General features: G+C 51.6%; 1 protein-coding gene across 8 annotated transcripts; it reads left to right on the top strand.

Annotated features, from left to right (window-relative positions):
• Positions 1–6,426: 6,426 nt before the first annotated feature.
• On the top strand, positions 6,427–34,346 carry SLX4 (SLX4 structure-specific endonuclease subunit). 8 transcript variants are annotated; one of them, XM_085075040.1, is made up of 16 exons: positions 6,427–6,571; positions 11,699–11,801; positions 13,605–14,221; positions 15,082–15,321; positions 16,089–16,263; positions 17,282–17,497; positions 18,452–18,666; positions 20,146–20,459; positions 21,944–22,226; positions 23,525–23,613; positions 26,081–26,227; positions 27,084–27,253; positions 28,062–30,526; positions 31,442–31,544; positions 31,757–32,209; positions 32,814–34,346. In XM_085075040.1, exons 3-16 carry the CDS (start codon positions 13,855–13,857, stop codon positions 33,172–33,174), a joined length of 5,598 nt encoding a protein of 1,865 aa, XP_084931166.1. In that variant the 5' UTR covers positions 6,427–6,571; positions 11,699–11,801; positions 13,605–13,854; the 3' UTR covers positions 33,175–34,346. The 8 variants fall into 8 exon arrangements, with proteins under 8 accessions (XP_084931166.1, XP_084931165.1, XP_084931164.1 ...); XM_085075039.1 differs by having other exon boundaries at positions 13,510–14,221; XM_085075038.1 differs by having other exon boundaries at positions 13,456–14,221.
• Positions 34,347–53,444: the final 19,098 nt, after the last annotated feature.

The following is a 53,444-nucleotide window of genomic DNA, read 5'->3' as shown; positions in this document are numbered from 1 at the left end:
GAACTATGTGACATATCTTTAACCTCCCCATCCTGGGAATCCTCCAGGAATCCCAGCAGCCCTTCAGGTGCTCAGTTCTTGCCATGAGGAATTTGTGACTAAAAGGTCAAATAAGAGTGCACACCTACCCTGTGTCCCTGTGTCCCTGTGCCCATCAAAATGGTGAGAGGTGTTGGTCGTCCTGGGATGCAGGAAGGAGCAGTAGGATCAGGAGGGTGCTTTGACCCAAATCTCACACTGTTTTGTCTAAGCCTCTGGATCCTCACCTCTGGGACTCAGTGTCAGAGACTGAAAATAGTTCATGCCTCAAACATTGATATAAAGTTTTGATCAAAGAAGCCTCCCTGAGGATACCTGGTTGGGACTTTGGACTGAGAGCCAAACTGCTGAGATTAGATAAAGGGAAAAGCCTATTGTTCAATCATCTCAGGCTGAGGGAAAGGAATGCATCCACAGAGGCTGAAGCCACCAGCTGCACTGAGAATCATTCCTGGCTGAGTTTGGGGTGGGGGCAGATCACAGCTCACAGAGGCCAGGTTTGCACAGTCTTACCCCCCAGCTGAAGGGGGGAGGAGGATGGCATAACCTCTGGTCAGAGGCAATAAACACTCATCCTTCGTTACACAAACTGGCCACACTGTGGAACCCCCAACCCCACAAGCCACATCCACGAGACTTTCACGTGAGAGGCAGCTGAGGGGAAGTCACAATCCATCAAAGACCCCCCCCCCAAAGTGCTAGGCCTTGCACCACAGGAGTGCACGTGATGCAAGCAGAGTCTGCTGCTAGAGACTGCCCCCTCCCCCAGGGGAACATGCCTGGACATTTCCACCTGGCCTGAGTGTATATTAACCCACGGCATTCTGTGCTTTTGGGGGACCTCCACCACCGAGACCAGCTGAAGAGGACATCAGGACGCCAGTGGGACCCACCGAGTGGTGATACTTCTTTGTCCCTGTCCCTCTCTGTCCCTCCCACCTTTCTCCCTACTCCCCCTTTTCTCTCTTTTCTTCTCTCTCTCTCTCTCCCTTATTTACTATTAAATAAAACCCATACTATTGACTGGCATATGGTCTCGTTTGCACCTTAATTTGGGCAGAGGTATTTCCAAAGAACCTTAATAATTAGATCATAACACTCAGCTTTCCCCTTTATTTGGCTAACACCTGCAGGGAATGCTGGTGTGTGAGGACGATATGCCTGGCTAACAGAGCAGTTCCCCTGGAAAAAGTGGGTGAATGGCATTGTGATGATGAACACAAACTGAAGTGCTGGTAGGAACACAGGCAAGTTGCTCTAAAGCTGGTCTCTGGATAATGATTCTGTGTCTGAAAGGGCAACAGAGGCTCTTTGGTAAATAGTTTCCTGGCTGTAAGCAATGCTGTTTTGTGCAGAAAATTGATCTATTTGGTTTGATTTTTTTCCTGGGACCTTATTAACTGTTGCCTGGCTTTTTCTTGTGTTAGGTTTCTGGAGTTTTGTGGGGGGTTTGGTTTAGTTAAACTTCGTGTGCTGAAGAACCACTGGTGATAAACAGTGTGGCTTCCTCTGCTGCCCTGCCCAGGCTCATCAGCTGTGAAGTCAAACCTATATCCTCCAGGGCAGAAGATGGAAAATATTTATGGGGAGTGAAATCCAGTTTGAAAGGACATTCCGGAGACCTCATGCTTTTAAACTTGGACAGAATCCCTCTCACGTCTGGCATGGGACATTGAAACTGGACTGGCCATGAAGTGGTTGACAGGGCCAGATTGAGAACAGTTTTCTCTTGTCCAGACTTCCTGCTGAGACCATCGAGAGTGTCTTGGGTACGCTCCAGGTCTGTGATTTATGGACAAACCACAAGCCAGGAATCTGCAATGTAAGCTCCTTGAGCAGCAACTGTTTAAAACATTGTGGGAAGAAATGGCCACTGTTTCCAAGAGAAGAAAACTTGGGAGCCATTAATAATGTTTAGCACTTCTGTAGTTATTAATTAATCCTCCTGCTCTCGTTGTGAAGTGAGTCAGAATTATTCTTACTGTACAAATAAGGTCTGCATGGAGCTTAAAGAGATTTCCTTAAGAGACACAGTGAGTCTGCATTAGGGACACAGCACAGGACTCCACAATCCCAGCACAAAGTGAAACAGACCCCTCCAAGAGGAAGGGGCATGAAGACAAATACTGGATTTGGATGAGGCAGTAAACACAAACTTACAGCACCTTCGAGATGCTCTGCCCAACACCCTATTCAGTTGAAAGACCTTCCCAGGGCAGTTCTGGGTCTGCCCATTTCTTATCCATTGAGATCATGTGGTTTCCCAGTAACTCCTGGGTTCAAAAATTCCTGGGATTTCAGAGAATCCCTGGAAGCGTGGCTGCATATTGGAATTACCCTGTCCTTTATATCTGGCTATTGGAATTATCTTGTCCTTTATATCTGGCTGTTGCCCCTATTGCTTGGGAAGGAAAGGATGCTAAAATCCGTCTTGCTATCTTACCCAGAAGTGGTCACTTCCTGATGCTTCCCGAGTTAAACATGGGTTTTCTTCTTCTTTCATCAGCAGGAAGGTTTTCTTCCAGAAAAAAAAAAAAGTCATATGTTCTTCCTCTGCTCTCAGAATCATCTTTTGTTTCTCCTTTACCTCCTTTTTTACACTTCACCTGCATCTTCCCTGGGGCACTTTGTCCCAGTCCACGGTAGGAGAGGATTTTCTCTGCCTGGACATTCATTTCCCCATTCTCCCAGGACAGAATGGTGTTCCTTGGTGATGGAGCTCCTTCTAGCAAGAATTTAATCTAAGATCACAAGATCCTTCCCATCACATCCCTTCTGGAATCAGTTTAATATGCAAACGGGGGAATGGGTAAAGTCTGCTTCAAGTCCTGGCTGAAACAGAAGAACTGACAGGAGCACAGGGACCAAAGGCCCCTGTAAGTACTTAAATTTGTAAGGACTCCTTATGGTCTCATTGCCATATCTATTTACATCAGCAGGAAGGACGAAAAATTGGGGAAAGAAGCTGAGTTTCCTCCTCTTTTTAAATCCACATGGCAAAAGGTATTGTAATGAATTGTCCATTAAACATCCATCCAACGTTATTCCAAAAGTCATTATATGACTTGCAGGGAATTTGGGGTCAGTTGACCAAGAAGCAGTCTGAGGAGCCAAGCAGCCCTTGTTCTCCTTTTGCAGCCCAAGTAAACAAGGGGTAAAGGGTTAAAACCCAATCCAGAACTAAATCAATAAACCAGTCCTTCATGGAACTGTCCCACATTAAATCCTTAGAAACCCAGGAAGTCAGAGCTGTGACCAGAGGCAAATGGAGACTCATCTGCAGTTTTGTTTCACTGATGCATCTTGATTCCTGGGCTTGTTCCATCTTAAGTAGTCTAGCAGGTAGTTTAAAAATCAAATGTTCAAAGTTATCTTGTGACATGCTTCAGGAAATCAAAGGATAGGGATTAGGGGTTTTAGTTGGGAACTCTATTTTTAATGTGTTTAGAGATCCTTTAATGCCCAGTGCCCTTACTAAATGATGGTGATTCTTCTTAGAAATGATAATTCATTTCATTTCCCAGGAGAACCAGATGAGTTTTGGTTCATACCACTCAAACTCGTGCCATGTGAGTTACAGAATGGAAACATGCTTGTTTTTCTGGCAGGCAAGAGGAGTTGGATATAGAGGCCTGTGCCATCCCAAAATTCACGCTTTAGAGGAAAAGAAACCACACTGTTCTTGAGGAAAATGCTGTATTTTTCTTTCTGGCCCTTGCAAGACTCTGCTGAGTTTGCACTGAGCTCTGTCATCCAGTATGGCCACAGTCCATGAGAAGGGAGATTAACACAACAAATTAATGCAAACCCAAACCTTCCTCGTTGGAATTGGCCTCAGTGGGTGCTTCTCTGATCTCTCCTGAACTAAATTGAATCAATTTGTATGGAAAGCTTAAAAAAGTTCATGTGAAGCCACCAGTGTTACAAGGCTTAACAGACAGCAGGGGATCTGCCCTTAAACTGTGCAGAGAGAAAGTGAAACAAATTTTGAAAAATGTTGACTGCAGCACACTGCAGATAAATATGTACATTCTATATAATATGTAATTTATGTATTCATAGATATGTAGATAATAATATTTACTATAAATCCCATTGCATGGTGAATTCCAGAAGTTATTTTAAAAACCTTTTCATGTCGGCAATAATGTTCACAAGTCCCATAATTGTTGTTTTCTGCAGAGACAACCCAAAGCCACAGTGTGACAGTAAATATCCTGCCTCTCACAGCATGTATCCAAATTGTTGCTACCAGGGACTTGCTTGCATCTATACAGTTATAATTCAAGGCTGAGTACATGTTAAATTAAGCCAAAATTTTCATACTGGGGCCCTGAGCCATATCTGATAAAGAGCAGCTCCCTGAAGAGGAAGAAAAGTGAATTATTAAAAAATTGGGAGTGGAAGTCCAGTCTGCCTCAGATCAGCTCCCTGATTTTGGGAGAGTTGCTTCTCCTCTCTGTACCTGTCACTGTCACTGCATCCTCCAGCTGATGTGGGGTACAAACAGTGGCTGGAGAACCATGTTCTTCTTGCCTTTAGGAATGGCCTTGAAATGGCTTGTGAAATAGATGCCCATTTGGTAGCAAGGATGGACCATTAAGTGCCAGTGTTTTTGGATCTATCTTCACTAGGAATACTACAATTTTATGGCTTTTGAGTGCTTTTGAGTTCAGTTTAGGGCACTGTGAAACACGATGTTCCCATGCCTTGGTGTAGTTTCTGTGTCTTGGTACAGAACTGGAGTATTTTCAGTCTGTTTGTGCAATTGGTACTTGTAAGTTCTTGCAGGATTTTCTTCAGAGGGCTCCTAATTCCCATCAGTGCAGCAACTTGAGCAAGAACTTGAATAAACCAGCAGAAGTGTTGAAAGACACAAACCAAAGAATTTCTTCACATCAGTTTTGCACTGACAGGGGCACATTGCATCTCCCAGGGAGATTCACTACAGAAAATACACCCCTCAGCCCTGCCAAAATAACCATTCTTTGCTTAAAATTCAAGCACTTTCAGCTAAAATTGTTTGAATGGGTTAAAAATTAAATTACTTTGCTGGAAGTGAAAAGTCACAGTGCCTCATGAGCTCATTTCATTTTAAAAGTTGTCGTTGAATTTTTCTTCAGGTTGCCAAACAGGCAACGTCAGTTTCTTTTGGTGATGTCAAATTATGGATTGAGGTATAATTATGGGGAAATGTTATGTGTAAAGGGGACATCATACTGTTCACCATTAAAACTGATTTGTAGTTACTAGTGAAGTGCCTGTCTTGATGTTTTTGAAGCTCCAGTATGTTCTTTGTACCACTAAACCTCTCTCCTCTGCCTCTTGGCCTGCTAAAAAGTGTTGCCCAGGAGTGATTTTGGTTCTTGCCACAGCCAGACCAAGCATTGAGAAAGAAATTCTGATTTCAATCATGCATTCAAAATGCAGATCCAGTGCATGAACCTTCCCACCCCATCTTAGGTGATTTTACACCTGCAAACCTTTGGCCACAATTAGCTAATGACCTGGAGGAAATGACTGTTGATCATGACTCCACGGTAATACTCATTATGAGGACTCTGAGCTGGAGCTAAATGTAGTGTGAAAAGGGCACTTGTTTTCCTGCTCAACCCCAGGCACAAAATTAAAAAAGGCAATGCTCTTTTGACAGAAAAGCTTGAGCTATGCCGCTGCTCACAGTGAAATTTCAGTGTTTCCATCAATTTCCGTCTGAGCAGCACAGCATTGATTATAACCTCAAAACATTGTAATTTTAACGGGCTTCAGCTGCAGCTGCACACCAGCACAGGTGTGCCTGAGGTTTTAATGCAAAGAACAGTAATTTTAAATGGCAGTTCCGTGCTCACGAGCAGGTGGTGTGTATTTGTCTCCCTATTTACAATTTATATATATATTTATTTCTACATACTCGAACTCCTTAAAAATACAAACGAGCCGTGCTGTGCCATATGCTCTCCTCTTTCTGCGGTGCTCTTCCCAGACTGGCTATTCACCTCAGCGACAGGCGGGGCCGAGGCCTTGATCAAAAGCCCTCCCGCTTTTATTTTACGTCTCCCAGGCTCGGGGCCGTGAGGCGGGAGGTGCTGGCCGCGCCGCCGCTCCGCTTCCCCCGGCGCTCGGCCGCCCCTGCTGGCCGCAGCCCAACCGCTCCGTGCCAGCTTCGCCTCAGGAGACGCCGCCGCCCGCTCGGGGAGAGGCTCGGGCCGTTCTCCCGGGGCGAGCAAAGGAAGCGCCCAGGACCCCTCGGTGCGGCCGAGACGGGAACAGTCCCTCTGCCCCGTGAGGGGACCGGGTAGGGCTGGGGGGGAAGTCTCCATGACAACCAGTGGCGGGAAGCCCCTGCGCACGCGCGGGAAGCGTGAGGAGTCCGGCAGCGTCCCGCCGGCCGGCCCTGCGCATGCGCACCGATCCAGCGGCGAGGTGAGGGACACGGCTGGCACCCCGCGCATGCGCTCCGGCCGCGCACCGGGGCTCCCCGCCGTGGCGGTGGGGCGCGGGCACGGCTGCCAGCCCGGGCCGCGGCGGACAGGTCGGTGGGCGGCAGGGCGGGGGCGCCAGGCCCGGCCAGGGCAGGGACGGGCGGCCGGGCGGGAGAGGAACGCTGACAGCGGCGGCTGGCGGGCGGGTGGCAGTGACGTCATTACGTCCGCGCCTTGAGCGCGACGCGGCGCCACCTGGTGGCGGGAGGCGGTGGCGTTGGACCCCGGGGTTGGCATCACGCCAGACATGACATCACTAGTATGACGTCATCCACATGACGTCATCAGCTCCATCGCCCGTCCCGAGCAGCGCAGGGCGGTCCCTGTGGGGCTGAGGGGAGCGCAGGCCGCGGGAGTGCAGCCCAGGGCAGCGCCTGGGGCAGACAGTGCTGAAGGGTGAACCTCCATCCTCGGTGTTAGCGTGGCGTCACCGAGGCAAAAGTTCAGGGATAAAGCAGAGGCAGAGCAGTTCAGGGTGAGCAGAGGATGTCAGGGTTCCAGCAGGCGCTGACAGCCGGTAGGATTCGTTGGAAACATTTAACGTGCAGAGCGTCAAAGCAGTGCTACTGATGTGTCTGTTGCTGCTTCGTTAGCAACGTGGAATTTTGTCTGTTGTTTCCAGGCTGAGGGGCACGAGGAGCAGCAAATCCAGAAGGGTGAAGAGGGACTTTGGATAAGAGCCTTGACTCACAGCACAAGGGGGGATGGCTCCACACTGCCCGAGGGCAGGGACAGATGGGATATTGGGATGGAATTGTTCCCTGTGAGGGTGGGGAGGCCCTGGCACAGGGTGCCCAGAGAAGCTGTGGCTGCCCCTGGATCCCTGCAAGTGTCCAAGGCCAGGTTGGATGGGGCTTGGAGCAACCTGGAATAGTGGAAGATGTCCCTGCCCATGAAAGGTGTCTCTGCCCATGGCAGGGGGTTGGAATGAGATGAGCCTTTTGGTGTCTTCCATCCCAATCCATTCCATAATTCTGTGATGTGGACCTGCCTCGAAGGGAGGCTGTCCACTGCCTTACTGACAGCACTTGGTCCCTGATCCTGCAGAAACAGAGGTGTTTATTTTAATCATACAGGTTTTAGATAAAGCTAAAACTACAGCTAGGCAAAACCAGTTTGACTCCAGTAAAGCCCAAAGACAGTGACATTGTCTGTGGCTCAGTCTTTTGGCTCTGTATGAACTCTCAAAAAACACAGGCTGGGTACAGCCCCTGTTTTGACTACAGAAAAGGTCCTTATGTGCTTGGTTTTCCTGCCTGCTCAAAATCCTGTTCTTCATCTCTCTCCTGGTCCCTTCTTTCCCCTTCGATTTTGGTGTTTGGATTAGAACAGTTTTCTGGATACCAGTATGAGTGTGATAGAGGCAGACTGGAAACAGAAAGCAGAAGAATTGTTACCGCAAGTTTTATGTTTGGAAGAAAATGGACCTCAAGTTCTTTTGAGCCTTTGCTTTTCCCACTGGGTCAATTTTCATTACATGCAGAGTGTTGTGGGGTTCACTGTAGTTCTCGTGTGTGATTTTAGTTGAGAAGACAGCAAGTTACTAATTTTTACAGATTAATGAAGTGTTAGTGTAAAAGATGCACCATCAGACCACCTGAAGACACCTTTTCAAAATGTGCATCTTCTTATTTCGGAGAACTCAAGATACTTAGTTTAATTTCACTTTGTATTTGGATTCAACATAATCACAAATCAGAAGACACGATTTTGGGGAAAAAATCACTAGAACTGATCTTAAGTGAATGTGCCCTTCAGAATAACACTGTCTTCTTGGAAAGAAATGGCTTGAATGTTTAACATGGGAGTGTTCTTACCTGTCTTTATTTTCACTTTTCCATGAATTATTCAGTTTGTTTTCTTGCCACAAATACCACTGACTGCTCCATTCTTGATCTACAGAATGACAGAGTTGGTTGGCATGGTCACATTTATCACTGTTGAGGCTGTCAGACACCTGGGACAAGGCCACGTTGTGGTTTGGAAGAATGGTGGGCTGTGCAATGGTTCCCTTTTTTGACAGCTTGATCCTGGTGGTTGGTGTCTCTCCCAGCTCATTTCCTAAGCTAAAGAACAGAAAAACAGGACAGGCAGAGAGTTAATCTCTGTGGGGTGGTACTAGAAATGTAAGTGCTCAATGACAGCTGTTCACAGCTGCATTTTGTGACTTACCTAGCTACGTTTTAATAACTTTAAATGCCTTGTATTGATTTTGTAGGATTTTAATTAATCATTTTGTCCCTTGATACTCCTTTAATGGTTTATAGAAGAATTACCCCTCTGATAACACAGAGAGCTCTCATTAAGTAGGTATTAGCTGAATGTAGGTCTGGGTTTTTATAAACTCTGTTGATTTGGCTTAATTTTATTATCCTTCTTTATTCATCAATTCCCATGTAAGCCATTTCTTTATCAGCCTGATGTTGAGCTCAGTCTGCAAGATGGGTGTTTACTTCCCCAATTGTCCTTTTTGAAAAATCACAGTGACTTCTGCTTGCAAGTGATCTCATTCTGTTGACAGAAACACCTTCAGCAGCTGCTTTTCGGTGTGCTTTGGATTGCGCCTAAAATAGGCTGCTTTCAGCACCATCAGGAGATGGATATTATAGGAATATTTCGTATTTTCAGGATTAACAGTTCCACAGTTTAATTTAGTGGCCTTGGTAGGTTTTTCTTCGTGGTTTCCATGTACACCAAGAAAGATCTTTTTTGAAAGTCCTTAACTTTTTCTGACAAGGTAAATTTTACCTCCTCGATTTAATACATTTAATTGTTTATATTCATTGTTTATATTCGTTGTTTATATTCAGTGCAATCCAATTCAATCACCATGATATTATTTTACATCTTTGTGTTTATCATCACTCTGATTACTTTCCTCTCTCTGAAAACCAAGTGAGTTCTTAGCAAGTATTTTTCTCTTTATTGATTTTTGGGGCCTCTACTGAAATATTTTTATTCAGTCCTTAATATCAATTGTATTTCTCTCTTAATAAATTGTTGTTGTTTTCAGTCAAATCAGTTTGAATTTTGCATCACCAGCTGCCTCTCTGTGATTTGTGTGCTGCTGTGTTTGCATACAACCAGGAGCATTTGCACCTGAGCGACCGTTAGTTTTTATTTTTCTCTTGACTTCCCCTTTATCCTTCCAGAGGAGGTGTAGAGTGAATTTTCTGTTCTGGAGACGTGTTGGTAGAAGGACATTTTGTTGTGTAAGTAATGATTTAAAATTCCTTTCTGAAATGTGGTAGATTTTTTAGTGACTCTGAAATGCTTTGCCATATGAACAAGGTGCTGGCAGGAGGAGGTGTAGGCTTGAGCAGAAATGTGAGGACTGAAGAGATATCAGGTATGGAAGTGGGTGGTGCCAGGTGGACACTGCTGCTGATCCCTGCTAAGATTGCTCCTTGGAATCTCGGTATGATTTTGCTACCTATCATTTCCTTGCTTATAGAGATTTGAGTTAATTTCTCATTTCCTGTTTTCCACATCTAGTTTTGTTGTCCTTTTCTGGCACAGGGAAGCTGGCAGAGATCAGGACGAGAGAGTTGTACCTGCTTTGGATTCTTGTTTTGCACTTATATTCTCTCCTCACAGAACAAGCCCTGCAGTCCTCAGTGTTCAATTTTTTGCACTTCTGCAACCACAGAGACTCTGCACTGTACAGATGCAATGTCATGTCTTTATAAAGTATTGATAAAGGTGTTGGCTAATGCAGGAACCTGCAGAGAACAGGCTCTAGTGCAGAATCCCTAAAAGCATGGAGGATAATGTGCTTTTTCAGAAGTCATGCTATTGACATGTAAATTCTTCTCCATCAGGTACCTTTTGTTACAGGATTTGGTCTGGAAGAATCCCTAGGGACCTCTTCCTGGTGTGTTTGCCACAACAAACACTGCAGAAATTCTTTTCCTTTGCAGTATTTGGTCTGGCTTGACTGGAAGTTTTGTCACCAACCTTCAGGTCTTTGGGCCGCAGCTTCCACCAAAGGAGAAGAAGGTGATGAAACTTCCAGTGCTGTCCCAGCATGGTACATCCCATCATCCTGCTGCTGCCAGCACCCTGTAATTAGCAGCCTGGGGTCATACAGGCCCTGGCAATTAGCTAATTTCTGAAGACTGAGGTGAAGATGGAGGAGGGGGTGGGGAAGAAATGTGGCCTCCTTTGGACTTACTGCAAGTCCATGTCCTTCTTGTGCTGGGAACCCCAGACAATAACACAGGTTTTGGTTTTGCCTCACTTTCTAGTGTTAAATAATCCCATTTCCCTTAGCATTTCTTGTGAAAAACAAGAAGTTGCTTCCAAGGCACTTTCCTGGTTTTGGAAGTAGAAAGTGAATTTTTCTTTAAAGATGAGGAATTGAGGAGGAGATGTGCTGAGGCACCACTGTGGGGCTCAGGAGGGGAGAAAGTATCTGCTGGGTACAAGTTGTTGAGGCCTGCCTAGCACTGATGGACTGTTGTAGCCACGGTGATGACATATTCTTGGAGGCTGAAATGGCAGGAAAATTGTTCCTGGAACAGACAGTTTAAAGCAGCAAGTGAGCAGGCCCAAATGTTGTACTTGAGAGCTCAGAAGACAGAATGTCAAGTGGTTGGACTGCTAGTGAAAATACACTCTCAGGGGTTAAAAGAAAGGCTGCTCCAAAATGTGGGAGGATAACAGATCTTTTACCTGTTTGGGGATTTTAAGGGTTTTATGATTTTAGCTAAGTAATTACAAGGCAGCAAATACAAGGCATACAATAGGTGCATACTTTTAAATCATAGAATCACAGAATAATTTGAGTTGGAAGGGAATTTAAAGATCATCTCATTCCACCTCCTATGGTGGGCAGAGACACCTTCCACTAGACCAGGGTGCTCCAAGCCCCAGTACCCAACCTGGCCTTGAACACTTCCAGGGGTCCAGGGACAGCCACAGCTTCTCTGGACAGCCTGTGCCAGCATCTCAATACCCTCACAGCCAAGAATGTCTTCCCAATATCCCACCTAACCCTGTCCTCTGTCAGGGTGAAGCCATTTCCCCTTGTGCTGTGATTCCAGGCCCTTGTCCAAAGTCCCTCTCCAGCTATTTCATAGCTTCCCTTTCAGGTACCTATTGAACTGGTGGAAATGATCATCAAGAGAAGTCAGTACAAAATACACTAAATACATTCTTTTCCCTCCATTTTCCAGGTTCCATCTTGGATTCTTACTGGTCCTGTTTTGCACCATTTTGCTGATCCATGTTTAGTTGAAGGGCACAGCTGAGTTATAGATTTGGCATCTCAGCAAATAGGTAAGTGATGCTGATTATTTTATTTGTGATTTGTTGAGTCCTAAGTCTTCCAAAATAAATTGAATGTTATACTGAAAGAAATTATTTTCAAAGCCATTACTTTTTGAGCTCAATAAACTGGTACCAAAGCTGGCTGTTAGAGGCAGCAATAGCAGCAATTTCAGAAATACTGGGATGTTGAATGGAACAGGAACCTGTGCAGGTCTGGAAGGGGAGGAGTAACACAGATAAATTCTTAGTTTTGCATCACATGTGTTCTAATCTGATCTGCCTGGGGCTCTGAACATTGATAGCAAATGCAAAATTGCTGATCTGTTTCAAAGTTTAATATGAGGAACTCACCATAAATAATCGAGCAGTACAGATGTGTCTGTGAGAGGTATTTAAAGCCATATAGGATGTGAGATTTGGGATTTCTCCACGTGCTGTCTCCTCCTTAGAAGAAAATGGTCCATTTACAGTGATAACTACACCAGTGTTCTGTCCAGGAAAAGTACATTTGGGAGCTGGCTACATAAAACTTCAGTTTCTCTCTAACAGAAAATTACTCCAAGATTCACAGCAAAATCATCTGCTGGTCTGGAAGCCTGAGTTTAAAATAAATAAATCCATTGACATCTGTAATTGCTTATAGGAAAGGCTGACCCATGGAAGTGTGTAACCAGCATTCCTCAGCCTCTCATGTCTGCAGCCAAGCCATTTGAGAAAACAATCTTCCATGTGTTTTTCCTGCCTTTTGAGTCTTTCTGTGCCCAAAGCTATACTGGAGTAACTGGACCACAGCAGCTGCCATTCCAAGTGAAACACTCTGGTTTAGGTTTGGAAGAAATAGATTTTGGGAGCAATATAAACCCCCTGGTAAAATAGCTAGAGCCATCATGAACTCAGGACTAGGAAGAAGAGGACAATGAAAATATGTAAGGATAGAGCTCTAGTTTTAATGTTGCCTGGGAGCTGATGTCATTTCCATCTGGACATTGTACCCAGTGGTGTTCCAGGTAACCCCTGCCTAGTACTGCTGTTCTTGCTGTAGCTGAAAAGATTAGGTAACTCATTTAAAAATACCATTTATTTAGTCTGTTTACCTTGTGTATGTGACAGCAGTTTGTGAAACATGGTCACTGCCATAGTTTATTGAGTACTCGGGGGAAGAATTCAGCATGAGGAGGAGAGCTAATCCTAAGTGAGCAACTGTGGAAGTAAGAGGAGAGAAAAGGTGAACAAGTTTAATGGAATTGTTCTCTGACTTGTCCCAAAACCCCTTCTGAAATGCCGGAAACTCCATTTATTTACTTCTCAAAATGAGTCTGGGCTCTCCTCTCTGGAACTGCACTGTCTCAAAGCAAAATTTAACACTCCAGAATCACTGCTTGAGCTGAAGGATGTTTTTTTTCCTACTATATTCACCTGTCTTGTGCTATATAAGTTGGAATGTGTATAACAAAAGGACAGTCCAAATCCAGAGCTCTAAGACAAAAGCCTACCCCATATCAGATACCTGTTTTAAAATTTTTCCTCTCCTTTACTAATGTGGCTTGGGCATGTTTGTAGTACAATTACAGGGACAGTGTTTGGGGTCAATATGTGCTGTTTCTAATCTTAGTATTTCATGCAAATTCTCTTCTCTTTCAGCAATTTACACTTTGTCCCACAGTGCATCTGCCTGTACCATCCTGCATGACCACCTGCTTTTCTTTCTTTGTTTAAGGGCTTTCATAAATGTCTCTCTGAAGCTCTGTAGCTTATCATGATGATCCTACACATGCTCTGCACAAACTGAGGGGCTTAATCTATGGTCCACAGTCTTCTGAAGAATCAGCTTGTGAAAGCAGGTGGGGTACTTGGAGAGAAAGCATGCTCTGCTGAATATGAATTTAGTGTGGAAGAATGAACTGTTGGAAGTGCCCACTCTTTCTGGGGACCTTGTTGGAGTCTGGAGAATGGACATCTCTGAGGTGCTGGAAGGGCTGATGCAAATCTGAACTGATTCTGGTGTCTCCCCCACACTCCAGTCCTCCCAGTGTTCGTAGGCCACAGCATTACTGGAAAGCCAATGGATGAACAGGACAATGATTTTAAAGAGTTGTGGGCAAATATTTTGAGTAAGGCAAAGAAAAAGGCTGGGGATGCTGAGGCATCAAAGAAGGTTCAGAACAGGTCAAAGAGCACCACAACACGAAGCAAATTAAGAAGAGGCAAAGCTGCTGCTAAGAGCCAAACCCATCATCCCTTACCAGCAGTGAAGGAGACAAACTTGCCTCAAGATTTGGGTCCAAAGGAGCAAACACTGGTGCATGAAGAAGATAGTGATGCTACAGCCTGTAGTGGTGAGACTGCACAAGGGGATGGAGCAAGAAGCCCTCTTCCTACCAGCCAGCTGAGCACGGGGACCACTGAGTGTAGCCAGAGGCCTCTGACAGGTGAGTGAACTAAAATCGTTCAAACAGAAGCTAGGCCAAGACTGAAAAGACTCTGTAGCTCAGTGAAGGTCTTGAGAAATCCATCGGGACGGGACACCCAACAGCACTGATGGAAGCAGGCTTGCACTCTGTGTTTCCACCTACACTTATAGGGGTTTAATCTAGGAGTGTGTTGTGTGCTGCAGGCAGGCAGATGTCCCTCAGTAAGGTGAAGCCTTGGTACAAAGTGATGTGTTGGCCAGTCATTACCCACTGTTTTTTGCAGCATCAGAACTGTGAAAAACACTCTTAGATTATCAGGAAGCAAGCTCAGACTACACTGAGGTGCTTTTTCATTCAGGGCTTCATTGTATAGTGACATATAGTGTCACTGGATGTTGTCCAGGGCAAAAATATGAATGAGTCAAGAAAGGTGTTGGATTAATTCATAAAGGATTAGTCCTTCAGTAGCTGTTAAACAAGATGGCCAGAATGCAGTCACCAGTGATGGAAGTCCTTAAACTGATAAATTAGATCAGTCAGGCATGGGACATTGTGTGGTGGGAGTGCTGTGAGAGCAGGGCTCTGGGACTGCCTACCTAGTCCTCGCTGGTGATTTTCAGGCAAGGCCTCCCTTAATGTTCCTTTGTCTAAAGGGAATACAAAGGTGTCTAAACTCCCCTGTAGCACAGAAGCCTGATGCTGTTACTGTGGTTATTGGGTATAAAGTTATGTAATATTTTAACAAATTCACTTCTCTAAGAATGGCTGTTGCAGAGCTGGGCATGGCCCAGGCTGCTGTCAGGGAAGGGCCTCCAAATACTCTCAGTGTGTGTTTAAAACTGTCTGGTAAAACTGTCTGGTGTTTTCTCCCCCTCTAGTTAATCCTCCAAGTGGCTGTTCCCAGACTACTTTACCCTTCCTTCCTGCCACACCTCCAGGAACCTGCTCCTCACCCACCCCAAAGGTGCGTGTGGCAGAGCTGGTGGTGGAGAGAATGCAGCAGTTCAAGAGGGTGGCACCTGAGCAGCTGAAACACAGCTCGGATGGGAGTGTGCCAAAGGCTGCAGCCAGTGGAGATTTCCCTGCTGGAAGCCAGCAGCAGGACCCTCCTGAGGATGGTACGTTTCTCCTCTTGGCTCTGGTACATGCGGAATGAGTGGCTGGTGAGAATGGTTGCCTGAGGAGCAGTCCTAGATCCCAGGGCTTTGTTCCCAGCTGGCCTAGTAGCTTGGTGTGCAAATCACTCCAGATCTCTGAGAAAACTTTGTTAAAGGATTATCCGTACTTCTTTCCTAGCTCTTCTCTGCAGCTGAATTAACCTCATGTAAATTCTAGAGGAATAATTTTTATTTTGGAAACAAGTTGAAATTCCAACAGGATCAGTGAACTTGATCATACTTCTCTTGGGACAGTGTTAGGCAGCTCTTAGGTAGCCCCATCTTTCATAGATCTCTAGGCACTCTCTGAGGTGATATGTTCTATGCAGATAAATTGAATTCATAGTCATTTTACTTTTGTTGATTCCTTATAAATCAAGTCCCTTTTGGTTCTGTATGGACATGAAGATGTGCTGTGTATTTGATGTATAAAATTCCATATTCTTGCTTGAAACTTCAGCCAGACAGACCCTTTATTGTCTCTGACATGTGATACACTGTGAGGAAATAGCCACCTCCTGCTCCTGGGCTGGTGCAGTCTTGGAGTGTTTGAAGGGAGCAGGTTGTACCTTTCCTCGTGAGAGATCAGATGTGAAGATGCAAGAGAAAAAGATTGCAACTTGTGTGTGTCTTAGTTTAATAAGCCAGTAATGACAAGTCCAACAGCTTCTCACCTTCCATACACTATTTAGTTTTCCATCTTAGATCATCTCTGCCTTCTTTGCCAGATACCTACCATCTCCCATCCATGGAACACGACGGTGCTCTGGCTTTGGCTCTCCAGCAGGAATCCAAGGAGGAAGCCCTGGCAAGTCTGGAGGATGCAGGGTTGTTTTTCTGTCAGATCTGCCAGAAGGATCTCACAGCCATGAACACACTGCGGCGAGAGCAGCACGTCAACAGGTGAAACACCAGCAGTATCTGTCCTTTCCATCCAGTCCCCCACAGGCTCCTCACTCAGCCCAAGCCATGGAAAAATGCAGGAGCAGGAGCAGGGATTCTGTATAATGGCCTTGACCTTTATGGCTTAAATTAACAAGTCATTTTGAAGTGAAAGTAGAGGCTGATTGTCTTGCCCTGCAGGACTTCTGCATGTGTGTGGCCCGGCTGATGCTTCTTTCATCAGCAGTGTGGCAGAGGAGCTGCCATTGTAAAGGAACTTGTGATCCTATTAATGATGTCTCCCTAATGCAAATGTTGAGATCTGATTTCAGCCAACAAAGTCATATTTGCTGTTTTGCTAAAATTCATCTAAGGTCATCTGGTGTGCCACTGTATCTGAGCTGTTTGCTGATGGAAAGGCCATATGATTCAGAAAGATGACTCAATTGAAATTATTGCCCTTAATTCAACAGTTTCCTTAGTGGTAAATATCAAACACTATATCTTATGTACAGACAGCGCTTTGGAAATTAAAACTCTGTGCTTCTCTGTTGAGAAAGTATCAGAAACAGCACATTTGAATGATCACAAATTCTTAATTCAAGCTCTTTCAGAAAGCAGGAGTGATGTAAATTGTCCAGTCCTATATCGTGTTGCTGAGTGGCACTCACTGGTCAGGCTTGTCTGCACCTGCAGCTTTCAAGGTGTTACTGTTGTTTCTGTTTTCACACATCTAGTGCTGCTTGAGAGGACTGAGGCTGGACCTCAGTGACAGTATGCCAGAAATGCTTTTTGGAGTCAGGCTTTCTGAACTGTTAATATGTAATCATGCTTTTAATATGCCTCTGAGACCATAATCTCCATGTAACTGTTCCATGCCACATTTATCACAGTGGTGTGCGCATAGTTCTTGTTTCTTTAGGGGATGTTCCTGGTTGTTACAGATATTAGAAGTGATTGTGCTTTCTGTTATTATTCTTAAATCTTAGTGTGGACACTTTCAAAGTCTCCATAGGTAAGCTTTGCCTTTTTCTCCCAGGTGTCTGGATGAGATGGAAAAAACACAGCTGTCATCCTCCAGCAAACCAGTAGTCCCTGAATGTCCCATCTGTGGGAAGCAGTTCCAAACGCCACAGAGCCGAGTCAATCACCTGAAACGCTGTGCTGTGGAGATGGATGTGCCTCCTAATCTGCTTCTTCAGGCAGTGCAGTTGCAGGTGGCCACGCTTGGTGATACAGCTCTTCAGTGTCCCAGGTAAGCTGGTAGGAAAAAAACAAGATGTTGATTGCTTCCTTTGGCTGAGAGGTGTTAGAGCTGGTGATGGACAGTAAATGCAAGGCTGACTCACACACTGAGGGGGCTTAAGCCCAGAGCAGGTCAAGTAGACCTGGTACCAGGTGAGGAGGATGTGGCAGTCAGAGAAATCATCTTAATTTCCGTCAGAAGAGGTCAGGTGGTGGATGACTTTAAAAGCCAGCAGGCAGGAGCAAAGTGGGGAGTAAATAACCTTCCAGTGGTTTGTCAGAATGATTTGTGCTCGGTGAGGCAATTGGTCAGTAAAGTTGAATGATGTTTTTGAGGTTATTGAGCAAGCCACAGAGTACAAGTGTGAAGCCTTTCCTGAGATCTGTGGTGCCAGATCCTCAGCTCATGGCTGTCCTGGAAATGTGCTTTCACCCCGAGCCAAAGAGGAAGCAGATGTGATGTGTTGGAATGTGCTTGGTGCAGAACTGCATCTGATCACTTGGATTTGAGCAGACTCTTCAGAGTGCAGCAAGTGGTGCCTGAGTGAATTTGTAGAGGGACACATAAGTCCTGTTGTGCCAAAGAAGGACCATTGCCTGTTCCCTGTGGAAGCAAAGGAGTGGGAAAGCATTTCCTGGTGATCTGGTTTTCTCCCTGCTTTAACTTGTTTGTTCCCCTTTGGTAGAAAAAATCATTCAAGGTAGAGATAGCAGATGCTTACATCTGTGCTGTGGTCTTGTTCTTACCATCCCAAAATAAGACCTCTTTAAATTGCTGTTGGTTCCATGAATGATAAGAAATCCTTTGCTCTCTACTAGGAAAGAAAGTACTGAGTGGTTTTGGTTATGCTTGATATGGGAATCTCTCTGAGTAAATGGAGCAGCTGCTCTGGAGTGCTCAGTGTTTGTTGTCTCTGATCCAGTCACATTAACTGGAGCCTCCTGCTGCATTCTTGGATTTCAGCAATCAGCCCAGCAGGGCAAAGCGGAAAGGCCTCTCCAACGAGGACTCGAAGAAAACACAGAAGAGGGCCAAAATGGAGCCTAAGGATGAAGATTTGCAGGTTGCCATGGCAATGTCACGCTCTCTGTTGGAGCAAGAAAAGCAGGAACAAGCAAAATCAGTTACAAATGTGAAACCAGTGGCTGCTTTCCCAATCAAATGGAAGCCAGGATCAGGTATGTGTTACAGCGAGTTAGTGTCTGAGGCTGTGTTATTGCAGGAGTAATGTGGCTGCTCTCCACCAAAGCTTGGATACAGAAAGGATGACAGCCCTGTTTCTGGTTTATTTAAGCTGTCAGAGCTTCAGCAATGTGCAGTATCCACACACAGTCAAGAGTGGCTGCAGGATGTCCATGGGTTTCAGTAAAATCCCTTAGTAATCTTGTGCTTTTTTTCACTGATTCGTTGTTTTGAATCTGTAAAATATTCTTAAGCTGTGGTTTCTTGTAAATTGTGGAAGCAAGAGGAAACAACATGAAAAGATGACTGATTGTTATTTCTCCTGTAGCAGATTTTTTTCCTATTCCTCCTAGATTAATGCAACTTTTTCATCATTAACTCATATAATTTTGTCCTTTCTGCAGTGGACATGTGTGTCCAATACATGCTGCTGAGCAGGTTCCTCGCTATGCCAGTGTCCAGAAGGGTTTAGAAAGGCAGACAACTGCTGGGGTGAGAGCTGTACAGAGGGGATACTTCACTCTTCACAAACCTGCTCAGGTCTGCTCCACCCCATAAGTATTCCCAGTTGCATTTGGGGTTGGGCATTAGTAAGGCAAAGGTAGAAAGACACAGGATTTCCAAATGAAAGCTGCCCAGCATTTGTGTGACCTGTGGTTTGCTATCAGCCATGACTGGAACACAAGAAAAGGAGTCCTTCGTGGATTTGTTGGTGGTTTTCCCTGCCTTTGTTGTGCAGCACTGCCATGCTGGCACCATTCCATGGGGCTGGGAGGCTGCATGGCTACCAGTGACTTCCATAATGATGAGATTTGGTAGAGATGTGAAGGCCCCCAAAATGCAGCAGAGCAGTGTGAGGAGGAGTCAGTCTTCTCCAGAGTGTATTTCTCCTACAAGGGCAATGTCAGGTTTTGGACTACCTGCACAGTCTTAAGTGTTCTCATGACTCTTGGTCATCACTGACTGCGATGAGGGGAAGCGAGACCACCGACTCAATATGAGCGATAAGCAAGCTTCAGTTTATTTTTCAGCGAGCGTGGTTTATATATTGTTACAATTGCTTAGGCACTATTTCATTGGCTAAATACAAAAGATACAATTCAAATTCCACTGTTGCTATTTCTGGATACTTCGAATTCCTTTCAACTACAAGTTCCCAATGGTACTTTCTGTGGTACTTTCCCCAAAAGCCCCAAGGTCTGTCCTTGGGCTCCTGTCCTGTCAGCATAAGTTGCTCTTATCCTGTCTGCACGACTTACATTTGTCTCGCTACTGTGGCCTAGATGGCCTAAAAGGCCTACTTAGGCTGCTCCTGGTTCTGCTCACACAACATTTAAGACCTCCAGAGAGTCATGGCCGAAATTCTGTAACCATTGTGTGACAACTGACTACAGCACTGAAGAATCTGCTGTGTTGATCTCCCCTGCCCTGTGTGTTCAGCTGTTTATTTATCTGGGTTCCTTTTCTTTTTAAAGAGAAAAAAAGGCGTAGAAAAGGCCCCACTGCCCCTCCACCACTGCTGCTCCAGGACCCGGAGAAGGTCCGCAAGAGGATCCAGGAGCGAGTGGCTATGCTGCTGACAGAAGAGGTGGAATTCCCTCCCACCCCTCAGCTGCCCATCAGTAGGATTTTGGAGGATGAATCTGGAAAAGCAAGCTGGCTCATGCCATTGTCCAAAGCCAAGGAGTGCTTTTTGTGGAAGATCAGTGCTCTGACAGGACCCTGTGACCCTGAATTATTCTACACTGCAGCCTTAACCCCTCCAATTGTTCCCTGGAAGCCTGTGCAGGTGGGTGCTCTATTGTCCTTGCTCTGATTTATGTGTGCCCTAGTTCTTTATACTTTTCCTGTATCCCTTTTGTTTCTTCATTTCGAATGTAAATAAGTGATCCCTTCTCTCTGCACCCTTGCTGTCAGTGACCTGTTCTGTCCTGGTCTTGCACAGTCAGATTTGAGGACCTTGAAATTTCATTTCTGCCTTTTGGAGATGAGAACAAGGCTCATGTTACCATGATTTTTTAGCTTTCAGAAAATAAAAGGGATGGGAACAGAGAGTACTGAGTGAAGGGATTTGATCCTGCCTATTGTGGCATTAGTTCGTACATGTTTACAGCAGCTTTACTCTTGTTTTTTTACTTGGCACTTCTCTCTGGTCATTTCTAGTGTGAGCTTTGCCCATGTTGCACTCAGCAAGGACTGGGGGGAAAAGTTTAAACTGAAACCTGGTATTTGCTAGCACAGAGGAGGTGGGAGTGCCTGGAGTTGCACAGCAAGCCATTTACATTCAGGCTTTCCTTGTGCATCCCACTGCCTCCTGGTGCCTGTGAGCTTTGATCCAGGTCTCAGTTCCACTCTTTCATTTTGTTTCCACCTGAATCTGCCTCTTCCAATACTCTGTATTTTTATAAAAAGTGCCCACATAAACAGACAAAACTCTTTTAGTCTCTTTTCTCCAAGAAGGATATCACTTCCTTCCCTCTTTCTTCCCTTGAAGAAGTATTTGGTGCTTCTGTTCAGAAACTACTGTGCAAATATAGGAGCTTTATTTAATACTTCTTCCCTAGTCAAAGCCCAATGTTTCTCTGGCTTGTTGCAGGTTGAGGCTGGAGAGGAGGAACTCCATTCTAGGAAGTTTTGACCTTTGATTCAAGCCAAAAACTGCCAGAGAAGTTTAAAAATTAAAAGCAGGAAGGTCTTTAAAATCGTGGCAAGAGTGTGTTTTTCCTTTGATTATTTCCATTCACAGAAATAGCTGAACCATTTTTACTTAGAAACAAAAAAGCAAAATTCTTTTTTTGGGAAACAGAGACCAAACCTGGAAAATATCCACTCCAAGGTGAAAGTTTGATGTAGTTACGCGTAACTGCAAAAGCATTTCAGAACTCAGAACAGAAGCACCTGGAGAGCTTCAGCTGTGGCTTTTGCCAGGAACTCCAGTTATAATGTAATATTTAGATGTTGGATTGGGAGCATTATCCTCATCCTTTCTCCCTGCTTGGCAGTTGCTTGCACAGGCATGCTCCTGAAGAAACCAAATTTTCTGAATTTGTCATCCTAGTTTTCTTTCTTCTGTTCAGAGCTGTTTTATTTCTGGAGAGTCCTTCATAAAGCTGCAGAGAGCTGTTCCTCAGAATCCCCTGTACCTGGGAAATGCTCTGTGATCCTTCACAGATGTTTCAGGAGTATGAAGTAGAGACTGTACTCAGAGCTCTGCAAATACATAAAACAAGACCTCATTTACTGGTATCTTTTTTTGCCTCCTCATTTGATCAGAATAAGCCAGAGAAGAACCTTCGGCCATCAGTAGGATCTCATCAGCCACAAGTATCCCAGCAAACTCAGCCTGACCTCAGTTCTCAGGAACCCACTTGCACAAAGATTGGAGGCCAAACTTCTGATGAATCCAAGCCAGGCCCCGAAGGAGATGGGCAGTTTTTATCCCCAAGCCAGAAGGATGTTCAGACCCTGCAGGCCCTGGTGGAGTTGGCTGGGGAAGGACTCACCCTTACTCAGTGGAACCTTGATACTGGCCATGTTCAAGCAGCAGAGCAGCCAGGTGAGTTCTGGAAGCTTTGTGAGCCCTGCCTCTGGTTCCTTCAGCTGCACAGAGCCAGACTTGGGCTGGGCTGAGTCAGAGAGCCATGGCAGCACCCATAGGTTGTTGGTGTTAATCCAAGAGGTGATATTGTAGGGGCACATTTTCCTGCAATAAGATGCATGTACAATCACCTTGATAGTTCTGCAATGATTCAAAATCCCAGCTTTTAAGAGAACTCCTGGACGGCAGATACTATATTTGATTTTAAAATTAAAGATATCAAAGCATTTTCTGCCAGAAGGGAGCCTGGATGTGTTCAGCAGTTGGAGCAAAATCTTCATTCCTGCTTATCTTGGACATAGAAGAGAGCTGGAGAGGGACTTTTCACAAGGACATATAGGACAAGGGAGATTGGCTTAAAACTGAAGGAGGGTATATTTAGATTAGATACTGGGAAGAAATTCTTCCCTATGAGGGTAGTGAGGCCCTGCCACAGGTTGCCCAGGGAAGCTGTGGCTGCCCCTGAGTCCCTGGAAGTGTTCAAAGCCAGGTTGGACATTGGGGCATGGAGCAACTTGGAATAGTGGAAGGTGACCCTGCCCATGGCAAGGGGTGGAACTGGATGGGCTTTAAAGTCTCTTCCAACCCCAAGCAGTCTGTGATTCCATTATTTACATTATTGTAAATGTGAAGCAGTCTGTGATTCCATTATTCACAGAGTGATTCACTGGACAGCTGTCTGTTATGTACACTGTCTTTTCAGGTCTTGAGACAGTCTGATGAGAGAGGTGCACAAGAGAGATGATTATGTGTTGGACATCGATTACACAAACCTGGAGTTTAACTGTGCCTAACAACACCTGGAATTCCTCTGTGGGCAACTCTCTAATGTCCTCAGTCAGAGTTGCATGTGGTGCACAACTGCACATTTCATGGGCAATGATATCTCTAAAGTGGCTCCTCAGCAGAATCTATTGTGTCTCCTGTTCATCTGTGAAAGGGAACATGGTTCCTAAGCTCACCTGTCTGCATTTACACTTGGATATAATATTCCTCACTTTCCCTGCTGAACTGCAGCAAATGATCCCTGGGCCTTTCATGTATGTAAATAATAGTGGAATGGCGCTTGGGTACCCACAGCCTGTCACAGCCCAGAGCCAAACCCTGCAAAAAGGCATGAGGGAGAGGTTGAGCCTTCAGCCCAGCCAGCCTGGTCTTCGCAGCTTTCCCAGCAAGGATCCTGTTAGGAGTTTGTAGATCATTCTGTCTCACAAGGAAGTTGTATGTGATTTGTGATGTGCATTTTCTTCCCTGAGGAGAAGAGCTGACTCCCAGTGATCCTCCACATAGTGGCTTTGTGCCCCCATCCAAGGAGAAGAGCCTCCTCAGGAGCAGCAGTAAAAGAGTAAGGATAACCATTTTTTTCCTCTCTTTATATATTCATCTATAACAATAAAAAAGCTGTTGCATTTGTGCAATTCAAAGAAGTGTGCAATGTTTCCCATTCCTTTCTGTGTAAACAGAGTTGCTTAAGATTCACCATGAAGATTCATTATGGACACAGGTGAGATCAGCACACCTAGGGTGTTCCATCAATGCCCACAAGAGCACAGATGATTTTTTTATCAAACCTGTGGTGCTCTGTAGATGCCATCTTACCCCATGTGCACCAGAGGGTGTAATTCTCCATGAATGGATGGAGTTTTGTTCAATTGAAGTTCATACAAAATAAAACTAACTCATCTTCTCACCAAGTTCGTCCACTTTGTCTGATGAAACTGACTATCTTTTGTTTGATGTTAAATAATTGTGCCGTGAAAGGAAGTATATTTTGGTGCTAGATAAATTTTAATGCCCTGACAAGATACTTTCATATTGTGCTTAAAGGATTAAGATAATTCTAAAAGGAAACCATTCCTTGAGGTGGGAATCAGTATTAAACTTGAGCATCCCAGCTACTTATTATAGAAGCTCTAGATATTCTTTGGGGATATTAAAAAAATTATCCTTAGCAGGAAAAAAGTCTTGTTTGTTTTGTTTTTCTATTAAACTAGAGGTCTCGAGCAGTACACAAACTGTTCTCACACTTGTTAAAACTCAGTTGCTCCCAGCAAAACCAGTATGGTCATTTATTCAGATTCAGTTTGATTTCATGATAGTTTTCCTGAGCAAATGAAGTGTTGCTGAAGAGCTGGATTGCCAGTGAGAGAGACTTGTGCTTTATAGGAGCACAAACAGTGTAAGCACATAGAGCAAATGCACCCATTGCACTGGTAACACATGCCCCATGCTGAAGGCCCTTGGTCGCATCAGTGGGGTCCAATCTCAGTGGTCTCCTCAGCAGGAAAGACTATTCTGGTATGCTCTCCAAACACAGCCCAGCTGTCTTCTGGCCAGTTTCTTTGCCTTGCACAGAGGATGGAGCAGACAGGTTTCTGGCCTTGTTTAATTTCCCCATTCTTGATTGATAATTTTAGCATCAGCAGGAAAGCTGTTCTGGGCTCGCTGCCTGGAACATCGCATCAGGAGCCTGTGTTTGCTGGCATCCCCAGAGCTGCCTCACAGGTATCCCACCTGCCAAGAATAAGAAAGCAAGAAGAATCAGTTTAGTTTCCAGACTGAGTTTCCTGTCTTCCCTTTGGAGATCAGTCCACAGTATTGCCACAACATGCAGAATGTTCCCTAGCCCACCTATGAAGGCTGGGAGAAGCGTTCCGGTGTGTGCTGGTAATTCCTGCTGGCTGGAGTGAGTTGAAAGGTTGGCTCTCCACAGCCCACTGCTAATGTAGAAACCTGCTAAGAAAATAAAGATCTGTGTTGTTCCAGGTGGAACTGCATCTCCTGCAGATGTTCACTGGAATAAAATTTGCAGTTCCTCAGCTCTGCAGTAGGTTTGAAAAGTACAAGGTCAGTGATTAGGGTGTTAACCATAAACTGGTTTCTGCATACAATCAAGCAGTCTCTCAACCCAGCCATGAGCTGAGGGTGTTTAACACTTCCCTGAAGCACTCCAGAGTCACCTCCAGGGCTGCAGCACTAGGAGAGATCTGAGTCTTCAGGAGATTGCTTGGGAGCAGCTCCAGAGGATCTGTCTTGCTATCCTTGCTGTCTTCAGCAGCATACCCCAAGCCTGACCTTGCCATCACCATAACCAGCCACAGGTAACCCAGCCCTACCCAAAATTCTAGCAAGGGTTCTGGAATTATAATAAAAGTTGTGTTTCTTTTTTAAAATGGAGTGGAACTTTCAAAAGAGGTTTCAGTGGCATGCTCATAAATTCCTTTGAACTGGATGACTACATTTGTTTTATTTTATGGGAGCCCCTTGTTGCAGGGCTGCTCTTCTCAGCTGTCATTGCTAGACAGTGGAAAGAGAAGAAGGGCTCATTACCCCCTCTTGAGTCATCCTCTTTCTTCTCACCCTAATTATAGTGAATTGAGTTCAAGTCTGTTGAAGTGGAAGTTACAGTTTCCTAAAAACGCGGTGGGAGGCAGTAGATCAAGAGGCCAGCTATAGGCTGTGGCTAGACCACAGCCGGAAACGTGTGGTACAGATCTGAGGGTGATAATGTGCTGTGATACGAGTACAGCAGAATACAGCATTACTGCCCTTTCTCCACAATGGCCAGGCTGTGAAAACGTAGAGGAAAACAAAGCAGGAATGTCTGTTAAACTTGTCTGCTTGTTCTGTGGGAGACCTGAAGTTCATAAAGGTGATGGTTATCTGTTTTCAGGAGGCAGAGGTGATGTGTCCAGGCTGGGGCCCACAGCTCAGCAGTGCTAATAAACTGGGTTACTCCCTTCGTATTTTTCAGGGAAAGTGTCTGACAACTGTAACCTAACACCTGTCTTTATGTTCCTTTGGTGTCCTAGTCCTCTCTCAGAGTGCTGGCTCAAGATTTTGGTGCCATGGTCAACAACCCCCACCTGAGTGATGTCCAGTTCCAGGTGGACAGTGGGGATGTCCTCTACGCCCACCTGTTCGTGTTGTACTCACGGTGTCCAGCGGCGGCTCAGGCTGTAAGTGCTGGTGGCATTCCTGAGAGCCCAGGCTGCCCCTCCCACAGCCAGCCAGTGCCCCAAGCCAGCACAGAGCACTGCTGGGTTTAATGGCAACTGCCTCTGCACCTGCAGTGGTTTTTCAGCTTAGGAAACCATAACAGATTCTGACAAAGTGGTGAAAGATGTGGTACTTTATTGAGGTACTTAATGGGGAGTCAAGGATCCTTGCATTCCACCCATGAGCAATGAAGGAAGCTTCCCAAGTACTTCTTGCACTTGAATTTTTGTTCCTGTTCAAGCACAGCCTGTTTTGTCCATCTTGGTGTGTCCTGTCTGTCACCCAGGCTGGGAAGTGTGAGCAAAGAGTAGTAAGATTCTGGGAAGTACTTTAAAATAATCTACACAGAGGTTTTGTCACTCTTGCTTTGGAGGTATCTGCACTGACTTCTTTTTGCAAGGCTGGTGAAGGAGTTCTTTTGTTCCCAGAGCATTTTAGGTTGAATAGCTTCCAGCCTGCTCTTGTGCAGCTTCCAGGTAAATTCAAAACAGACCAGATGAAACTCCCTTATAAGAGGTGTAGATAACTCTGGAAATTGTGCTCTGGGAAGTCATTTGATTCCAAAACTAAGTGGATAACTCTAAGACCACCTTTTACATGTGTGACTAAGATAAGTAGTTGAAGTCCATCACAGTTTACAGCTGTAGGGTCAGGAAGGACATGGCCTGTCCATACAGAGCTCTGCGTAACTCCCCCACCGCGGCATCCTGGTCCTGCAGTAGGGCATGGGCAAATGGAAGTAGCTAGTGGGAACAAGGATCAGTGTAGGTGTTGTGTTGCTTTATTAGCAAACAGACTTTGCTTTCTCTGCCCTAGGTGCACAGCGAGGGGTTGGTGGTGGAGGAGGATGGGGCTGCGCCGACACGCCGGGTGCTGCTGAGCGATGTGTCAGCCGAGGCTGTGGGAGCTTTCCTGCGGTACCTCTATGCTGCTGACACCAACATCCCTGCTGGGCTGTGGCCCCAGCTGCAGGCTCTGGCTGCCAGGTATGTATCCTGAGCATGTGTTGGATCCCCTCAGGCTTTCAGCCACACAGATGCCAGTTTGAGATCTTCTGTTGGAGTTTTAGCAGCTTACAAATTCCGTGGTCCTCTGCTACATCTTAAATGAAACTCGCATGTAAGGACATCCTGCCCTCAGCTTTTCCACCCATGTGAGAGTTTCTACGTTCAGTATGTGCTCAACAGCCTTTGGCTGAACATTTTGTCTTAGGATGTCTGTTGGCAGCTGATGTTGAAGATGATGAGCACAACTTCTGTATGTGATTCTCACTTCATCTGATCAACACTAGCACAATGTATTGGATTCTCAGACTTTAAAGTCTGTCAGCCATGTCAGCCATGCTCTCACTCATGGTCCTAGGCATGCACTAAGAGCTTGAAACAGGAGCAGTTGCTGAGATGGGGGAGGGGACATGGGGTGTGCCACATGTATGTAGAAAGTTGCTCTGTGACTCCAAAAAGCCAGAAATCTTGCACATGGCAGATATTATCCAGCCCCAACCATTCCATGGGGCTTTCCCATTGCCCATGGGTGAGGGCATTTAGTGTAATCATGTAGCTGTTAAGTCTCAAACACGGAAAAGGAAGAATGTGCCTGATACTTTCATGTGAGTGGCACCTGGAAAAGGGTATTTGAAATTTTAGGAGAGTACTGGATCTTGCACATCTTAGGAAACTCAACTCAGCATCCTCATGTAAATTCCTTACAAAGCTCACAAAAGTGATCTGACAGCCAAATTACGAATAAAATACTGGAGGGGGAAATACTAATGTTACTACTGTATCCTTGCAGGTTTGGTGTGAGGGAACTGATGGCAGAATGTGAAAACAATGCTAGAGAGAGCCAGGTGTCTTCTGGAGTGGATTCAGAAGATGATCTTATCTCTGTGAGGGATGATGAAGATTTTGAGGACAGAGCTGAGACCTTCCATGACCTCTTGAAGTCAGTGTGGGTGGGTGAAGATGAGGAAGAAGTAGATGTGGTGAACCTTGAGTGCCAGAAGGAAGATGACAATGAGGTGGGTGAACAGGAGCTGGAAGAAATCTACGAGTTTGCTGCAACTCAGAGAAAGATGGCTCAGGGGGAAAGAGAGGTGAGTGAAGGAGCACACTACAGCATCTACAGTGACACTGAGGCAGCCCAAGGTACAAACCAGCAACCTGAGGAGGAAGAGGTAAAGAGACTTGAACCTGCTTCAGTAAGCAACAGCCTCAAAGATCTGAGGGATGGCAACGGCATGGAAAGATCTGAATGTGACTTGTCTGCTCAAGAAGAGAAGATGCGGAATATAAATAGGTGCAAGAGCATGAATGATCCACAGACCACTATTGTGCCTCACCACAGTGAACCTCAGAAATGGGATGGAGCATCTCATGGTGCTAATGAAGGAGGGGCTGTTGGGGAATGTGAGTGTGTGAAGGATTCCAAATTGCCTCAGGTCTCACGTGACAAGGCAGATCACTGTGAAGAGCACTTTCCTGGTTTCCAAGGTGATACTAATTTAAATGACAGCTATGAACGTTTGTTTTCTGCCTCTCAGGGGGATCACTATGAGCCTTCCCCAGTGAAAGAAGTTACCAGAGAATCAGGAAAGTCCCCTAGTGAAAAACATGTTGATCTTAATGATTCACTTCTGTTCAGGAAGTCACAGAAAGACTGCTGTCCATGTAAGAATGGTTTTTGTGGGAGTCCAAGTCACCAGTCTTATGTGTCCCTTTTTCCTGCTCTTGGCTTTTCACCTGCATCTCCAAAATCAGAGGGAAAGTTCACCAGGGAACATGTTTCAACACCAAAGCAAAACAAAAAGGAGAAATCATTCCCATCTGATGAAATACACTCCCAGAAAGCCAAGGAGATGGGTGCTGCATCAAGAAACAAGATCACAGTTTCTCCAGCAGAGCTTCCTCACAGTGAATCAAACAAGCACACACTTGTCCCAGTGTTGTCATCACCAGGCAGGACTCAGGATGCTGCAGCTCAGGGGATCCATGAGGGTGACGCTATTGTTTTGTCTTCTGATGATGATGAAATGGAGTTGCAAAAAGACAAGAAGTTGCCGGCGTCCATCTCTGCTCTGAAGAAAATGGAAATCCCTGGGCACCTGAAGTGTACAGACATAAAACAAGGTCCTGAGATACCAAAACTTGACCATAACTCATCAGTCCCTGAAACAGAGCAGAGATCAGCCCAGGTCTCGTGTAGCAATAAAGACACAGTGTGTGTACGTGGTGATGTAAAGTTGTCCTCTGAATTTTCTCTCAGCAGACAAACTGGTGCTTGTATAGAGACCAAACAGAGTCCAAACCCAAGCCCTGGGAAAAGGCTCAGTCATGAAAAGGCTCAGTCTCCAGGGACAGATAGCTCCTGGCTTGTGCCAGGAACACCAGTTTTGAGCAGAAGCAGAAGCTTCTCAACACAGACTCAGGTCACAAGTATTAATTCTTTAAAGGGTCCAGGATCTAAATGCAGCACAAAGAATTTAGCAGCAGGTAATAGTCACCATGAAATGACTGGAAATTTAATAAAAGTTCATGAAACAACATTGTCAAACAAACATTTGCCTATGGAGAGCTCAGCCAGTGAAAGGAGCCCACCCAGCAGCCCAGCAGCAGGATCCTTTTTCAAAAACTCCCTTCCAGTTTCTCCAGTGGATCTAGTTCTCCTCTCCCCTTGCCACACCAACACAGAAAGCAAATGTGCCAATATCTCAGGTTTACCCACATCAGTGCCTCCATGCCAGGAGCAGCCGCTGGAAGATAAAACAAACATCAGTGTGGTTGAGCTGGAGGACAGTGACAGGGAATTAAGTCTGCCTTCTCTGGGAAGCAGTGTCCTGCTGTGTGAGGAGCCCCCAGTCCCTGGTGATGACTGCTGGCATGTTGAGTATCTGTCACCAGTCAGAGGTGACAGCCACAGCTCTGGCCAGGTAAGCCATGCAAAGACCAGCATGGCCAGCAGCCCCAGCCCTGGCTCTTGGCAGGAGCAGGGGGAGAGCCCAGTCCAGGTGCAGGGAATTAAGGGCAGCACCCCTCTCCGAGGAAGTCCTGCTGGCAGGAGAACAACTTTGCACTGCCCTGAGAAGAGCCCTATTGAGCCATGTTCATCAGTGGGCAGCAGAGCCAGTTACCTGGACTCCAAAATCTGGGATGACTGGAATGGAGAAGAGAAGGAAGATGAATTGCCAGAGATCATTCCTCTGTCTCAAAGGCTGGCAGCTGCAGCAGGGGCTGCTCAGACGGATCCTGTCAAGACTCCTGGTGAGAGCTTGTATTGATACTAGATTTATTGGACTAAGTTAAACTGGTTTTTAATTTTAGTGCTTATCTTACCTGTGGTTCACTTGACGCTCTGAAAGAGTCTTTGGGCCTTCTGATGCAAAGCAGTTGGCAGGGCCAGGCACAAAGAAGGTGCAGTCATTTGTTGTGGGAAAGAGTCTGTCTAGGTGTGGGATTCCTGGAGCGTAGCCGTGTGTGTCTTGTTGTCACCAGTCCTTTGGTAGTGACAGTACTCCTTGCAGAAGCTGTGGGTACTTGGAGAGAGAAAAACCAACCAAAACAGAACAAAACACAGCCTCCAGCCTGCCTACCAGTGATAGATGTAATTGATGTCACAATAATTAATTAAATATACTATTAATTATGCCATACTAAATTATTAGTTTAAGGGGTGTTTAGAGCACAATGGGTGAGACTGGCTGTGCTTCACAGTATCAGTAAACTGGTATCATTAAATCAGTATCTAACTCCAGACCCCAGTAACTTGATTTGCTCAATTTTTTGTGCATCAAGTCTTCATTATGAAATTTCCTTCCTGGGAGAAGAACCACTGCACAGAATTCAGTCAACATGGTTTTAGAAAGTAACTCCTTTCTAAATGTTGTTTGTTCTAACAAAGCCCTAAATGGCCTCATTTTCAGATAGGACATATGCTCCAATTTAAGCTGTTGTCTGATATAAAGTCAATGAAAACCAAGTATCCTGATTGAGGGGGGAAACAGTGTTGACTATTCTGTGCAATATGAAGCTGAGTAATAACTAAAGCAGCTTATAACAAAGTAGCTGCTGTTAAACAATTATTAGATAATACTAGATTTCTGCCACTAAGAGAAGTTACCAGCCATTTAAAGTCCATTCTGTACTGATTCTCATGACAGTAATTTCACTGTGCTGCAGAACCTTCCTGTCAGGAGAAGGACAGGTCCTCCAATACTCCAGTGACACCCATGCCAGCTTATTCCATCATGGAGACTCCACAGCTGAAGAAGGAACTGAGCAGGTAAGCATTGCCTCGCCCAGATGGCTCTCTGTGAGAGGAACCTGCTGGCAGATAGTATGAAAGAAGAGGAACCATGGTGAAGCTCCAGCATGTGCTTTCTGAGGTCACATCACACTTTTCTAGCTGCACTTCCTTGCCTGAACCTCTCACTGAGCTGTGACAGTGGAAAGTGCAGTGTTATTGTATCCTAAACTCCCACCTCTCTCTTTCAGATTTGGTGTCCGTGCTCTCCCAAAACGCCAGATGGTGTTGAAGCTGAAGGAGATATTCCAGTACACTCACAGGGATGGGGACTCTGACTTTGAGGATGAAATCCCCTATTCCCAGCCTCTCCCACAGAAGTCCCCAGCCAAACGGCTGAGGCAGCCCAAGGCAGGGGCAGCTGCGGGCAGGAATCGTGCCAGCGCCCCCCGGGCTATGGGCAAGAGGAAGCAGCTTGCCAAGGCTTCTGCAGTGCTCCCTAGGGATAAGGCTGGTGGTGCATCCCATGGAACAGGCTGTGACGCACCGAAGGAGGGAACTAAAGTGACACATCACCCAGAAGGAGCCAAAGAGCAGGAAAGGCCATGTGTGTCCCTGGCAGCTGATGGCAAGGAGATCCCAGCATCCCAGGAGTCAGCAGGTTCTTCTGTGGATGGAAGTGACATCTCCTTTGGTTCACAGAGGTGAGGCAGTGAAATCTGAGACAAAACACTCAGTGGTGCAGGACAGAGATGAGGTATGAATGAGACAAACAGAGTTGTGTGTCCCTGTGGCCTACAGTGGCCCTGCCACCTCCTTGAGTGTGTCACATGGAGGTCAGCACACTCCTACAGAAGACATAGGCTTTGGATTTTCAGTCTAATTCCCACTGAACTATTCTCAGAACATAAAAGGGCTGCTTATGATGAAGGCCCAAATCTGGTATACCTGGTCTGCAGGTCAATGACACAGAGCACTCCATGCTGCCTGAGAACCTGCAGCTGGAGTTGGGAGAGGATGGCACAGACCCCTTGGCAGGGCATGCCAGAAGGGAAGGGCCAGGAGCCAGAACTTCCATACAGATCTGGGCTGGGTGAGCAGGACCAGCACTGTCCTGGCTGGGATGGGAAGTTTGCAGAAGCCCTGCCATGTTCTTCTTCATTCATTTGTGGGAGCTGGTAATGCAGGGTCTGTGATCCCACAGAGGGAAGTCATAAGGGTTCACCATCAGAGATTTGGGGAGCTCTGGGCCTGTCCTTGTTGGCCTGTTCTTTCTTTGACCTCTGGTCTGTTTCTTCCTGCCTTTAGTTCCTTTGTGAATGGATTTGAAACCTGTGCTTTTGCATCTGAGGAGGAGGAAGAGGAGTTTCCAGCGTCTCAAGCAGCAGCTCGCGAGCAGGAAAAGCTGGAGGCAGTAAAGTGCTACATCCGCTCAAACACGGCCCTGTACAACAGGATTCTCTTCTATGAGCCCATTGAGCTGGCTGATCTGCATGCAGAACTCAAACAGAATGGCATTAAAATTTCCAAGGCCAAGCTGCTGGACTTTCTGGATTCTCAGTGCATCACAACTACCATGGCCAGAGCCCGGAAAGAGATGCAACAGAAAAGGAAGGAGAGCGGAAAACAGAGAAGGCGATACCGAGTGAAGCCCACTCCTCCCCCCTGAAAACTGTGTACATGGAGGCCTTGCTGCCAAGCTGGAAAGCCCGTTCCCAGCTGGTGCTCCAGCAGGAGGCAATGGGTGGAGCACTGCTGCTCCTCGTGGCCAGGTGACATCCCGGAGAGCAGGCCTGAGCTACACTCCCATTGCCAGCCCTCTGCTCTGATTGCATAAACCCCTCATGGCTGCCCTGCCTTCAGCACACAGCTCACCTGGGGCCTCTTTGCACCCAGTTTGATTCTTGTGCCTTTTCTTTCCATTTTTCTGATAGATTTTAGGTCCTCAACTTTTTCTTTGTGCTGGTGCTTTCCTCAGTGACACTTGCCAGGACCTATTCCCTGGATTTGAGCTGTGAAATGTTTCACCCTTCATGTTCCAGGAGTCAATCCACTCTGTCAAGCACTGCCTGTTTACACCCCTGTGACTTCCATCTTCACTTCTTCAGCACAGTTCACACTGCTGATTTTTAAGGCAGGGAATGCTGTGGAGATGTCTAGAAGGCTTTTTTTCTGTCCTTGGTTCACTTGGCAATCTCTACTAAAATTTCAAAATCTGTGTTTCTGAAGTAGCTTCAGAATAAGGGAGGGGTTTGTTCTGTTCCCTTTGTGACACTTCCCAAAAGTGCCCCTGACACCTGATGTCATGGGAAAGACCTTTTGATGGGAAAATGCAGTGGGATGTGTCCATTTGCCCAGAGGTTGTGTGTTAAAATCATTCTGCTCCATTTGCTGAGCACCCCTTTCCCTGCTCGGGGTGGCCTGAGTGTGTCCCAAGCAAAGATGTCTTTAAGAAAATATTTAAGTGAGCACTGGAACTTTTCAGCACTTCTCACACCCTGAGCTAAACCTGCTGCTTGGATCAGTCCAATTTCCAAACTGGATGGATCCCAGTTGTACAGTGGGATTCTGGGGGAAGTCTGGGACCCTAAATAGTCATGATTTACACACTGACTTTCACAACAACTTCTGACTTTTGTGTGTTACGGAATTTCTGAGTGTTCAGACTCACTAAAAAAAATGGACACAACACAAAAGACAGCAGATTTCTGGATGTCTTTAAATATGTAAGACATACAAATTCTTTTATATTTTTGATACATTATTTGCTTTTTATTTACATTATATAAAATAAAAAAAATAAAACCAGTCCATTCCAATAAGGAACAGTAAAGACAGCAATGTACAGAAAACAGGAACTTTATTAAACTAGACTACACTTCCCAGTTTCAACTAAGGGCTGAAGACATTACTGGGAAGCCTATGCATAAAGAAAACATCAACTAGCTTTAAACAGGAGAAGTTAAAAACTTCAACTGGAGGTAAAGAAGACTTCTGGAAAACCTACATGTCCTAAAAACTAAGGGGTTCCTAAGCCTATATAAAAACTGGGGATCCTAAAACTATTGGGCGGGAATGTCCCAGTGCCCAGGCTCGGCACCGGTCATACATTCCCTGCCCTGTCCAGCGAGCCCAGGGTGGAGCTGGAGCTGGAGAATCAGAGGAGAGGCGAGAAGTGGATTCTCCTCCTCTTCCAAGTGCCAGCTGGTCTTCGCCTCTTCCACCTTGGCACTGGCCTCTGCCGGGAGCTCTGGCGCAGGCAGCGCCTCATCAGGGCACGGTTCTCCAGCAGCAGCCGCAGCAGCTTCTTGGAGCAGCCGTGGCCCTGGCAGCTCGGGCGTGCAGAGGCCGAGGCGCTCTGGCTCTTGTCCTGCAAGACACAGCACAGTGAGCTCGATGCAAGGGGCAGAAGGGCCTGCCGGAGGCTGCTGAGCCCGGTGGCGCTGCCTTTGGCCTCTCGTGCCAAAGAGAGCCTGGGGCCTGCCTGGGCTGCCCCGGGCACAGGCTGCAGCAAGAAGAGCTCCGGCCGCAGCCTCTGCCGGGGCTCCCTGGGGCTCAGCCTGGGCCCCATTGCTGCCCGGCAATGGCCACAGCCCCGCTCGGCCTGTGCGCCTTGGCCCGAGGGCTGCCCCAGGGGCCCAGCAGCCTCGGGGCTGCCCAGCTCTGCTCCCCCACGGGGACCCTCAGCCCTCGCCCCACACCCTCCTGGCCCAAGGCCTTGGCCACTCCTGGCCCCCAGCACCGTCCCACCTGCCTGAGCCCCACGCTCACCTCTCCCCAGCATCTCCAGAGCCACTTGCCGAGGACCCAGCTGAGCTTCATGGTCCTCAGCAGCAGGCCCAAAGCCCCGAAGACGAACGGCAGCGCCTCCAGGACCAACCAGATGTCCCTCATTGGCGCCACGTCCTCTTCTTCCGGGGCCTGGGGAAGCAAGTCCCAGCTCCCTGTTTCCACAGCAGCAGGGTGGCTGGAAGGCTCCAGTGGCTGGACCAGGAGCAGCAGCACCGCGACCTGCAGCAGCGCGGAGAGCAGGTGGCTGATCATGGTGCTGCTGACGGACGAGCTGCCACCTCTGACAGGCCGTGCGCGACCTTCCCAGCCGACGTCTGCCTGGGCTCTGGCCACAGCAACGGGCCGGGCACACTGATCAACGGCCGCGCTGTCCCCAAAGGCTGTGATGTCACAAGGCTGTGATGTCACAAGGTTGTGATGTCACAAGGCCGTTGCCTGGGACAGGAGCAATGGGTGGCAATGTCGTCACAAAGAACTCGGGCTGCAGGAATGGCAGCCGGGCTCTTCCCGAACATCAAACCGTGCAACTTTGTTGCAGAGCCGAGCCCAGGCTGAACGTCAGGACTTTAGGGCAACATGCCCAGGCTTCATCGGCTTGAACTAACGAACTTCGCAGCCCAGGCTGGGCTTCAAGCTCATTTGAGTGGTCATCCAATGCATGACAAGGCTGGGATGTCTCGACATGTTCCAGGGGCAATATGGAGTAGACAGTTCGGGAAGGCAGCACCTGCCTAGGCCAGCAGCACTGGGCAAATGAGGAGGGCACAATGCGCTCAGGTGCTTAGGAGAAAAGGAGCCTGTCTCCTCCAAACACTTGAGACAGACCCCACCTCTTGGGTGTGATGGCCTAGCCCACGCTCTACCTGCACTCGCACACAGGCGACTCTTGCAGCACTCCCCTGTCTCCTTTGTGCACACTGGCCTTTCCCAGCGCCACGCTCAGCACAGGCCTCTGCATTGCAGGGCCAAGAGCTGCACTTGGAGGATCCTTGGGGTCCCTTCCAACCGCTCTGTGATTCTTTGATTCCACATCCTCTTGTCCTGGCCCTGGTTCCCTGGGAGCACAGCCCGACCCCCACCTGGCTGCAGCCTCCTGGCACGCAGTTGCCGAGAAGGAGGAGTTCCCCCCTACAAAGTCTCCTCCAGGATGAGCCCCCCAGGCTCTCTCTGCCCCTGCTCATGGGACACACGGTCCAGACCCCTCCCCAGCCCCCTTCCCTTCCCTCAATCTGCTCCAGCCCCTCAATGTCCTTCCCCAATTCAGGGCCCACAGCTGGACACAGCACTCGAGCTGTGGCCTCACCAGTGCCCAGCAAAGGGCCACAAGCACTGCCCTGCTCCTGCTAGCCACACCATTGCTGACACAGGCCAGGGGCCGTTGGCCTTCTTGCCTACCTGGGCACACCTGGCTCAGGTTCACCTGCTGTCCAGCGGCACCCCCAGGGCCTTTCCTGCTGGCAGCCTTTCCACACTCTGCTCCAACCTGCGGCTGCAGGGGCTTCTTGTGGCCCAAGGCCAGCACCCAGCACTTGGCCTCTGCAACCTCCAGCCCCTGCTCTCGGCCCAGCCAGCGTGGCCAGGGCCCTCTGCAGAGATTTCCCACCCTGAGGCACGCCACACACCCACCCCACTTGGTCCCCTCACCCATTTGCTTCTGGAACACTCAAGCCCCTCCTCAACATCATCAAGACAGATATTCCACGGGCCTGGGCCCTGCTGCACTGATCCAGCAGGACAGCACCAGTGCCCAGCACTGCCTGGGCCCGGCCAGGAGCCTCTGGGGAAGGCAGCCCAGAGAGAGAGAGCCTGGGTGAGCCATGGCCTGGGACAGGGGCCTCGTCCCAGGAGGTTTGACTCCGAAGGCTCCGAAGCCCTTGTGCAAAACCATCTCTAGCGATGTCCCACCAAGTCACAGGTAACAGTAAGTAAGCACAGCAAAGTATAGAAAACAGGCACTTTATTGAACTAGACTACTCTTCCCAGCTTCAACTAGCGGCTGAGAAGATTGCTGGGAAGCCTATCCCTAAAAAACCTAAACTTGAACTCTTGAAAAACTTCAACGGCGGCGGGGGGGAGAAAACTTCGGGGAAACCTACATGTCCTAACAACTAAGGGGTTCCTAAGCCTATATAAAAACTGGGGATCCTAAAACTATTGGGCGGGAATGTCCCAGTGCCCAGGCTCGGCACCGGTCATACATTCCCTGCCCTGTCCAGCGAGCCCAGGGTGGAGCTGGAGCTGGAGAATCAGAGGAGAGGCGAGAAGAGGATTCTCCTCCTCTTCCAAGTGCCAGCTGGTCTTCGCCTCTTCCACCTTGGCACTGGCCTCTGCCGGGAGCTCTGGCGCAGGCAGCGCCTCATCAGGGCACGGTTCTCCAGCAGCAGCCGCAGCAGCTTCTCGGAGCAGCCGTGGCCCTGGCAGCTCGGGCATGCAGAGGCCGAGGCGCTCTGGCTCTTCTCCTGCAAGACACAGCACAGGGAGCTCGATGCAAGGGGCAGAAGGGCCTGCCGGAGGCTGCTGAGCCCTGTGGCGCTGCCTTTGGCCTCTCGTGCCAAAGAGAGTCTGGGGCCTGGCTGGGCTGCCCCGGGCACAGGCTGCAGCAAGAAGAGCTCCGGCCGCAGCCTCTGCCGGGGCTCCCTGGGGCTCAGCCTGGGCCCCATTGCTGCCCGGCAATGGCCTCAGCCCCGCTCTGCCTGTGCGCCTTGGCCCGAGGGCTGCCCCAGGGGCCCAGCAGCCTCGGGGCTGCCCAGCTCTGCTCCCCCACGGGGACCCTCAGCCCTCGCCCCACACCCTCCTGGCCCAAGGCCTAGGCCACTCCTGGCCCCCAGCACCGTCCCACCTGCCTGAGCCCCACGCTCACCTCTCCCCAGCATCTCCAGAGCCACTTGCCGAGGACCCAGCTGAGCTTCATGGTCCTCAGCAGCAGGCCCAAAGCCCCGAAGACGAACGGCAGCGCCTCCAGGACCAACCAGATGTCCCTCATTGGCGCCACGTCCTCTTCTTCCGGGGCCTGGGGAAGCAAGTCCCAGCTCCCTGTTTCCACAGCAGCGGGGTGGCTGGAAGGCTCCAGTGGCTGGACCAGGAGCAGCAGCACCGCGACCTGCAGCAGCGCGGAGAGCAGGTGGCTGAGCATGCTGCTGCTGACGGACGAGCTGCCACCTCTGACAGGCCGTGCGCGTCCTTCCCAGCCGACGTCTGCCTGGGCTCTGGCCACAGCAACGGGCCGGGCACACTGATCAACGGCCGCGCTGTCCCCAAAGGCTGTGATGTCACAAGGCTGTGATGTCACAAGGTTGTGATGTCACAAGGCCGTTGCCTGGGACAGGAGCAATGGGTGGCAATGTCGTCACAAAGAACTCGGGCTGCAGGAATGGCAGCCGGGCTCTTCCCGAACATCAAACCGTGCAACTTTGTTGCAGAGCCGAGCCCAGGCTGAACGTCAGGACTTTAGGGCAACATGCCCAGGCTTCATCGGCTTGAACTAATGAACTTCGCAGCCCAGGCTGGGCTTCAAGCTCATTTGAGTGGTCATCCAATGCATGACAAGGCTGGGATGTCTCGACATGTTCCAGGGGCAATATGGAGTAGACAGTTCGGGAAGGCAGCACCTGCCTAGGCCAGCAGCACTGGGCAAATGAGGAGGGCACAATGCGCTCAGGTGCTTAGGAGAAAAGGAGCCTGTCTCCTCCAAACACTTGAGACAGACCCCACCTCTTGGGTGTGATGGCCTAGCCCACGCTCTCCCTGCACTCGCACACAGGCGACTCTTGCAGCACTCCCCTGTCTCCTTTGTGCACACTGGCCTTCCCCAGCGCCACGCTCAGCACAGGCCTCTGCATTGCAGGGCCAAGAGCTGCACTTGGAGGATCCTTGGGGTCCCTTCCAACCGCTCTGTGATTCTTTGATTCCACATCCTCTTGTCCTGGCCCTGGTTCCCTGGGAGCACAGCCCGACCCCCACCTGGCTGCAGCCTCCTGGCACGCAGTTGCCGAGAAGGAGGAGGTCCCCCCTACAAAGTCTCCTCCAGGATGAGCCCCCCAGGCTCTCTCTGCCCCTGCTCATGGGACACACGGTCCAGACCCCTCCCCAGCCCCCTTCCCTTCCCTCAATCTGCTCCAGCCCCTCAATGTCCTTCCCCAATTCAGGGCCCACAGCTGGACACAGCACTCGAGCTGTGGCCTCACCAGTGCCCTGCAAAGGGCCACAAGCACTGCCCTGCTCCTGCTAGCCACACCATTGCTGACACAGGCCAGGGGCCGTTGGCCTTCTTGCCTACCTGGGCACACCTGGCTCAGGTTCACCTGCTGTCCAGCGGCACCCCCTGGGCCTTTCCTGCTGGCAGCCTTTCCACACTCTGCTCCAACCTGCGGCTGCAGGGGCTTCTTGTGGCCCAAGGCCAGCACCCAGCACTTGGCCTCTGCAACCTCCAGCCCCTGCTCTCGGCTCAGCTAGCGTGGCCAGGGCCCTCTGCAGAGATTTCCCACCCTGCGGCACGCCACACACCCACCCCACTTGGTCCCCTCACCCATTTGCTTCTGGAACACTCAAGCCCCTCCTCAACATCATCAAGACAGATATTCCACGGGCCTGGGCCCTGCTGCACTGATCCAGCAGGACAGCACCAGTGCCCAGCACTGCCTGGGCCCGGCCAGGAGCCTCTGGGGAAGGCAGCCCAGAGAGAGAGAGCCTGGGTGAGCCATGGCCTGGGACAGGGGCCTCGTCCCAGGAGGTTTGACTCCGAAGGCTCCGAAGCCCTTGTGCAAAACCATCTCTAGCGATGTCCCACCAAGTCACAGGTAACAGTAAGTAAGCACAGCAAAGTATAGAAAACAGGCACTTTATTGAACTAGACTACTCTTCCCAGCTTCAACTAGCGGCTGAGAAGATTGCTGGGAAGCCTATCCCTAAAAAACCTAAACTTGAACTCTTGAAAAACTTCAACGGAGGCGGGGGGGAGAAAACTTCGGGGAAACCTACATGTCCTAACAACTAAGGGGTTCCTAAGCCTATATAAAAACTGGGGATCCTAAAACTATTGGGCGGGAATGTCCCAGTGCCCAGGCTCGGCACCGGTCATACATTCCCTGCCCTGTCCAGCGAGCCCAGGGTGGAGCTGGAGCTGGAGAATCAGAGGAGAGGCGAGAAGTGGATTCTCCTCCTCTTCCAAGTGCCAGCTGGTCTTCGCCTCTTCCACCTTGGCACTGGCCTCTGCCGGGAGCTCTGGCGCAGGCAGCGCCTCATCAGGGCACGGTTCTCCAGCAGCAGCCGCAGCAGCTTCTCGGAGCAGCCGTGGCCCTGGCAGCTCGGGCATGCAGAGGCCGAGGCGCTCTGGCTCTTCTCCTGCAAGACACAGCACAGGGAGCTCGATGCAAGGGGCAGAAGGGCCTGCCGGAGGCTGCTGAGCCCTGTGGCGCTGCCTTTGGCCTCTCGTGCCAAAGAGAGCCTGGGCCCTGCCTGGGCTGCCCCGGGCACAGGCTGCAGCAAGAAGAGCTCCGGCCGCAGCCTCTGCCGGGGCTCCCTGGGGCTCAGCCTGGGCCCCATTGCTGCCCGGCAATGGCCTCAGCCCCGCTCGGCCTGTGCGCCTTGGCCCGAGGGCTGCCCCAGGGGCCCAGCAGCCTCGGGGCTGCCCAGCTCTGCTCCCCCACGGGGAACCTCAGCCCTCGCCCCACACCCTCCTGGCCCAAGGCCTTGGCCACTCCTGGCCCCCAGCACCGTCCCACCTGCCTGAGCCCCACGCTCACCTCTCCCCAGCATCTCCAGAGCCACTTGCCGAGGACCCAGCTGAGCTTCATGGTCCTCAGCAGCAGGCCCAAAGCCCCGAAGACGAACGGCAGCGCCTCCAGGACCAACCAGATGTCCCTCATTGGCGCCACGTCCTCTGCTTCCGGGGCCTGGGGAAGCAAGTCCCAGCTCCCTGTTTCCACAGCAGCGGGGTGGCTGGAAGGCTCCAGTGGCTGGACCAGGAGCAGCAGCACCGCGACCTGCAGCAGCGCGGAGAGCAGGTGGCTGATCATGGTGCTGCTGACGGACTAGCTGCCACCTCTGACAGGCCGTGCGCGTCCTTCCCAGCCGACGTCTGCCTGGGCTCTGGCCACAGCAACGGGCCGGGCACACTGATCAACGGCCGCGCTGTCCCCAAAGGCTGTGATGTCACAAGGCTGTGATGTCACAAGGTTGTGATGTCACAAGGCCGTTGCCTGGGACAGGAGCAATGGGTGGCAATGTCGTCACAAAGAGCTCGGGCTGCAGGAATGGCAGCCGGGCTCTTCCCGAACATCAAACCGTGCAACTTTGTTGCAGAGCCGAGCCCAGGCTGAACGTCAGGACTTTAGGGCAACATGCCCAGGCTTCATTGGCTTGAACTAATGAACTTCGCAGCCCAGGCTGGGCTTCAAGCTCATTTGAGTGGTCATCCAATGCATGACAAGGCTGGGATGTCTCGACATGTTCCAGGGGCAATATGGAGTAGACAGTTCGGGAAGGCAGCACCTGCCTAGGCCAGCAGCACTGGGCAAATGAGGAGGGCACAATGCGCTCAGGTGCTTAGGAGAAAAGGAGCCTGTCTCCTCCAAACACTTGAGACAGACCCCACCTCTTGGGTGTGATGGCCTAGCCCACGCTCTCTCTGCACTCGCACACAGACGACTCTTGCAGCACTCCCCTGTCTCCTTTGTGCACACTGGCCTTTCCCAGCGCCACGCTCAGCACAGGCCTCTGCATTGCAGGGCCAAGAGCTGCACTTGGAGGATCCTTGGGGTCCCTTCCAACCGCTCTGTGATTCTTTGATTCCACATCCTCTTGTCCTGGCCCTGGTTCCCTGGGAGCACAGCCCGACCCCCACCTGGCTGCAGCCTCCTGGCACGCAGTTGCCGAGAAGGAGGAGGTCCCCCCTACAAAGTCTCCTCCAGGATGAGCCCCCCAGGCTCTCTCTGCCCCTGCTCATGGGACACACGGTCCAGACCCCTCCCCAGCCCCCATCCCTTCCCTCAATCTGCTCCAGCCCCTCAATGTCCTTCCCCAATTCAGGGCCCACAGCTGGACACAGCACTCGAGCTGTGGCCTCACCAGTGCCCTGCAAAGGGCCACAAGCACTGCCCTGCTCCTGCTAGCCACACCATTGCTGACACAGGCCAGGGGCCGTTGGCCTTCTTGCCTACCTGGGCACACCTGGCTCAGGTTCACCTGCTGTCCAGCGGCACCCCCAGGGCCTTTCCTGCTGGCAGCCTTTCCACACTCTGCTCCAACCTGCGGCTGCAGGGGCTTCTTGTGGCCCAAGGCCAGCACCCAGCACTTGGCCTCTGCAACCTCCAGCCCCTGCTCTCGGCCCAGCCAGCGTGGCCAGGGCCCTCTGCAGAGATTTCCCACCCTGCGGCACGCCACACACCCACCCCACTTGGTCCCCTCACCCATTTGCTTCTGGAACACTCAAGCCCCTCCTCAACATCATCAAGACAGATATTCCACGGGCCTGGGCCCTGCTGCACTGATCCAGCAGGACAGCACCAGTGCCCAGCACTGCCTGGGCCCGGCCAGGAGCCTCTGGGGAAGGCAGCCCAGAGAGAGAGAGCCTGGGTGAGCCATGGCCTGGGACAGGGGCCTCGTCCCAGGAGGTTTGACTCCGAAGGCTCCGAAGCCCTTGTGCAAAACCATCTCTAGCGATGTCCCACCAAGTCACAGGTAACAGTAAGTAAGCACAGCAAAGTATAGAAAACAGGCACTTTATTGAACTAGACTACTCTTCCCAGCTTCAACTAGCGGCTGAGAAGATTGCTGGGAAGCCTATCCCTAAAAAACCTAAACTTGAACTCTTGAAAAACTTCAACGGAGGCGGGGGGGAGAAAACTTCGGGGAAACCTACATGTCCTAACAACTAAGGGGTTCCTAAGCCTATATAAAAACTGGGGATCCTAAAACTATTGGGCGGGAATGTCCCAGTGCCCAGGCTCGGCACCGGTCATACATTCCCTGCCCTGTCCAGCGAGCCCAGGGTGGAGCTGGAGCTGGAGAATCAGAGGAGAGGCGAGAAGTGGATTCTCCTCCTCTTCCAAGTGCCAGCTGGTCTTCGCCTCTTCCACCTTGGCACTGGCCTCTGCCGGGAGCTCTGGCGCAGGCAGCGCCTCATCAGGGCACGGTTCTCCAGCAGCAGCCGCAGCAGCTTCTCGGAGCAGCCGTGGCCCTGGCAGCTCGGGCATGCAGAGGCCGAGGCGCTCTGGCTCTTCTCCTGCAAGACACAGCACAGGGAGCTCGATGCAAGGGGCAGAAGGGCCTGCCGGAGGCTGCTGAGCCCTGTGGCGCTGCCATTGGCCTCTCGTGCCAAAGAGAGCCTGGGGCCTGCCTGGGCTGCCCCGGGCACAGGCTGCAGCAAGAAGAGCTCCGGCCGCAGCCTCTGCCGGGGCTCCCTGGGGCGCAGCCTGGGCCCCATTGCTGCCCGGCAATGGCCTCAGCCCCGCTCGGCCTGTGCGCCTTGGCCCGAGGGCTGCCCCAGGGGCCCAGCAGCCTCGGGGCTGCCCAGCTCTGCCCCCCCACGGGGACCCTCAGCCCTCGCCCCACACCCTCCTGGCCCAAGGCCTTGGCCACTCCTGGCCCCCAGCACCGTCCCACCTGCCTGAGCCCCACGCTCACCTCTCCCCAGCATCTCCAGAGCCACGTGCCGAGGACCCAGCTGAGCTTCATGGTCCTCAGCAGCAGGCCCAAAGCCCCGAAGACGAACGGCAGCGCCTCCAGGACCAACCAGATGTCCCTCATTGGCGCCACGTCCTCTTCTTCCGGGGCCTGGGGAAGCAAGTCCCAGCTCCCTGTTTCCACAGCAGCGGGGTGGCTGGAAGGCTCCAGTGGCTGGACCAGGAGCAGCAGCACCGCGACCTGCAGCAGCGCGGAGAGCAGGTGGCTGATCATGGTGCTGCTGACGGACGAGCTGCCACCTCTGACAGGCCGTGCGCGTCCTTCCCAGCCGACGTCTGCCTGGGCTCTGGCCACAGCAACGGGCCAGGCACACTGATCAACGGCCGCGCTGTCCCCAAAGGCTGTGATGTCACAAGGCTGTGATGTCACAAGGTTGTGATGTCACAAGGCCGTTGCCTGGGACAGGAGCAATGGGTGGCAATGTCGTCACAAAGAACTCGGGCTGCAGGAATGGCAGCCGGGCTCTTCCCGAACATCAAACCGTGCAACTTTGTTGCAGAGCCGAGCCCAGGCTGAACGTCAGGACTTTAGGGCAACATGCCCAGGCTTCATCGGCTTGAACTAATGAACCTCGCAGCCCAGGCTGGGCTTCAAGCTCATTTGAGTGGTCATCCAATGCATGACAAGGCTGGGATGTCTCGACATGTTCCAGGGGCAATATGGAGTAGACAGTTCGGGAAGGCAGCACCTGCCTAGGCCATCAGCACTGGGCAAATGAGGAGGGCACAATGCGCTCAGGTGCTTAGGAGAAAAGGAGCCTGTCTCCTCCAAACACTTGAGACAGACCCCACCTCTTGGGTGTGATGGCCTAGCCCACGCTCTCCCTGCACTCGCACACAGGCGAATCTTGCAGCACTCCCCTGTCTCCTTTGTGCACACTGGCCTTTCCCAGCGCCACGCTCAGCACAGGCCTCTGCATTGCAGGGCCAAGAGCTGCACTTGGAGGATCCTTTGGGTCCCTTCCAACCGCTCTGTGATTCTTTGATTCCACATCCTCTTGTCCTGGCCCTGGTTCCCTGGGAGCACAGCCCGACCCCCACCTGGCTGCAGCCTCCTGGCACGCAGTTGCCGAGAAGGAGGAGGTCCCCCCTACTAAGTCTCCTCCAGGATGAGCCCCCCAGGCTCTCTCTGCCCCTGCTCATGGGACACACGGTCCAGACCCCTCCCCAGCCCCCTTCCCTTCCCTCAATCTGCTCCAGCCCCTCAATGTCCTTCCCCAATTCAGGGCCCACAGCTGGACACAGCACTCGAGCTGTGGCCTCACCAGTGCCCTGCAAAGGGCCACAAGCACTGCCCTGCTCCTGCTAGCCACACCATTGCTGACACAGGCCAGGGGCCGTTGGCCTTCTTGCCTACCTGGGCACACCTGGCTCAGGTTCACCTGCTGTCCAGCGGCACCCCCAGGGCCTTTCCTGCTGGCAGCCTTTCCACACTCTGCTCCAACCTGCGGCTGCAGGGGCTTCTTGTGGACCAAGGCCAGCACCCAGCACTTGGCCTCTGCAACCTCCAGCCCCTGCTCTCGGCCCAGCCAGCGTGGCCAGGGCCCTCTGCAGAGATTTCCCACCCTGCGGCACGCCACACACCCACCCCACTTGGTCCCCACACCCATTTGCTTCTGGAACACTCAAGCCCCTCCTCAACATCATCAAGACAGATATTCCACGGGCCTGGGCCCTGCTGCACTGATCCAGCAGGACAGCAGCAGTGCCCAGCACTGCCTGGGCCCGGCCAGGAGCCTCCGGGGAAGGCAGCCCAGAGAGAGAGAGCCTGGGTGAGCCATGGCCTGGGACAGGGGCCTCGTCCCAGGAGGTTTGACTCCGAAGGCTCCGAAGCCCTTGTGCAAAACCATCTCTAGCGATGTCCCACCAAGTCACAGGTAACAGTAAGTAAGCACAGCAAAGTATAGAAAACAGGCACTTTATTGAACTAGACTACTCTTCCCAGCTTCAACTAGCGGCTGAGAAGATTGCTGGGAAGCCTATCCCTAAAAAACCTAAACTTGAACTCTTGAAAAACTTCAACGGAGGCGGGGGGGAGAAAACTTCGGGGAAACCTACATGTCCTAACAACTAAGGGGTTCCTAAGCCTACATAAAAACTGGGGATCCTAAAACTATTGGGCGGGAATGTCCCAGTGCCCAGGCTCGGCACCAGTCATACATTCCCTGCCCTGTCCAGCGAGCCCAGGGTGGAGCTGGAGCTGGAGAATCAGAGGAGAGGCGAGAAGTGGATTCTCCTCCTCTTCCAAGTGCCAGCTGGTCTTCGCCTCTTCCACCTTGGCACTGGCCTCTGCCGGGAGCTCTGGCGCAGGCAGCGCCTCATCAGGGCACGGTTCTCCAGCAGCAGCCGCAGCAGCTTCTTGGAGCAGCCGTGGCCCTGGCAGCTCGGGCATGCAGAGGCCGAGGCGCTCTGGCTCTTCTCCTGCAAGACACAGCACAGGGAGCTCGATGCAAGGGGCAGAAGGGCCTGCCGGAGGCTGCTGAGCCCTGTGGCGCTGCCTTTGGCCTCTCGTGCCAAAGAGAGCCTGGGGCCTGGCTGGGCTGCCCCGGGCACAGGCTGCAGCAAGAAGAGCTCCGGCCGCAGCCTCTGCCGGGGCTCCCTGGGGCTCAGCCTGGGCCCCATTGCTGCCCGGCAATGGCCTCAGCCCCGCTCGGCCTGGGCGCCTTGGCCCGAGGGCTGCCCCAGGGGCCCAGCAGCCTCGGGGCTGCCCAGCTCTGCTCCCCCACGGGGACCCTCAGCCCTCGCCCCACACCCTCCTGGCCCAAGGCCTTGGCCACTCCTGGCCCCCAGCACCGTCCCACCTGCCTGAGCCCCACGCTCAGCTCTCCCCAGCATCTCCAGAGCCACTTGCCGAGGACCCAGCTGAGCTTCATGGTCCTCAGCAGCAGGCCCAAAGCCCCGAAGACGAACGGCAGCGCCTCCAGGACCAACCAGATGTCCCTCATTGGCGCCTCGTCCTCTTCTTCCGGGGCCTGGGGAAGCAAGTCCCAGCTCCCTGTTTCCACAGCAGCGGGGTGGCTGGAAGGCTCCAGTGGCTGGACCAGGAGCAGCAGCACCGCGACCTGCAGCAGCGCGGAGAGCAGGTGGCTGATCATGGTGCTGCTGACGGACGAGCTGCCACCTCTGACAGGCCGTGCGCGTCCTTCCCAGCCGACGTCTGCCTGGGCTCTGGCCACAGCAACGGGCCGGGCACACTGATCAACGGCCGCGCTGTCCCCAAAGGCTGTGATGTCACAAGGCTGTGATGTCACAAGGTTGTGTTGTCACAAGGCCGTTGCCTGGGACAGGAGCAATGGGTGGCAATGTCGTCACAAAGAACTCGGGCTGCAGGAATGGCAGCCGGGCTCTTCCCGAACATCAAACCGTGCAACTTTGTTGCAGAGCCGAGCCCAGGCTGAACGTCAGGACTTTAGGGCAACATGCCCAGGCGTCATCGGCTTGAACTAATGAACTTCGCAGCCCAGGCTGGGCTTCAAGCTCATTTGAGTGGTCATCCAATGCATGACAAGGCTGGGATGTCTCGACATGTTCCAGGGGCAATATGGAGTAGACAGTTCGGGAAGGCAGCACCTGCCTAGGCCAGCAGCACTGGGCAAATGAGGAGGGCACAATGCGCTCAGGTGCTTAGGAGAAAAGGAGCCTGTCTCCTCCAAACACTTGAGACAGACCCCACCTCTTGGGTGTGATGGCCTAGCCCACGCTCTCCCTGCACTCGCACACAGGCGACTCTTGCAGCACTCCCCTGTCTCCTTTGTGCACACTGGCCTTTCCCAGCGCCACGCTCAGCACAGGCCTCTGCATTGCAGGGCCAAGAGCTGCACTTGGGAGGATCCTTGGGGTCCCTTCCACCGCTCTGTGATTCTTTGATTCCACATCCTCTTGTCCTGGCCCTGGTTCCCTGGGAGCACAGCCCGACTCCCCACCTGGCTGCAGCTCTGGCACGTAGTTGCCGAGAAGGAGGAGTTCCCCCTACAAAGCCTCCAGGATGAGCCCTCCCCCAGGCCTTCTCTCTCTGCCCCTGCTCATGGGACACACGGTCCAGACCCTCCCCAGCCCCTCCCCTCAATCTGCTCCAGCCCCTCAATGTCCTTCCCCAATTCAGGGCCCACAGCTGGACACAGCACTCGAGCTGTGGCCTCACCAGTGCCCTGCAAAGGGCCACAAGCACTGCCCTGCTCCTGCTAGCCACACCATTGCTGACACAGGCCAGGGGCCGTTGGCCTTCTTGCCTACCTGGGCACACCTGGCTCAGGTTCACCTGCTGTCCAGCGGCACCCCCAGGGCCTTTCCTGCTGGCAGCCTTTCCACACTCTGCTCCAACCTGCGGCTGCAGGGGCTTCTTGTGGCCCAAGGCCAGCACCCAGCACTTGGCCTCTGCAACCTCCAGCCCCTGCTCTCGGCCCAGCCAGCGTGGCCAGGGCCCTCTGCAGAGATTTCCCACCCTGAGGCACGCCACACACCCACCCCACTTGGTCCCCTCACCCATTTGCTTCTGGAACACTCAAGCCCCTCCTCAACATCATCAAGACAGATATTCCACGGGCCTGGGCCCTGCTGCACTGATCCAGCAGGACAGCACCAGTGCCCAGCACTGCCTGGGCCCGGCCAGGAGCCTCTGGGGAAGGCAGCCCAGAGAGAGAGAGCCTGGGTGAGCCATGGCCTGGGACAGGGGCCTCGTCCCAGGAGGTTTGACTCCGAAGGCTCCGAAGCCCTTGTGCAAAACCATCTCTAGCGATGTCCCACCAAGTCACAGGTAACAGTAAGTAAGCACAGCAAAGTATAGAAAACAGGCACTTTATTGAACTAGACTACTCTTCCCAGCTTCAACTAGCGGCTGAGAAGATTGCTGGGAAGCCTATCCCTAAAAAACCTAAACTTGAACTCTTGAAAAACTTCAACGGAGGCGGGGGGGAGAAAACTTCGGGGAAACCTACATGTCCTAACAACTAAGGGGTTCCTAAGCCTATATAAAAACTGGGGATCCTAAAACTATTGGGCGGGAATGTCCCAGTGCCCAGGCTCGGCACCGGTCATACATTCCCTGCCCTGTCCAGCGAGCCCAGGGTGGAGCTGGAGCTGGAGAATCAGAGGAGAGGCGAGAAGTGGATTCTCCTCCTCTTCCAAGTGCCAGCTGGTCTTCGCCTCTTCCACCTTGGCACTGGCCTCTGCCGGGAGCTCTGGCGCAGGCAGCGCCTCATCAGGGCACGGTTCTCCAGCAGCAGCCGCAGCAGCTTCTCGGAGCAGCCGTGGCCCTGGCCGCTCGGGCATGCAGAGGCCGAGGCGCTCTGGCTCTTCTCCTGCAAGACACAGCACAGGGAGCTCGATGCAAGGGGCAGAAGGGCCTGCCGGAGGCTGCTGAGCCCTGTGGCGCTGCCTTTGGCCTCTCGTGCCAAAGAGAGCCTGGGGCCTGCCTGGGCTGCCCCGGGCACAGGCTGCAGCAAGAAGAGCTCCGGCCGCAGCCTCTGCCGGGGCTCCCTGGGGCTCAGCCTGGGCCCCATTGCTGCCCGGCAATGGCCTCAGCCCCGCTCGGCCTGTGCGCCTTGGCCCGAGGGCTGCCCCAGGGGCCCAGCAGCCTCGGGGCTGCCCAGCTCTGCTCCCCCACGGGGACCCTCAGCCCTCGCCACACACCCTCCTGGCCCAAGGCCTTGGCCACTCCTGGCCCCCAGCACCGTCCCACCTGCCTGAGCCCCACGCTCACCTCTCCCCCGCATCTCCAGAGCCACTTGCCGAGGACCCAGCTGAGCTTCATGGTCCTCAGCAGCAGGCCCAAAGCCCCGAAGACGAACGGCAGTGCCTCCAGGACCAACCAGATGTCCCTCATTGGCGCCACGTCCTCTTCTTCCGGGGCCTGGGGAAGCAAGTCCCAGCTCCCTGTTTCCACAGCAGCGGGGTGGCTGGAAGGCTCCAGTGGCTGGACCAGGAGCAGCAGCACCGCGACCTGCAGCAGCGCGGAGAGCAGGTGGCTGATCATGGTGCTGCTGACGGACGAGCTGCCACCTCTGACAGGCCGTGCGTGTCCTTCCCAGCCGACGTCTGCCTGGGCTCTGGCCACAGCAACGGGCCGGGCACACTGATCAACGGCCGCGCTGTCCCCAAAGGCTGTGATGTCACAAGGCTGTGATGTCACAAGGTTGTGATGTCACAAGGCCGTTGCCTGGGACAGGAGCAATGGGTGGCAATGTCGTCACAAAGAACTCGGGCTGCAGGAATGGCAGCCGGGCTCTTCCCGAACATCAAACCGTGCAACTTTGTTGCAGAGCCGAGCCCAGGCTGAACGTCAGGACTTTAGGGCAACATGCCCAGGCTTCATCGGCTTGAACTAATGAACTTCGCAGCCCAGGCTGGGCTTCAAGCTCATTTGAGTGGTCATCCAATGCATGACAAGGCTGGGATGTCTCGACATGTTCCAGGGGCAATATGGAGTAGACAGTTCGGGAAGGCAGCACCTGCCTAGGCCAGCAGCACTGGGCAAATGAGGAGGGCACAATGCGCTCAGGTGCTTAGGAGAAAAGGAGCCTGTCTCCTCCAAACACTTGAGACAGACCCCACCTCTTGGGTGTGATGGCCTAGCCCACGCTCTCCCTGCACTCGCACACAGGCGACTCTTGCAGCACTCCCCTGTCTCCTTTGTGCACACTGGCCTTTCCCAGCGCCACGCTCAGCACAGGCCTCTGCATTGCAGGGCCAAGAGCTGCACTTGGAGGATCCTTGGGGTCCCTTCCAACCGCTCTGTGATTCTTTGATTCCACATCCTCTTGTCCTGGCCCTGGTTCCCTGGGAGCACAGCCCGACCCCCACCTGGCTGCAGCCTCCTGGCACGCAGTTGCCGAGAAGGAGGAGGTCCCCCCTACAAAGTCTCCTCCAGGATGAGCCCCCCAGGCTCTCTCTGCCCCTGCTCATGGGACACACGGTCCAGACCCCTCCCCAGCCCCCTTCCCTTCCCTCAATCTGCTCCAGCCCCTCAATGTCCTTCCCCAATTCAGGGCCCACAGCTGGACACAGCACTCGAGCTGTGGCCTCACCAGTGCCCTGCAAAGGGCCACAAGCACTGCCCTGCTCCTGCTAGCCACACCATTGCTGACACAGGCCAGGGGCCGTTGGCCTTCTTGCCTACCTGGGCACACCTGGCTCAGGTTCACCTGCTGTCCAGCGGCACCCCCAGGGCCTTTCCTGCTGGCAGCCTTTCCACACGCTGCTCCAACCTGCGGCTGCAGGGGCTTCTTGTGGCCCAAGGCCAGCACCCAGCACTTGGCCTCTGCAACCTCCAGCCCCTGCTCTCGGCCCAGCCAGCGTGGCCAGGGCCCTCTGCAGAGATTTCCCACCCTGAGGCACGCCACACACCCACCCCACTTGGTCCCCTCACCCATTTGCTTCTGGAACACTCAAGCCCCTCCTCAACATCATCAAGACAGATATTCCACGGGCCTGGGCCCTGCTGCACTGATCCAGCAGGACAGCACCAGTGCCCAGCACTGCCTGGGCCCGGCCAGGAGCCTCTGGGGAAGGCAGCCCAGAGAGAGAGAGCCTGGGTGAGCCATGGCCTGGGACAGGGGCCTCGTCCCAGGAGGTTTGACTCTGAAGGCTCCGAAGCCCTTGTGCAAAACCATCCGTCGCGGTGCCCCCCCGGCTCATAGGTAACCTGAAGCAAACACAGCAAAGTACAGAAAACAGGAACTTTATTGAACTAGACTAGTCTTCCCAGCTTCAACTAGCGGCTGAGAACGTTGCTGGGAAGCCTATCCCTAAAAAACCTAAACGGGAACTCTTGAAAAATCTTCAACTGGGGGTGGAGAAATCTTCGGGGAAACCTATTCTACTAACAACTAAGGGGTTCCTAAGCCTATATAAAAACAGGGGGGGCCTAAAACTATTGGGCGGGAACATCCCAGTGCCCAGGCTCGGCACTGGTCATACGTTCCCTGCCCTGTTCAGCGAGCCCAGAGTGGAGCTGGAGCTGGAGACTCAGAGGAGAGGCGAGAAGTGGATTCTTCTCCTCTTCCAAGTGCCAGGTGGTCTTCGCCTCTTCCTTCTCGGCACTGGCCTCTGCCGGGAGCTCTGGCGCAGGCAGCGCCTCATCAGGGCACGGTTCTGCAGCAGCAGCCGCAGCAGCTTCTTGGAGCAGCCGTGGCCCTGGCAGCTCGCGCGTGCAGAGGCCGAGGCGCTCTGGCTCTTGTCCTGCAAGACACAGCACAGTGAGCTCGATGCAAGGGGCAGAAGGGCCTGCCGGAGGCTGCTGAGCCCTGTGGCGCTGCCTTTGGCCTCTCGTGCCAAAGAGAGCCTGGGGCCTGCCTGGGCTGCCCCGGGCACAGGCTGCAGCAAGAAGAGCTCCGGCCGCAGCCTCTGCCGGGGCTCCCTGGGGCTCAGCCTGGGCCCCATTGCTGCCCGGCAATGGCCTCAGCCCCGCTCGGCCTGTGCGCCTTGGCCCGAGGGCTGCCCCAGGGGCCCAGCAGCCTCGGGGCTGCCCAGCTCTGCTCCCCCACGGGGACCCTCAGCCCTCGCCCCACACCCTCCTGGCCCAAGGCCTTGGCCACTCCTGGCCCCCAGCACCGTCCCACCTGCCTGAGCCCCACGCTCACCTCTCCCCAGCATCTCCAGAGCCACTTGCCGAGGACCCAGCTGAGCTTCATGGTCCTCAGCAGCAGGCCCAAAGCCCCGAAGACGAACGGCAGCGCCTCCAGGACCAACCAGATGTCCCTCATTGACGCCACGTCCTCTTCTTCCGGGGCCTGGGGAAGCAAGTCCCAGCTCCCTGTTTCCACAGCAGCGGGGTGGCTGGAAGGCTCCAGTGGCTGGACCAGGAGCAGCAGCACCGCGACCTGCAGCAGCGCGGAGAGCAGATGGCTGATCATGGTGCTGCTGACGGACGAGCTGCCACCTCTGACAGGCCGTGCGCGTCCTTCCCAGCCGACGTCTGCCTGGGCTCTGGCCACAGCAACGGGCCGGGCACACTGATCAACGGCCGCGCTGTCCCCAAAGGCTGTGATGTCACAAGGCTGTGATGTCACAAGGTTGTGATGTCACAAGGCCGTTGCCTGGGACAGGAGCAATGGGTGGCAATGTCGTCACAAAGAACTCGGGCTGCAGGAATGGCAGCCGGGCTCTTCCCGAACATCAAACCGTGCAACTTTGTTGCAGAGCCGAGCCCAGGCTGAACGTCAGGACTTTAGGGCAACATGCCCAGGCTTCATCGGCTTGAACTAACGAACTTCGCAGCCCAGGCTGGGCTTCAAGCTCATTTGAGTGGTCATCCAATGCATGACAAGGCTGGGATGTCTCGACATGTTCCAGGGGCAATATGGAGTAGACAGTTCGGTAAGGCAGCACCTGCCTAGGCCAGCAGCACTGGGCAAATGAGGAGGGCACAATGCGCTCAGGTGCTTAGGAGAAAAGGAGCCTGTCTCCTCCAAACACTTGAGACAGCCCCCACCTCTTGGGTGTGATGGCCTAGCCCACGCTCTCCCTGCAC

The sequence above is a fragment of the Lichenostomus cassidix genome, chromosome 14, assembly GCF_008360975.1.
Source record: "Lichenostomus cassidix isolate B80296 chromosome 14, HeHo_3.0, whole genome shotgun sequence".
Lineage (NCBI taxonomy): Eukaryota > Metazoa > Chordata > Aves > Passeriformes > Meliphagidae > Lichenostomus > Lichenostomus cassidix.
This window is presented reverse-complemented; position numbering and strand designations above follow the sequence as displayed.

Coding starts and splice junctions, on each gene's coding strand:
- SLX4 (XM_085075040.1), top strand. CDS start 13,855: ATGGATGAACAGGACAATGATTTTAAAGAGTTGTGGGCAAATATTTTG. Junction 14,222..15,081: donor TAGCCAGAGGCCTCTGACAG/GTGAGTGAACTA, acceptor CTCCCCCTCTAG/TTAATCCTCCAAGTGGCTGT. Junction 18,667..20,145: donor CAAATGGAAGCCAGGATCAG/GTATGTGTTACA, acceptor TTCTTTTTAAAG/AGAAAAAAAGGCGTAGAAAA.